This window comes from Natator depressus, chromosome 7 (genome assembly GCF_965152275.1).
Source record: "Natator depressus isolate rNatDep1 chromosome 7, rNatDep2.hap1, whole genome shotgun sequence".
NCBI lineage: Eukaryota > Metazoa > Chordata > Testudines > Cheloniidae > Natator > Natator depressus.
Genome location: NC_134240.1, coordinates 9,779,229 through 9,851,317, shown reverse-complemented (window position 1 = coordinate 9,851,317; position 72,089 = coordinate 9,779,229). Strand labels below are relative to the sequence as shown.

Here is a 72,089-nt window from a genome sequence, read left to right as displayed (position 1 = left end):
AGAAAAGGTTCAGAAAAGGGCAACTAAAAGGATTAGGGGTTGGAATGGGTCCCATATGAGGAGAGATTAAAGAGGCTAGGACTTTTCAGCTTGGAAAAGAGGAGACTAAGGCGGGATATGATAGAGATATCTAATATCATGAGTGGTGTGGAGAAAGTGAATAAGGAAAAGTTATTTACTTGTTCCCATTACATAAGAACTAGGGACCACCAAATGAAATTAATGGGCAGCAGGTTTAAAACAAATAAAAGGAAGTTCTTCTTCACACCGTGCACAGTCAACCTGTGGAACTCCTTGCCTGAGGAGGTTGTGAAGGCTAGGACTATAACAGGGTTTAAAAGAGAACTGGATAAATTTATGGAGGTTAAGTCCATTAATGGCTATTAGCCAAGATCGGTAAGGAATGGTGTCCCTACCCTCTGTTTGTCAGAGGGTGGAGATGGATGGCAGGAGAGAGATCACTTGATCATTACCTGTTAGGTTTACTCCCTCTGGGACACCTGGCATTGGTCAATGTCGGTAGACAGGATACTGGGCTGGATGGACCTTTGGTCTGACCCAGTATGGCCATTCTTATGTTATGTTATGTTTATGTTCTTTCCCGTCTTCCGTGACTTTTCAAAGATATCTAATGGCTCAGCTATCTCCTCAGTCAGGTCCTTGAGTATTCTAGGATATATTTCATCAGCCCCGGTGTTGTGACAGCATCTAACTTGTCTAAGTAATTTTTAACTTGTTCTTTCCCTATTTTAGCCTCGGATACTATCTAATTTTCACTGGTATTCACTATGTGAATGTTAGCTGTTCAATCACTACTCAACTTTTTGGTGAAAACTGAAACAAAAATGTTATTGAGCACTTCTGCCATTTCCACATTTTCTGTTATTGTTCCCCTCCCCCCATTGAGTAACGGGCCTACCTTGTCTTTGGTCTTCCTCTTGCTTCTAATGTATTTGTAGAATGGTTTCTTGTTATCCTTTATCGCTCTAGCTAGTTTGATCTCCTTTTGTGCCTTGGCCTTTCTAATTTTGCCCCTACATACTTGTGTTGTTTGTTTATTTTCATCCTTTGTAATTTGGCCTAGTTTCCACTTTTTGTAGGAATCTTTTTTGAGTTTCAGATCATTGAAGATATCCTGAGTAAGCTAGGGTGGTCTCTTGCCATACAGAGACCTATCTTTCCTATGCAGTGGGATAGTTTGCTCTTGTGGTCTTCATAATGTCTCTTTGAAAAACTGCCAACTCTCTTGAACAGTTTTCCCCCTTAGACTTCGTTTCCATGGGATCTTACCTACCAATTCCCTGAGTTTGGTAAAGTCTGCCTTCTTGAAATCCATTGTCTTTAGTGTGCTGTTTTCCCTCTTACCATTTCTCAGAATCATGAACTCTACAATTTCATGATCACTTTCACCCAAGCTGCCTTCCACTTTCAAATTCTCAAACAGTTCCTCCCTGTTTGTCAAAATCAAATCTAGAACATCCTCTCCCTAGGTAACTTTCTCCACCTTCTGAAATAAAAAATTGTCTCCAATACATTCCAAGAACTTGTTGGATAATCTGTGCCCTGCTGTGTTATTTTCCCAACAGATGTCTGAGTAGTTGAAGTCCCGCATCACCGCCAAGTCCCGTGCTTTGGATGATTTTGTTTGTTGTTTAAAAAAAGCCTCATCCACCTTTTTTCCTGGTTAGGTGGTCTGTAGTAGACCCCTACCACGACATCGCCCTTGTTTTTTACCCGTTTTATCCTTACCCAGAGACTTTTAACAAGTCTGTCTCCTATTTCCATCTAAACCGGGGTACAAGTTATTTAATATTTTAATATTTACATTTTTAATATATAAGGCAACACGTCCTCCCTTTCCCCCACGTCTGTGCTTCCTGAGCATGCTGTACCTTTCTATACCAATATTCCAGTTGTGTGTATTATTCCAAGAAGTCTCTGTGATGCCAACTATGTCATAGTTGTGTGTGTTTACTAGTATTTTGAGTTCTTCCTGCTTATTCCTCAGACTTCTCTCATTAGTATACAGATGTCTAAAATACTGATTTGATTTCCGCCCTATGTTCTCTCTCACCTCTCCCTTATCCCTCCTATGTACTGTTTATTTTTTATCACACTAAGGTTAATTATTTTTTTCGTGGGGCACTAAAAACCAAAAACATGTGACTCCTTTTGCGATCTTCAAGCATGGCAAGTTTTTGAACTTTACAGCTACAACACTGCTTGGTATGTTACTTTACTCTGTCCAGAGAGAGAGCAAACTCACATTATGGCTTTTACGTTAAAACCCTTGTGTATGAAAAGTAACAACCAGTATAATGTAGCTGTTATTGGGACACAATAACATCCGAAGATCCGAGACAAAATGTCCATTGCATTGCAATGATTTGCTGTAATTAAGGGGAACGTTTTCATGGAGGGTGCAGTTTCTGCATATGATTTTCCCCCTTTCTTTGTTTTATGTAGGTGGCGCCAAAGATGCTTTGGCTTCACAAAATGGGAACCAACTGGAGAAAGTGCAAGTCGTCTCTGGAGATTGTCAGGCTGGAGCTTCCTGTTTACCAATAAGGCAGGCCAGTAGCTTTTTCAGGCTGGCTTTGTGCATCCAGGCACAGTCACAATTTCTTGGGACTTTTAGCCCAGCATTGCTGAGTGCATGCTAATTTGGGGAGTTGTGTAGCAGAGGCTAAGCCCTGGTTTCTTCAAAATGCATGGCACTATGCCACAAAGACAATTCAAGCACATCAGCGCTCAGCTATGCCTTGTAGGTCCAACTTTATGATTTGTTGGGGTAGCTTTCAGAGGTAGAGGTATTTCCAGAGGTCAAACAATAGTCTGCTTATACAATATAGTGTATTTATCAGACATGCCACTAGGTTAAAAGGCTGCTGAAACATACAGCTCTTCAGAGCCTTGGGGAGACCTGAAGAAATCTTGATAGGCAGCTTTTAGTGTAATACATTGTTTAAAATTTCCCCTATAAATTCAGATCAGTAAACACATTTTTCTTTGGGTTACACTGCTGCCTGTAATTTTCACAATATGGAAAAACATATTTATTTTAAACAGCACATGCTACTTATCTAGGGAAATTTGTAGTAATTTTTTAAAAATACCCCACATACAAGAAAAGTAGTTCTATATTTTTTAAACAAATGCTTTTAAACAATTTGGCAAAACATAAAAAGTGTACTCTGTTGAAGATAAACTATGTAAAATGTGAACATCCTCTTGAGGTAAATCAAATAATGGACTGTTGGCCTATTTTTCAAACCATTTCTCCTCAGTAACTTGACATTTGATAGGATTATCTATTACCGTTGGATTTTGGTTGACTCTCTGGCATGCCTGAGAAGATTGTCATCTTGTGATTTAAAGAGAATAGAGCCAAGCATGTGAAACTGCACACAAAGAAGAAACCTTTGACTCATAACTGAATATTTTTTTAAAAGAAAGAGGAAGAATTTGTCTTCAGCTTGGTTTGATACACTCACTGTTAATGAAATTATTCAGTGATAACTTTCCATTCTAAATGTAGCCTTATTATTTGTTAGCAAGGCTCTTATGGTATTCCAGAGAAAAGTACACAAACATTGCAAAATATGATAATGGTCGAAAGAGCTGAGGAGGGTGAATTTGATTAAATGCTTGTGACATGTAAGCTTTAATTCAAAAATGTCAAAGCCATTTGTTGTGATCTTAAAAAGAGCTTGGGGATCTGTATGAATCGTAGGAGCTGTAACAATTCCAAGGCAAAACCACTTCTAATAGGAAAGGCAATAGTGTATAAAAGTGAAATAAACCACATACCGTATATAAGCATGTAAATACTGGCAAAAAACGTGACCATTTAGCATTTCCAGAATACCCTATGTCTATTTTTACTAGTAAGCCTTACAGCTGGGTGGGGGGGGGGGGAAGAATGAGTTAGAGTGGGCTTTTTATTATGCATGGTTTTATTTCTCTGGATTTCAAAATTACCTAGCATTCATTTTAAACTTTTTACAATTTACAGGGTATTTTCATTTCTATTTAAAAAAGGCTAAACACTAAGATATGTCTCTGCTTTGCATTCTAATTCCATGTAACTGATTTGCACATCAGAACAGAAACCTAATTTTCAGTTTATGAATCATGCACTAAGAAATAATTATTGTTCCACTAGAAAAAAATGTTTCCACTCTCCCCCCCCCCCCGCTCAATTTATGTGAACAGCTTACAGGTTGCTATCTTTCACAGACCACCATCTATCGCTCTTTAGGGACCAGAATAAGGCAGACATGCAACTGTTTTGACTGCATTCTTTTGCTTGCAACATAACACTTGCCTTTTATTATTTTATCTTTGACAATCAAGGGGTGACTAAATGGTTGCAGGTGGTGATGAAAATAAAAGCCATCCATCATTATTTATTAGGCATGAAAAAGATACACAATAATGTAATTTAATCTCAGAGCAGACAATTATTTCCACATATTGATAATACAATGTGAAAACTGTCATGAATCCTAATATGATGTTCGCCTTTATTGGTGAATCACTAGTAGCAATACAAATAATGAAATTGTATCAGAAAGAAAAAATGAAGGTACTTATTTGCATATACCAGTACTATCAGAGAGAAACATCATTACAAACTTTGGAAAATGTAATCATCACAATTGATTCATTACTTTATTTCTGATGTTTGAAAATGTGAAATCAGAGATTACGTGAACTAAATATTTTAATTGCTGTGTCATTAAAATAATTCCTCAACTTTTGATGAAAGACAACTTCAGAACCATGAACATACTACTATATAAGCACTAAGAGTTTAGAGCCGCTCAGATGGGCTAATCTGTTCACATGTTTATGAGAGACACTTACTCCATTAAAAATAATTAATAAAAACTTTGCTCAACGCGGGCCTGATTCAAAGATGGCTGAAGTCATTAGAAAGTGTTCAGTGGGCTTTGGATAAGGGCTTCTGTGGCTGAGTGCAATACATAAAGTACAGTTGGATCCAATTTGGACAAAAGACTTCACACATGCATATTTTTAAGGGTGACATTTAGCCCTAGGCTGAGTGCCAGCAAAAGGTCTTCGTGCCACTTAAGGCCCACTTAAGCTTTTTCTTTGAGGACTTGAGTGGAATTTAAGTGGTGCATAGGCCTGGTCCTGGAGAGATATATATACAGGGCCTCACTCTATAAATGGGGATTACACATACAGAATATAACCGCAACGGTGTACCTGATTTACATTTGAATTACCAGAGCTGGGCATCCAAATCAGACATTTACTTGCTCACCCAGTTATGCATCTAACTGGCATTTTGCGTGCACATATACCTAATATAGGCCTTCGGACTTGGTAACGTATGTCTGCAGCATTTTTGTGTATCTTATTAGTGACTAGAGTGAGGAAGACTTTTTAAAATGTTCTCTTAGGGATTGGGTACCTGCTAGAAAAATCTCAGTGGATTCGTAATTTTGAAAAGATCTGTAAACTAGCTGTGCACATTTAGTTTTGAAGTCAGTTGTTCAAAGGTGGGAGGAAGTATTGAAAATGAGCTTGGAATGGGTAGGACAGTCTCCTTACTACTCTGTATATAAACACACAATCTTAACCGCTCATCCTGCAAACAGTATGAACATAATGGGACTTGCCCTGAATTTGCGCTGAAATGAAGAATTTAAGTTTTCTTTATTTATAATGAAAGCTGGGCTAATTGTTGGTCATTCAAAGGAATTTAATCTGGTTGAACAATCTTTCCAAGCTCATAAAAAGATAAGAAAGGTCACGGGGATTTTTGGGATGGCATTTTGTAACCTAGCAAAATTGGAAGATTTTAGAAAATGACTCCAAAATATCTGCAGAATTTCACCAAAAGGCCTGGGAAATTTGCCGCTGGCAAATTTGTGAAACTTGCTGAAAACATGCTGACATTTTGGGCTGATCCTTTGTGTCACCACAAATATTTGGAAGTGTGGAAAACCAGAGGTTTTGCTTAGCCCTGGTTGGAATCAGATAGCCAATCAGCCTTGGAGGCTTTTTCTAGAAATTCCTCATATTTTTGGAAAGCAAAAGGTTTTCAGGAGAAGCCCTAGCTTTGTTATGCATTCAATTGCTATGGGAGGAGAAAATGCGAATCAATGGCTATTCAGAAGAAGGGGCAAGGCAGAGCTTTGCTGACATTCAATGGATTGTTTCTGTCCTTAAATTTGTGTTATTTCCCCCCTAGGAACAAGGAGAAAAAAATCTTTATTAATTATAAATTTTTGTTTGTTATTATTTATTACTATGTCCTCATTACATTGCACCATGAGTGATCATTTCACTGTGAAGTGGGTGTAACATGTTATGAAACCAGAAAGGCAAAGGGTCATGTCCAAAGCTCCTCTGCATCGTGGTGATCTCTGGCTGGTGGAATAGCAGTACCAACTGGACAAAGACAGAATAGCCCTGAGATGGCGCCGTTTGGTGCCCTGAGATGGCTCCCACCCCACTCAGTTCCTGTTCCAAGTGGCATTCAACAAGTCTTGAGAATTAGGCACAAACAGTGTCCTGAGTTGTCCTACTGCCTCACAGTTTGCACACCGTGGGTGAAATCCTGGCCCCACTGAAGTAAGGGGAGTTCTGCCACAGACGTTAGTGACACCAGGATTTCACCCAGAATGCCGATCTCTGTCCACCAATGTGGATGGGTGTCAGCAGCCACCATGGCCCCATCTCTCCACATGACCCAGACTCTTTCCACACGTGTGGGGTGGCAGAGCAGAGACTGGGTGAGCCATGAGGAGGAATAGTGGTTAGGTGGGCCCTGGGGTAGGGCTGCTTATTGTCCCTCTCTGGCCTACAGAGATTTCCCAGAAAAGCTAATCCAGCCTGGATTACCTTTATGCAACCTAAACTTCTATGCAAACACATAGACACAAATTATTCCTGGTGAAAGAACTCAGTTCTAAAAGAGCAAAATATCCTGGAAGTGACATGTGAGTAACTCCTCTGGGAGCATGCTCTGTATGCATTGTGTGTACCAATAAATGCTAGAATGGGTAAAGAAAAACTGGCCATTGGAAACTACTGATTTCATGATTGCTCAAGCACTGATCATGTTTGACAGAGGCCGAGTTCTGATAAACCGTACCACAGCCAAGCAAAACCAAGGAGACAACGTGGTATACAGTAAGTTTTGTGGTCTGGACTATGCAAAAAAGACAAATTCCCAGCTCAGAGCCCAGCAATAGAACAATCTCTATTGTATTGTCCAAGCGTGATTCTGTGCAGTGGGACCAAGTTGGGTCTCTAATGAGAACTTTGCTCAAGAGCAAACATCATCATGTTACAAGCTAGAGACAGTGCGGGTGGAGCACACAAACATAAAAATCGCTTTTTCCTATATAGTAACGAATCACTTATTCACAGTTGGATTCTGCGAGTGCATTATTTACCACTATTTACTGTAACTATCCTCCCAGTAATAAAGAAATTTGGCAAAGGAAACATGGGCCTGTGGCTTGGCTAGTTGCATTAGATTTTATTTTATGCTAAATATTTATTATCTGTCTTTCCATGTATCCTTAATGTGTAACAATATGATTCAAATCCAGGCCAGGTCACTAGGGACTGTGACTCCATTGCAGCAAAGCGCTTAAGCACGTGCTTTACTTCAAGCATGTGTTTAAATCAATCCCTGTTCAACAAAGCACTAAAGCGTGTGCTTTGTACCATGCCTAGTAAAATGGGGTCCTGGCTGATGACTGGGCTCCTAGACACAACTACAATACAAATAATAAATAGAAACAATAATAAGGTCCCGATGATGATAATGGGACTCAAAGTATGTGCTTAAGTGCTTTCATGAATTGGGACCGATACGTTCTTACCATCTATTGGTTATTTAGGGATTTCCATAGGAAGTGCTCAGCCCATCTCAAGAGTAGGCCCTTGGTGGCCTATATGAAATGAGTTTAGCAGCCCTGTCTGCAGCAGGAAAGGCTCCACATCTCAGAAATCATCACTGTAGGAGGTGTTGAGTCCCTTTGTTGGCAGTCTCACCAGAGAAAAGATATTGTGACTGAACTAGCTCCTTACGCCAATGTGTGAGGGTAGAACAGGGCTAGGGCAAGCGCTCTTGGAACATTTCTTGGGTAATCATAGAATCGTAGGACTGGAAGGGACCTCGAGAGCCCAGTCCCCTCCACTCATGGCAGGACTAAGTATTATCTAGACCATTTGGGAAGCTTGAATTGCCACTGCCCCATGTCTGAGACTGTTCTTTGGCGAAACAGAGGATCCTGTACTGTGGCTGGGAAGATACAACCCACTGGATGGAAGGGATGCAAATGAAACCTAGAGGCATGCTGGCTGACTTAGCATTGGTCTAACTGTGCTCACAGCCAAGTCAGTGGGTAACTTCATGTACTTCAATGGGAGCAACGTTAGACCAGTGCCAACTACTTTTGAAAATCCTATTCTACATGTGTAAATTAAGTAAGGTTCATATACTTTAGACAGTGATAATTTCAAGAGACCAAATCCCTTGAATTTACACTAGTGTAAATCTGGATTAATTTTACTAAATTCTGTGTAACAGAAGAAAACTTGGCTTCATGCATTTGCACTGAAAAATCTTTCTTGGTTTTCTGTTATAAATGATCATACCAACTGTGCCCTTTGTTTACTAAGAACACTGTAAGTCTAGCAAGAAGTGCTTAGGAGAATACCTACCTTAAATGTTTCACAAATAATAAATGACAATGCATTTAACTTATCGTTTGGTGTTACTTTCTCTGTACTTGGCAAACAATACTGTCGGCTTGCCAGTCCTAATCAAATTCCAGGGTACTAATAAACAAATCCAAATGAATAAAACACATTTCCTTTGTATTAATCCTCTTTAAGTTATCAGGGTGTCACATCCCTAGATAGGACCAGTACTGTCTGACATAAAGTTGGGAGATAAAAGTCGGATAAAAGAACCATTTCTATACAACAGTATTAAGACAAAAATATAATTGCAAGGGCTGAACTTAACTTGATTATTATTTAAAACATGTGTTGGGTGGAGGCACGAGTCTGCAGGAAGCAGCTGATGCTGTTGAACCCACACAACCTTGGCATGAGCAACTTTTCAGCATGAATGTAAGATTATTTATTAATTTTATTTTAAAGCTGTTCTATTTGTTTTGAAAATATTTAAGCCTGCAAAACACATGACTTCTGTCATTGTTTCCATAAAAGATTTGAGGGATAGAACAACATTAGAGGTAGTGGGATATTTTTTTTTCTGGGAAGAATTTCCATTAAAATTAAATCTAGTTTAATTATAGCTCCTCAGCAATGAGTATGTGATTTCTGATTATGTCCCTGGTGGATGCTAAGACTGGTGCTGCTGTGGCTGGATTGAGATCTGCTCCATTTCATTACTTTTTCCTTCAAGAGAAACCTCACTGGTATTTGCAGAAACCATGCATTGGTTTGTGCAGTGTGCATGAAGATATCCTACAGTTTAAAAAACATCATTTTTTTTTCATGGTAGGATTCGCCTTATGTGAAATATATACTACATCATTCTATATGTTTCCATTTCAAAAGCCCAGTCCCCGGTCTGGTTAAACAAGGGGTTAACTGTATATGCATATAAACGAATTTCTTGGTGTACTTCCAAAAAGCACAAATAATTAGTGATGGGTGAAGCTCAGAAGCTTTGGAGGTTTGGTTTGGATAAACACACAAAAGTTTGAATCCTGTGCAAAGCTGCAGAGGAACCTACATAATTAGGGCCACATTCTGATCTCCGTTACACTGGTGAAATGGAGTCAGTGGTGCTGTACCAAGGGAAGCGAAAGTTTAGAAAATGCGCTTTTGGCTGGAAATCTCAGGAGAAGCTTTTTTTGTGAGATTTCTATTACTTCCTGTTTCTGGTCAGGTCCAGGTCAAGAGTAATTTTTCTCACAGTGCTAGAGCAGTTGTGTTTCCATTCTCAACTGGAACCAGGAATGCTGAGGAGCATGGAAATTAAAATGTTTCATAACTCAGAAAAGATTTGCTTTGGGCTAGGTCTAAGAAACAGGCAAAGGGCTGAGTAAGTTCTTACTTTGTCTGAACTGGTTCCCCTGTCTACAGGCATAATAATAATTAATAATATGTAAATAATAGTGTAAGATGAGACTATAGTTATCACAATGTGATATGCTTCACCTAGGTTCACAGATTCCAAGGCCAGAGGGGACCATTATGGTCATCTAGTCTGACCTCCTGTATAACACAGGTCACAGGATTCTCCCCAATATAATTCCTAGAGCAGAGCTTTTAGAAAAACATCCCATCTTGATTTAAAAATTGCCAGTGATGAAGAATCCACCATGACCCTTAGTAAATTGTTCCAATGGCTAATTACTCTCACCATTAAAAATTAATAACTTATTTCCATTCTGAATTTGTCTAGCTACAACTTTCAACCACTGGATTGTGTTAGACCTTTCTTTACTACATTGAAGAACCCATTATGAAAATATCTGTTCCCCATGTAGATACTTACAGACCATGGGCAGCCAGTGACTCGGCCGTTGGGGGGAGGCTAGCCCCCATCCCCTTCCCTTCTGCCCCACCCCCACCATCTGTCCCTCCTCCCCTGCAGGAGCCCAGAGCACCCCCACCATGGTCCCCAGCCCCAGTGCCAGGCAGCCAGATGGCATGGCTGCAGCACCCTCAGCCCCAGTGCGCTGGGTGGCGCGGTCTGAGCTTGGGGTGGGCAGCATGGCCCCAGCACCAGCCGCCCCGAGTCCCTTTGGGAGGCAGGCTGGCCAGCCCCAGCCAGCCTGGGCTAGGACAAAGCACTGGGGGGAACTGCAGGAGGGGGCCTGGCCTGGGGGTGGGGTCACGCTAGGCTGTTTGAGGAGGCACAGCCTCCCCCGCAGCCCCGAGCCTACAATACCTGCCACCCATGTTACAGACTGTAATCAAGTCACCCCTTAACCTTCTCTTTGTTAAGCTCAATAGATAGACTCAAAGAACTCAGGTTTCAGAGTAGCAGCTGTGTTAGTCTGTATCCGCAAAAAAGACCAGGAGAACTTGTGGCACCTTAGAGACTAACAAATTTATTTGAGCATAAGCTTTCGTGGGCTACAGCCCACATCATCGGATGCATAGACTGGAACATCTAGTAAGAAGATATATGTATACATACATACAGAGAACATGAAAAGATGGAGTAAGAGGCTAATTAATTAAGATGAGCTATTATCAGCAGGTGAAAAAAACTTTTGTAGTGATAATCAAGATGGCCCATTTAGACATTTGACAAGAAGATGTGAGGATACTTAATATGGAGAAATAGATTCAATATGTGTAATGACCCAGCCACTCCCAGTCTCTGTTCAAACCCAAGTTAATGGTATCTAGTTTGCATATTAATTCAAGCTCAGCAGTTTCTCGCTGGAGTCTGTTTTTGAAGCTTTTCTGTTGCAAAATTGATTTAAAGGTGGCAATGAGAAACAAGAAGGTAGTTCCTTCTCCTTTTATGTTGCTGGCACAGTGTAAAGTGCCCAAAATGTGGGGCAGAATCTGGCCCCACCATGTCCAATTATGTTCTCAGTTACTCGGCAGTAAATCTGTTCTAAGTTGCACCTGGCTCTCCATGGCTCCAAAAGGCCATTCCAGTCCACAGGGATCATTGCTGGAACTCAGCTGTGTTCTGGCCACACCCTCTTTTCTGAAGACATGTCCCCATCCTGGGGATTGTAAAGCATGTGTGTGGCACAGAGCCATTACACTGGGTCCATGCCACCCATGGATTCCCCTACACAGGGGCAACTTCCCTGATAGATAATCAAGCTAGCTTTACAGCAGTGTTAAGAGGCATAACTGGGATACCTGGACCTTTTCTGAAAGTTTCCAGTCAAAGAAGTTTCTTCTAATTGTTGCCAGTCCCCAACACTTTTCAGAAGCCTTGTCCCTAGTGCAGTGTAAACCGTTAGTATTGAAGCTCAATAGAAAGTGAAATTAGGGCATCCCTATGTGGGCAAATTCTGCTGTTGCAAAGTGAGTCTACAGGTCGACTCTTGCACAAGCAATCAGCTGCACGACTTAGACTCACAGCAGGGCTAACTTGGCCAGAGAAGGATCTCTGATAGGCCTGGCAAGAGAAAGCTTTGAAAAATGCTGCTAAGAAAAAAGCAGATGCTGTCATCTAATGACATTTCCTAACCCACTGATGCTCAGCCTGTATCTCCTCATAACTCTGCATGAATTTCGCTCTCTCTCTCTCCCCCTCTCGAGTGTGAGCAAATCAGAGCATCAGGTCTATTGAAGTAGTTGTTACCCGAAAAGAAAAGAAATGGCAGTTAAAAACAAAGACACCACCAGCCTGAGAGAGACCCACACAAATGAATGGGGACAGCAGTGACATTTTGATTGAGCCAGGCTTCTCTAAACTGGTGGCAGACTTTGAATACCAAATCTCTCACTAAGCCCTAATTGATACTGCTGATCGTGACAAGTTTTATTTAGGTGTTTTGATTAGAGCATTTTCTGTTACTGTACAAAGTTGTTACATGCATTGTTGTACTCAAACATTTTTCCTTCTTTGATGACCCTCCTCAAATTATTTGATGAGGAAATGTCTGATCTAGAGTTGGTTCAAAAAAGGTGAACATTTTTCACGTTTTTTTGGGGCAAAATTTTGAAATTTCAATCAGCTCTGGCCTCTTCTCTGATGAAAGTGGAGTTGTGTTGACTTAAAATGTCCTTGCACAATGGCTGCCCTTTTTCTGTAGTTCTCTGCCTGTTCTATTCATTTAGCTTTCGTTCCCCTGGTACATTGTGTGTGGGCATTCACATGTTATTAGTGGCCCGCTTGGTTTTGCTTTATGCTTTCCCTAGCTCCCCATGTAGGGAAAGAAACAAGAATACCAACATTACTTTGGTTTTCACCATGCATCTTGAAATACACCTGCTAGTGTGTATGTTACCACTGCCCTCTGCTGGCTGGAATATCAGATGTGCTCAGGTGTGTGCCATAAGCCCTAATAGTGCTACAGCTAAAGCTACCTTCTTAGCTTCAGTGGGGATTGGGGGCTGCTTTTAGAGTAGAAGGTCCAGAGTTTTATCACCACTTGTGGTCGGTGCCCACAATATGTGGTACAGTGGCTTCTGAGTGCTTATGGATCTGTTACAAACTGAAACCTCTTTCATTTGGCACTGATCAGACTGTCCCATATACTGCATCGGGGAAGTCATAATGGGCAGAGAGTTGATCATCATAGGACTGTGTGGGTCATATGTCCAATGCTTCAAAGGCGTATACACAGATCTACTTAGTTAATAATGTACTTTCTGAGTGCTTCTTTGAACACACATTTAAATGTATGATTGCTAAGATAGAATATATCCTGACAGCTTTTTTTCTTAATTAAAGTTTTGCGAGTTATGAAATACTGTCCTTTATATTAAGCTCTTATTCCTGTGGAGAAATTTCTATTTGTTTTTATCTCATTTTGAGCTTCAAGGTTAATCTTAGTTTAAGAATCTCGCTTACTATGAGAGCAAACTCATTGTGTTCCACTTTGGGGTGTATGTGTTCATTGCCCCTGAAGCACCTGGCATTGGCCACTGTTGGAAGACAGGATACTGGGCTAGATCAGTGGTTCTCAACCAGGAGTACGTGTACCTTGCGGGTAGGCAGAGGTCTTCCAGGGGTTACACCAACTCATCTAGATATTTGCCTAGTTTTACAACAGGCTACATAACAAGCACTAGCAAAGTCAGTACAAACTAAAATTTCATACAGACAATGACTTGTTTAGACTGCTCTATATACTCTACACTGAAATGTAAACACAATATTTATAGTCTAATTGATTTATTTTATAATTGTATGGTAAAAAGGAAAAATCAAGCCATTTGTCAATAATGGTGTGCTGTGACACTTTTGTACTTTTATGTCTGATTTTGTCAGCAAGTAGTTTTTAAGTGAGGTGAAGCTTGGGGTAACCAAGACAAATCAGACTCCTGAAAGGGGTTCAGTAGTCTGGAAAGGTTGAGAGCCACTGGGCTAGATGCACCGTTGGTATAACCCAGTATGGCCGTTCTTATGCTGAGGCTGAATGCCACTAGCTGGGTACATGGTCTGTACACGACTTTGCTTTCTAGATATTAGAAATAGGTGCCTATGTGAATATGCATAGAAGAGATTTTCAAAGAAGGGCATGAGCACGCCACATAAAGTAAAAAACAAACATTCAGATGTGCAGAATTTATAATATTTTATTTGGAAACGTCAGGAAAAATAAATGTGTGATATTACCCTCTGATCTAGTGCACAGCCTGGCATTTAATTCTGGAAGCCTTGATAACTATGCACTTGTTTTGTTATACAATAACAGCAAGTGATAATTTCTTCTATCATAAAGAAAGGAAGAAGTTATGCAGGGAGGAAGAGAGAATAAAGAGCAAGATGTTTAGATCAAACTAGAACAAATGAAATCATACAAAATGACCCACCTCTCACCCACAAACACTAGCTGCCTTTGCTTTAGAATTTATCACCATTCCCAATAAGTGTGTGTGGGTGTGTGAGAGAGAGACCAGTATAGTAGCATGAGCTTCAGCTACAGCATAGATCCTAAAATGAATCCCAAAGTCAGTCATAATAGACGATGTTGCCTTGGCATGCTCTCGTAGTGCCTAATAAGCACTGAGTCGTATTTCCATACAATGGGTCAGCTGTTATTTCCAATTCATCAGTATTATGTTTTGGTGGTCCCAGCAACCAACAAAAGTTGCCTTCCTTGGTTTCATGATATACAAAGAACATTACTTAGAAAAAAGGCAGGTGGATCCACTTCCACTGACATTCCTAATTTCAGTGCCATTCTTCGTGATGCAACTCTGCAAATGAGGAACTCATAGTGCAGACCCATCTCATGTCTATTGTTATTATTTATTCCAGTAGCATCCAAAGAATGGCAGGTGCTGCACAAACATATTAGACGGTCCAGTTTGTCCAACAAGAACTTATTAAATGAAGATACTTTGTACTCCGTCCTCCTCCATTCCCTTGAATATAAGATAACATCTATCTGATGTAATCTAGTAGGGCATCCAGTGTTCATTTGCATTGAATTGCCCTGATTCCATAGTCCATGAAACTCACATTTGAATATTGCTGTTGACCGAAGTCTCTCTGTCTCTCATTCTCTTTCCCTACTTACACAATTCCAAGTGGTTAGCTGGGCCTCAATGTCATCTTTAATATTGCAGGTACAATTTTTGTGCCCATAATTAAATATGGCCACAAAACTGCAGAGGCAATTAATTGTGCCCATTCGGCTGTCTAGCTACAAGATTGGCAATAGCCATCAGGCTTCTGCATAGGTTCAGTTAGGGGTGTAATTAATGATGCTTGCTTTTAATTTCAAGCTCAAAATTGTGTCTGCAATATTGGAGGCCATTTTTGAAAGTTTAGGCCTATGTGCCTTAAGGGCTTGTCCCCACAGAGACTTAGGGCTAGACTGACAAAGGTGCTTAGGTGTGGTGATGCTCAGTGACTACCTTTCAGGCACCTAGAAAATCAGTGGGATTCACAATGCCTAAGTTGGGAGCCTAGGCTTTTGTGAAGTGGTGGGGTTTGTGAATTGCAGTGGGGCCTTATTCAGGGATGTAGGTGTCTAAAGTGGCTGTTAAGCAACTATTCAATGACTGGGGAAGATACAGGCACCTCAGAATAAGATTCACAAATGCCAACACCCCAGGTGGCTCCCCGGCCTAAACCAGCCAATGGGAAATGCCAAGGTGAGGGGATGTGTCCTAAGCCCCACCCAACTCAGGGAGTTTGATGCCTAAGCCCAGGCTGCTGGGAGATGCCACCCACTGCTTGGGACCCTCAGCAGCAAACCCTCTCTTGGGGTAGGGCATCTACAGTGTTTGGTGGTGATGGAGGATCTCGCTTCTAGCCATGAGATATTCTGAGGTGGGGCTCCTTCAGTCTCAACTGTTGCACCTTGGATAAATAATTTAACAGTCATTTGAGCCTGGGGTGGGGGGTCTGGATCCCACTTGAGTGTTCTAACCAGCCGCATCTAGAGTCATTCGCATGTTTGTGTTCTCTCTCTCTGACCCAATGGCTCTCCTTATTTAACCACAATGGAGCAGCCTGAAGAGGAGAGACTGAGGGAACCCGCATATTAGAACATCCCACTCATTAGGGCACTCAGTGGAGAGGTAGCAGATCCCTGCTCAAACACTGGCGCCCCGTCACAGACAGAGGGGACTTGAACCAGGGCTCTCCCACATCCCAGGGAGATCTCAGTTCCTAACTACTGGGTTACAAATTACGAGGGAGGACTCCCCAGCTGTTGTCTGTGAGTTCTCATGCAGGGCCTGATCCAGTAGGCAAGCTCTGAACATATTTATCCGATCAGGCCCCACAAGCCAGTTTTGTGGAGGAACACCTATCTTTCCCTGAATCATGCATTGCTCTGGGGCTTAAACATCTGGATGTCTGGTGTGGGGCTGCCATGTGCGTGCTCACAGGCAGAAACATAGATGCCCTGTGAACTTTTACTACAAAAGATTAGGAACTGGGCAAGTTTAGACACCTGCAGTATTGGGCAGCAACTGAGCGGGGGTTTGGAGAATTGCAGTGGGGCCTGATTATGGGATTTAGGCACCTAAAGTGGCAGTTAAGCAGCTAACCCCTTTTGTGGATCTAGCCCTTAGTACTCTGCAAGCTGGGGTGCAAATCTGCAGTGCACCAGCCTGCTGCACACTAGCTGGCTGCCTGGCCACTGCTACCATGCACTAAAAGTTCCCTCATGCTCTTTTTGTATGTCAACTTACACACCAGTGTGCTGTGCACTAAATGGCCATGTGGCCAAGCCTCTCGTCTTCTTTTGCCTCAATGCTTGCAGCCACCTCCTCTTTTCTGATCTCCCTGCTTCTTACCTCATGCCCCTAAATGATCTAAAATGGGGCTGTAAATGCCATCTTTGGCTACTGCTACCTGACCATGCGAATCCCTTCAGATTGCCTCCTCTTCCTTCTCCTACCTTTTAGCACTGCGCTCTCATGATCTTGTTTAATCTCTGTTCTCAGTTCTTTCTGCTTTCTTTCTGATCGCTAGGCTTCTCCCGTGCCACTCACCTGGACCTCCTATCAGTATTTACTTCTCCTACTCTCTTCTTTGTACCTTCTTCCACGAGACTTCTTCCTCTATGCTTATTTGCCACATGATCTACTCTCCATTCAAATCACTCTATAAAATACAGGCCTATGAGATCTTTAAATGGTGATCCATAAAGTACTGAAACGTCATACTGTGGCCCTTGTGGATATAGCCTTAAAATATGGCTTGTCTTTACACAATACATAATGGGCCAAATCTTATGCCCATTGAAATCAAATGGCAAAATTCTCCTGGCCTTCCAGGGGAGCAGAAGTGGCTCAAATCTGAAACTTGTCCCATAGCCTTTGAGACTGTATGTATTCATGACATGCAGCTGGATAAAGGAATTTGTGCAAAAAGTTACAGTAGTGGCAGGAGCATGACATTTCAACTACAACCGTGATGGCACTCTTCCTCAGTTCTTTAATCAACACAGCAGCTGGCAGAACAGGGTTGTAGTGGAATAGACTGTGTTCAGAAAAGCAATAATGTATCTTGCATTAGGTATGATCACAAATTTAAAAAAAAACACTTCAACACCAGGCTACCATTGACCTCCAAATTTTAATTGCACTACTTACCTTCCTTGTAACATTATATTTGGGAACAAAACATCCTAAAAAGGTGGTGTTATAATGAGATTTATCCTAGTGGGACACAACATTGTTGGGGCCAAGGTACAAGAGCCTTATATTAGACAGAAAAAGAGTGAGCATTTCTTTTTGCCTTTATAATGAGGGTGAAATTCAATTTATCCATTGTGTAACCTCATTTAACCATAGAAAATGTTGTTGAGAACTAAAAGATAAAATATAGATCTACTGTTCTCCCCCCCACACACTTGATCTTTTGTGTTTGATCATAAATGCACATTGTGAAAAGATGTCTTATACCTCCAAGCTAACACTGTTTGCTACTCATTAGTGATTTATAAATGATATTTTCTCCCTGGTGACATATCTTTTGATATGATTCTCTAATAATAACATCCACCAATATTAAAATAAGAACATCCCCATGTATTGTGATCACCTTCAACCACATTTCCTCACTAAAATTAAATTTTAGCATACCAACTGATATTGTATGCATATATTTGTCTACCATCATTATAAATCTCCTAAGGGTCTCTATAAAATGATAGTTTTGCCTCTTTGCAGTAATTCTACCTAATGCTCCAAAGCAAGAAACTAATTACATGCTGACTTTTCACTAACTTTGATCTTTCAAATACCATACTATGGAGTTTCTATAGGTAATCATATAATTACAATACACTAAGTGGGATGAAATTAGCCATCAACCTTTTTTATTATTATTTAAATTGCATTAACTACTTTTTATAAAAACATTTAATTTAAAAAGTATATTAATCATTTCTTCAGTAGTTTGCTATTTATGATGCCCTACGATATAAGTTTGCTGATATAAGGTTTCAACCTAAAATCTAATTATATGCACTAATGTTTATAACAAATGTCTCATTATAACACAAAGAGCTTTAATGGAAGAGACTATGGTAAGAATTCTTTAAAAATATGCTTAAGGAAGGGCAAGGATAAACGATAGTGGTGTTAGGAAATTACTAAGATTACTCAAGGGAATCTTTGAGTCTGTAGGAAAAAAATTACTTCATTTGTATTTTCCCAATGACTTGGTATGATATTTCCTGTAAGAAAAATGGAAACCAATAGTTGCTTTCAGTTGAACTCTGTTACTGTATAAAAAAATCTTGGATTTCCTCTTTACAAAATATGAGTTTCTTACTTCCCAAATTCACATGTATTGGTAAGAAAGTTGGATTTTAAAGAAAACAAACTACTTTCAGTCTCTTTATGTTGTCTCAGAAATAACAGTGCTATTCCAGCGTCATACCCTTTGCATTTGAGTTGCTGTGTTAGTTCAGTAGTAAAGCCATAAAATCATCACATCGAAAATACTGTGAGCTACCATCCTCCACTCTGACTGTATTTCTTTCACACAAATGCAAATGTGCAATGACAATACAGCTCTCTCGCTCTCGCTCTCTCATTAGGTTCCAGGCCGACATGTCCTGCACACCTAAACATCCCCTTGATTTCAATGAAAAGTCTAGGGGTGAAATCCTGGCCCCACTGCAGTGTCAAAGCTCCCATTGACTTCAGAATTTCATCCTACACATGCAGGGAAGGCAGAGTTAATTGCATTTTATACCATGCCTATATCTATTTTATATCTTCTTGGAGTAAAGTGCTACTCAGCATGAATAAGCGTGGCAGAATCAAGTTCTACATAAAAACAGCTGATTTCATGAGCCAGCATGAAGCATTTACAGTTACAGAAGGAGAAATCCAAAACGGTCTCTGGTATAAGGGATGGGTACATGGTCAGGGCAGAAATAGATACTAGTGAACAGTTAATACATACATTCAGTAAAAAATTGGAACTTTAGGCCCAGCTTTGTATGAGGTGGCCTGTAAGTTGCACCACCCCAGGGATAGCTCTAGCAGACATTGTGCTTGGGTGGTGCAATTCACTCATGACTCCCCCTGCTCTGAAGGAAGGAGGGGTAGTAATTTGTAACTGTACCAGCACGAAATTATAACACCCTCTGCTTTGAATGCAGCTGCACTGACTGGTGTATTGGAATGAGAGTGCCAATGATCTGCCCCTGGGTTGAGTAACCGGGCACCCACTTACTCCTGTGTGCTCAGACCCAAGGTCAAGGTACCCTATGCAGGGCCACAAGGAGGTGTTCTTACTCTCTGGTGTGGGTCACAATCTACCTCTTTGGGAATACTTGATCTTAAACTCCCAAACCAGTGGAATATAATATGCCGTATTCTTGTTGCCATGAAGTTCCTTGCCAATGCCTCAACGGTACGGAAAGGAAACGTTGTTTGGGAAACAGAGCTTTACCTTTCCCACATCCCATATGTGTACCTTGTTTGTCTAATAACATTCAAAACCACAGAAAAATCTGAGTACCACATTCACTTTAAAGCTGAATAAACAAAATTTGTTTTGACTTAGCATCAATCATGTCATGTGATCCCAGGGCATAGCGTGTGCAAACGGCAGTTGTTTTATCTGGAGCTTCCACCTTTAAAAAATTCAAAACAGTAAAGTTGTTTATTTGACCCAGGTCCTGACCCTCAGACTTCGGCACTGTATTCTGACAAAGTGAAAGAAAGAAAACACATTTTGCTTCTTAACTGTTGTGACATAAAGGAAACCTGGTTTCTTGAGAGACTTTTAACAGATTCCTTGCATTTAAAATGTTACAATGGGAACCTTATTTTATTTTTAATTTTTTTACAGCAACTAAAGGAAGAAAAGTGCTTACTTGGTATTACACATGATAGTAACTCTCATTCTGAGGAGTTGCAGACACGGTATGTGCTTTCAACTTTGGGAATTGCATCACTTAAGAGCCCCGTGGTTAAAAAGATGAAGTCAGACAGATAATAAGGAATAACAGTGTGAAAGCGATGTATAAAAGACATTTGCACAGATCCTGTTAACAAATGATGGGCTTACGAATATTCTTTTCATGCACTGACATGAAAATTTATGACAACATGTTTTTTTTTCCACAGAGCACAACTTTTTTTTAAAAAAAAAATTCTTCCAGAGATAAATAGGTGATGTGAACAATGTCCCAAAATAACACCACTTCACTTTGTATTTATACCCGTACAGATGTGGATCTTTGGTGCATTTTTATTTTCAAACATCAGGAATGTGGAAGCACACTCGATTGGGTGCCTAAATAACTTCAAGGATCCGGGCCTGAGAGATTGGGATTATTAAGCATCGTCACGAAAAATTCCTTTTTTAAAGCATGTATGTGTAATGTTCTGGAAAAAATTATTGTTCATCAGGAACTCCACTCTGCATACACATTTTTCTTTCATAAACTTACGGTTGTGATGACTTAACTTCATAATGTTGAGGACAAACTTTCCAAATTCAGCACCTATCCAGGAAGTCATAGGCTGGCTTTATGGCTAAGGTTGAGGCCTGGAAGTCAGGAGATATGGATTTTATTCCTAGCTCTGGCACAGAATTCCTCTTCATTTTGTGCAACTCATTAAATCTCTGTTTCCTCATATATTAAAGGAGATGATAATAATTACCTCATATCTAAAGATGGTGTGAGGCTAACCAACCTAATGTTATTAAAGTGCTTTGCAATCTGCAGGCACACAAACATAAGCACTGCCTTAATGAATCAGAGTTGCACGGTTTATCCAGTCTAGTTCCCTGTTTCTGACAGTGACCGGTTCCAGATGCTTCAGAGGAAGGTGCAAGATTCCATGTCATGGACAATTTTGGAATAATGGGCCAAAAAGACAAAGGTTCTTCCTAACTGCTGTCATTTAGTGGTTGATTTAAGCAGGCTCATTTGAAATCTCTCCTCATAAATGTCAATGGCTCTATTCATTTGCTCTTCAAATTTCCTCTCAGTCTTTCAGTTTATCTTTTTCCTGCCATTGTTTATACTCTCTTCAGTGGGAGTTAGATCTTCATTTTCGGAAAGATGACTGGATAGCTCCAATAGCCTCTATCCATATGGTTTTGTTCTTGTCTTCCTGCTTCCTTGCTTTTATTTAGTAGTATGTGTGCCCTCTGTGATTCTGTTTTCATACCAAGTAGCTGCAACAGAAACAGAGCCTACCTATAATGAGAACACTGATAGGACATCATCAAGAAGTATACAGAAAGGACCCACATGAAAATGGGATGAGTGAAGACCCCCAGAAAAAAAATGGGGTCCATTTTCCTCAAGATCAAAGTGGATCTTAACTTCTTCCTTCCTGGTTTACATAGGGCTGGGAGGCTCATCTCTGCTATAAGTCGGAAGTAACGCCATTCACATTAATGGCGTGTCGTGGGTGCAAATTAGCTCGGGATCAGCCTGACGAAGTCTCTCCACCCCACCGATTGGTGTGCAGTTAATTATATTTGGATGAAGAATTCTAATAAAGCTGTGACCTTTAATGCCAATTGGTGGTTTTAATTTTGATTCAGTCACCTCGCTATGAGCCCTTCTCATGTGTGAGCATCAAGCGAGGCCACTGTGCATATTTACACACAAAAACCAAATATGGGCACAGGGAAGCTTCCCGTGGGGTGAATGCATATATTGTAGATCTTAAAAAGAGATTTGTACATTACTGGATTCTGAAGTGAATAAAAGTGCATAAATTCCTAAGAATCAAAGATATGTCAAAGGGGAAAAAAAAGGCATTCAGAAGTAGAAAGCAACCCCCACAGCTCATGAATAGCCTAATTATGTGAGAGCCCCACAGGCAAATGCAAAGTTACCAACACAATTGCCTTTGGAGCTCACGGAGGGGTCAGATGCTACCCTCTGAATATTATCTTCTGTAGCATAACACCTGGGTCCTGTTCTTAGGGGTGCCATTCAAAACACACAACAAGGGATAGTCCGAGGCAGTGAGAGCGCACAGGAACTCCATGTGGATTTTTTTTAATGTTGGTATGTTTGAGACTCTTCTGTCTTTTCTCATTGTAACACTTCTGTTCTTAGCACAAACACGTTCTCGAAACTGATAGGACCACTTTGCCTTAACTCGCCACTCTCTGCATAGCTGTAAGAACTCCCTGTAGCTCCTGCATTCTTGTAGGATTAGAGACTAAATGTGAGAGGCACGGTACTGAGACAGGAAACATTTATTAAAAATAGAAATAGTTCATGTAACGCGCTGGCCCGATGTGTCTGCGTCTTCTGCTTTGTGGCCCAGCGACAAAAAATAGCTGCCTGCCACTGTGTGCAGCTAACAAATCTAGTCCTCAAAGAGAACAGGAGGACTTGTGGCACCTTAGAGACTAACCCATTTATTTGAGCCTAAGCTTCCGTGGGCTACAGGTGCCACAAGTCCTCCTTTTCTTTTTGCGGATACAGACTAACACGGCTGCTGCTCTGAAACCTAGTCCTTTAACTCAAGTAATAGAGGTCTCTTTTTGGAGCTAGAAGGTCCAGATTCAGTCGACCCAATAGAGGGGTCACTAGCTTTAAGAAGATAGCCATGCTGTCCTGTGCTGCAATACAGTCATATCTCACATGACATTTAGGGATAGCTTAGGAAGGCATCTGGATAGGATTTTTCTATATGCAGCCATCTTTCATCCACTTGTTGTCTGTGTGGTAGGGACCTTGTCTTCTCATGTGTGTGTACAATGCCTAGTGTTTTCTTAGGCGCTATAAATACAGAGCACCACCAGGGCTAGAATCACAAGGGACTCAGCCATTGCAAGGTTCAGTGTTTAGGCACCAGTCCACCCAGTGGTAGCCATAAAGCCTGCGTTAGGCACATAGCTCCCTATACAATGTATGGGAAGAGATAGGCACCTAAGGATGGGAGACACGAAAGCCAGCATGCTGAGTGGGGAGCCAATAGCAGACACCAAGGAGAGTGGGTCCTAAGCCCCACATTTCTCAGAGAGTTTGGTGCCTAGTTTCACTTGGGCTTTACAGCAGGGAAAACTTTCCTGGAGTCAGGGGCCTATGGTGTTTCTTGCAAGAAAGGCAGCAGTGCACGCCTAACTGCATATGAAAGGGCCAGAGGAGGATGTCTCCTTTATAACCTTTAGCCCATTGGTTAGGGCACTCAGCTGGAATGTGGCAGAACCCCCGTTCAATCCTCTGTTGCCTGTTAAAAAGGGATGTGAACATGGGACACCCACTTCTCAGGTGAGTGCCCTAACCACTGGACTATAGAGTTGTTCTCACCTACTTTGGCCTAGTGCATACTTACTGATTTAGGTATTTCACACACAGTGGAACAACTTCAACAGGAGACACTGAAAACCCCACACCAAAATATCATAGACTCATGTAGGGCTAGGAGAGACCTCAAGAGATAATCTAGTGTAGCCCACCGTGTTGAAGCATTACCACGTAAACCTGGACAGGTGATGTCCCAACTGTTCTACAATACCTCCAGTGAGTGGGGTTTCACAACTTCCTTTGGAAGCCTATCCCAGAGCTTAACTATCCTTCTAGTTAGAAAGATTCCTCCTAATAGCTAATCTAAATCTCCCTTGCTGCAGATTACTTCGGGTCCTGTCTTCAGTGGACAAGTGATCACAGTCCTCTTTATAACAGCCTTTGCCATATTTGAAGCCTAGCATTTTCCCCAACACCTCCCATGCTTCTTTTCTCAAGACTAAACATGTCCAGCTTTTTTAACCTTTCCTCATAGGTCAGGTATTTTTAAAGCTTTGATCATTTTTGTTGCACTTCTCTGGACTCTCTCCAATTTATACACATCTTTCCTAAAGTATGGCACCCTGAATTGGACACAATAACCCATCTGAGACCTACCAGTGCCAAGTAAAGCGGGACAATTACCTTCTGTGTGTTACATACAGCACTGCTGTTAATGCTAGTAGCCTTTTTAGCAACTGCATCACATTGTTGACTCATATTCAATTTGTGCTCCACTATAACTACGTTTTAGTCACGTGTATTTTTAGTAAAAGTCATGGACAGGTCATCGGCTGTAAACAGAAATTTACGACCTGTGACCTGTCCATGACTTGTACTATATACCCCTGACTAAATCTTGGGTGCTTGGGGGGAGTGGCCGGAGGGTGCTGGAGGTGCTCTGGGGGCTGCCTGGGGGGGGCCCCACGGGTATCTGGGGGCAGCCCGGGGATGCCATGGGTGCTCTGGGGGGAGGGGGTGGTGCGCGGCCTGGATGTGCCGAGGGTGTGGGGGAGGAGGGTGACGTACGGCCTGGGAGTGCTGTGGGTTCTGGGGTGGGAGGGAGGCCAGGTGGCGCCGTGCTGCCCAGGACACCCACGGGTGCTTGGGGGGGGGCGGGCTCGCGGGTGCTGGGGCGGGGGAGGCCAGGCGGTGGCACGTGGCCCAGGATGCTAGGGTGCTAGGAAAAGGGGAGGGGCAGGGTGGCGGCATGCAGCCAAGGACCCCACACAGGTGCTGGGGGTGGGGAGCGGGCAGTGGCATGCAGCCTGGGACCCACGCAGCTGCTGCTGGGGAGTGGGGGTGTGCGGCAGCCCAAGACTTTTCCACCTGTGGCCCAGAGCCAGCCACACTGGCTGCTGAAGAAGTCAGGGAGGTCCCAGAAAGTCATGGAATCCATGTCCTCTGTGACAGACATGGAGCCTTAACTATAACCCCCAGATCCCTTTCAGTGGTACTACTGCCTAGCCACTTAGTCCCTGTTTTGTTGCTTTGTATTTGATTTTTCCTTCTTAAATCAAGTACTTTGCACTTATCTTTATTGAATTTCGTCATGTTGATTTCACACCAATTCTCTAATTTGTCAAGGTCACTGTCCTCCAAAGTGCTTGCAGCCCCTGACATAGCTTAGTGGTTAGGGCACACACCTGAGGGATAATGGACCCTTGTATAAATCTCTTATCCTCATTAGGGAAATGGGGGCAACTGAAATGGGGTCTCCCACATCCTGGTGAGTGAGTGTCCTAGCCACTAGGCTAAAGGTTATAAGGGAGGCTGGTTTGTGTGGAGCTGGGTAGACTCTGAGAACACCTACTGGATTGAGCCCCAGAAGCACGATAGTCCAGGGAATGCCCTGTCTGAGGATCCAGCTGGGGCTTTGGTGTGAGCCAGGCTGGGTGGGTAGCTATGTGTATGTGTACTCCGTGAAACATAGGCACCTTCAGGCTCAGACAGGTGTTTTGTGAATGCCTGTGCTGGTGCCTAAATTTGGGACTTGGGTGCCTAAAGTGGCTCTGTCCTTTGTTCCCTTCTCTTCATGCTTTCAAGTCTTGCTCTTCCATGTGGCTTCAATTCCCATCTCTACATGGCTGACCTGTCTCGCTCCATCTAAGACTGTATCTCAGCCACTCTCTGTGGGTCTGTGTCTCTTCCTTTCCTTATCTTAACCAAACTGACCACCTTGTGCTGAATCCTCAGGTGGTGTAAATCAGCCTCATTCTCCTGAAGTCAATGGGGCTATCCTGATCTACACCAGCTGAGGATCTGGCTCCATGTCTTCCCACCATGCTCTCCCCATCTCCCTTTTATGTTGATAACACCACCATCTTCCCCATCAATCAAGCCTATAACCTTGGAGGAAACTTGATATCTTCTCACTCTTCACCCACATATCCAAGCTGTAGCTATACTTCCTCCTCCACAACATTTCTAAGTATCCAAAGAGCCAAAATTATTGTTCAGACCCCTATCATCTCCTGTAATAACTACTGCAGCCTTCTCTCTCGCCTCAGACATGCACATTGTGCTATTCCATTCAAATGCTGGGGCTAAGATTATCTTCCTGGACCCTCATTCTGACCATTTCATTCTCCTGCTCTGAATCGTTTCACTGGCTCCCCCTGAACCACTGAATCAAGTTCAAAGCAATTTAACATCCTCACCTTCAAAGCCATCCAGAGCTCTTGACTTACCCACTCTTCTCACTTACCTTATTGGCCTCCATATTATTGCCCACTCTGCTCTGCTAATGAGGCTAATCTTGTCTATCCACTTGGAAGCATCTCCGCCAAGCATATTGTTCCTTCTTCTATACTATCCTCCCTAAGTGTGGAACCATCCTCCCTAGATGCATATGTAAAGCCAAAATACTTCTTGAAAATCACTCTTCAAGACCCATTTCTTGTATGATGCCTACTAGTAATTAACAGCTAATTAAGGGTAGGTTATAAGATAGACAGATATGGCTGATGACCATTTGTTTATATTTTATAAAACAATGTCCAAAATATGTAATGGGTGTATATAATATTTAAGCTCCTTCAGTTTACACCGATTTTTACTGAAAAATGTCCAGATATTACAAAAAGTATTTCAGTTTTTTGTATCATTCAAATAGAAAAAAAATGTTTTATTAGGAAAACACAATACAGTGCATGAGATATATGTATTACGATAATACATTAATACATTAATCTGTGTGTATATGCAAAGCTGCCTGTTGAAATAAGGCGATGATACACACACACAAGATACACACAATAAACAAACAGGCACGCACACAAGCTCTGAAGTGCCTGCACATCTGAAGGTACCGATGAATCTCACACCTACCATGTACACATCTCAAGCTATATGACATATTAAAATGGGAAGAAAACGAAAATCTGTATCATAATACATTTCAGCAAACAAGGAAGTATTGGAAAGTTTAAAAAAAACAAAATCAGGAGAAAAGGAAGAAGTTGAGTGTATACGCTGCAAATAGTGTGGCCCAATTATTAAATGTAAATATTTATAGGTTTATATACAGGGAACTGTTTATTCAAATGCAAAGTTTTATTTGGGGATTAGAGATATATTGTTTTCTTAAACTGAGAAGTGGCATTGTGTTTTGAGTTCTGTTTTAGTTCTTCAGCAAATCACACTGATGAACAGAATTCAAAGCATTAATCTACTGAATACTTTCCCCCAGTCTTTCTGTCCACCAAAATAAGCCCTGGTATTTACCCAGAAAAATTATTAATAGTTGTTTGCACTGATTTTCACCTGTTTTTGTTGTTGTGGCAATAAACACAGATAAATTCCAAGGGAAAAATAAAATAAAAAACTGAAAACAAAGGGCCCTATTAATATTGTGTACATATCCCACTCCATATGGAATCTTCCCCAGTCCTGGTGGTGGTGTTGCTCATTGTCGGAGACTATGAGCGCCTTAGAACAAAGAGCGTCTCTTCTATTTGCTAATTCATGCCCTGAGCTTCATGTCGAAGCAGGAACACAAAGAAGAGCAACAACTCCCCATCCATCCCTCTGTGAGCGAAACTGTTCTGTGTGCCCACTACTCCTGGGCAGGAGTGAACAGGGAATGCGTCTCCTGCTAGCTCCAGACTTCCCGTTCACTGATCAGTGTAGCTCCGCCAACACTAAGGGAGTAGTCATTTGTTGCTGGAGGAGGCCTCTAGAGAGAGAAGGGTGGAAATTGTGGCTCACTGATTGTGATACTCCTGGGGCAGTACAGCAACGTGCTGACCTTACTTTGGGATAGTAAAAGAAATGCACTGGGTAGATCTATATGTTTGTACAGCACCCGGAACAATGCTGATTGTGGTCTGTGGGCACTACCACAACAGAAATAACATGCTGAATAACGTAAGTGCAAAGTTGTCATCTTATTATTACTTAATAAAGAAGAGCCATTTATCCTATTAGACAGTAGCCTGTTTTTGTGTTTGCTGTGCTGGGATCTATGAATATCATATGGTTTTAGAATTTACAGTCTAATTTGATTCAAAATTCATTTCTCTCTGACAGAATCTAAAGTGATTCAGTATATGTGGTTTTAACTAAAATAATATTTTGTTAGACTCTAATATGATGTTAATACCCATATGAGACAGGGTAATACCATTCAGTGTTCATCTTAATTAACTAACATTAACTATCATTAGACTTTTATATGGTACAATGCACATTACTTCATAACTTCAACACAGATCACATGCAGCTAGATTATAATGCATAATATCAATCATGGCTTTCTCCAGGCTTTCCTAGCACCTAGCTTTCATTTTAAAAGTTAAGGTCAATCTTAAGTGTTACACTTCAGCTGAAAAAGTTAAAATCAATGTTAATTAACAATGTTAATTAAATGTTAATCAGTTAAATGAAAGCATTTTTCATCCATTTCCCCAATAAACTATGGCCAGGTAATCTTACATACATTGTGTGAGATGTCATATAAATATGCCATCACCCCTGGGATCCTAATAGGATTGCTTCATATGCAAAATTATCTGTGCAACTGCCAGTCACAGAGTTAATCAGGCCTTATGGTCATTCAGGCCTTGTAACATTTTGGTTGGTTCATGTTAAAGTTTTACACTTCACATTGACTTCTTAGAATACCATATGAATGTATTACCTTCTTTAATACAGAACAAATAGCTTAGATATCTATATCTATCTATTTACACACACACATACACACACACACACACACACATATCTTTGTTAAGATTAGTTGTATATATGTATATCTTAACCTTATGATACTGCATCCAATAGTTCAGGTTGATTTTCTATATCTCTATTACAAATGAATAGATGTACAGCATATAAAATAGAAGAAAAAGGTAAAAGAGGAAGTTACTTCACAACTTAGCAAGTGTTTGTGCTTAAGCTTAGCAAGTTAGCTGTAGTAGTTACTCAGCCTATGTGAAACACAGAAACAGCATCTGCTTTTTCATAGGTTTTTAAGGCTCAAACCTAAATTATGCCAGGAATTCTGGGCTATGTGTGGATGTCTGTGACATTATTGTTGTTAATAAGCTCCATATTTTCTGTATCACCGCTAAATGTGTATAGGCTGGGCATTTCTCCATCCACCCAATGTAGGGATATTCATCTCATTCATAGATTGTCTGGAATATAGCTTTATGTTACACCCTACCCCAGGACCTGTACAATCAGAGTAGCATCAGGCTAAAATGCAAATGTGTACAATCTAAAGAGTATTGCTAAAGCTTATTCTCCCTCAAGTTCAGAAATGTTTTACGAGCTACAGGGTGTGCTGTGCCTGCTTGGCAGGTTGGGAGGTTTTTAAACAAGAGACAATTCTTCTAATTCTTTAAAAGTACTGCTTACAATCAATTTTATCTGTAATCTATGCTCAAGCTGGCATTTGGTCAAAGCCATACTTCCTGGCATGTTACTGAGATGGTTCTTTTGGCTGAATGTTAGACACCTCTCCTGCCATGTAGAACGTCTATTAACAAAAATAAAATATAACAACACAGAGACATAATAGGCCTGGGGGAAGAGCATCCCACATGCTCATCTACTTTGAAAAGCGTCCATGTAAAAATGGCACCCTTCCTAGTCAACAGATCTGCCTGTGCGTGTATTCAGAGCCACAGCTACTTCTTTTATTGACAAAAATAAGTTATTTTCCTACCTTTTACTCTTCTTAGCACTGCAGGGCCAACTCAGCTAGGGGAGAGTGAGCTAGATTCTATACCAGTTTGTGCAGCATCAATAGTCTAATCAGTTACACTTATGCAAACGCATTGAGGGCAATGGTTCTTTATATATCACCAAGCACTTAACGTGACCTGCAGAAATTCTGTTACAGGTGTAAGGCTCAACAAGCAAAGCGCCCACATTGACTCTCAGATCCTAGGTTGAGTTTGCGGGGCTGGCAGCTCGTATAAACATCTTACTTGTAAATGTGAGCATGGGTGATATGGAAATCCATGAGACACACTAAGTGCAGATGTCCACAGTGCCATTTTCACATACTCAGAGAACTGCCGTTCCAGGGCTGAAGAAGCAGCTTCATTATTGAATGGATTTGCAGAGCGCCACAGAATAATCCCAACAGCATCTGAATGGGGTGAGGAGGGGTCGAGCCATAGCTCTGTCCCACCTACGTGCTGGCCAACAGAGCTGGTTGGCCACAGTGGAGGAGAGGAGAACTATTCTGGAGCCATGAAGATATTGCCTCATGCAGTTTGTGTTCTTATGTTAGCAGGTGTCCAGGTTGAGTCTCTTGGGCACCATGCAATGGGAAAGTGGTTCTTCAGCTCTCCCTTCCCATCTGTCTTCTGTCAGAGACTGGCTTCTCCTCTTCAGCTCTCCTCCCTTTTTGGTCTCCCAGACACCAGTCTGTCCAGAGAGGGAGAAGACATCTCTCTATTCCCCGGTCTCCTTCTCTTGCTGAATCCTGCATGGAAAGTGCAGGAAATTGAAAGGGTAGTTCTCCTTTCTCCGGACGTGATTCTCCACTATCTAGTACTTTGTTACATTCGTTTAACCCCGTGGAATGTGAGTGCATATGGTGCATGTCAAATGCTACCAACTCAAAATGGCAGGTGTAAATGGACTACACAAGGTGCAAGCAATGAAAGATCAAGCCTTCTGTCTCCTATTCCTCTTCTAACAAGTGCTGGGAATGACCCCAGAATGGCTTTTCACCTTCCCCTTGCTCAGGATTTGGGGAAGAATGAATCTCAGAGCAGCTCCTACACAACTGATTGGTGAATTTGCTCAGTGTTTCCTGTGTTGAATCAGGGCATTCTGGGAAAAGATCTTTGGACCAGCCTCTGCCTTGCAAAAAAGTACCTCAGAGCCATAGTTTCAGGATTACTACTTTATATAGCAATGCGTTTAAAAGGTTTGAACACCCAGAGTAGTTTTAATAAACCAGCCATTATAAATAATGGGTTGACCAGTATATCATGCAGTCAGAAAATGTGAGAAAGTATTTATAATCTATATAATCATTTCTAAACTGTCTTTAACATTGAATTATGCAGCATATACATGACTAAACATTAGGCAGTACAAAACAAGGTAATGCAATAAAATTATGGGACTTCTAATGCATTATTAGACTAAAAATACACCTTATAAAGTGCCAGCGCACTTTTGCTCATGAGTCTTCATAATAATCAAGACACACTTTTGGCCCAATCCTGCACAGATGCAGATGAGGGGGGGGAAATTCACCTCAGTGCTGAGGGCCAGCACAATGCCTGTGAATCTCTTAAAATCTGCTTAAACCCTCAAAATGAGGAATAAGGCACACCCTAGCACTTGCACTAGCCCCTTTGCACAGGGGTCAACTGCACCCTGTGAGAGAGCAATGCAAGTGCTGCTGGACGTGATTCTTTGCCATTCCCCATTTAATGAGGTGAAGAAAGTTGAGGGTAGCTGGTGCTGCCAGCTGGCGAGCTCCCGAGAGCATGGTGCCTAGCTGATATCATGAGGCACTGAGCAGCTGCCTGCAAGAGGCTCCTTTTGGTTAAAAATCACTGAAAGCATTTTTTGTGACTGTAGCTGGACCTTAATTATTGGGCCAGATTGCAGCTGTGGGATTGGCCCTTAAAAATGGGAGGTCTGTAAGATGAACCAGAGTTGGTTGGAAAAGTTCTAATGAAACTCTGCTCCTTGAAGTCTTTAAACCACAATTTGAGGACTTCAATAGCTCAGACACAGGTGAGCGGTTTTTCGCAGGAGTGGTGGGTGAAATTCTGTGGCCTGCGTTGTGGAGGAGGTCAGACTGGATGATCATAATGGTCCCTTCTGACCTAAATATCTATGAATCTATGAATGGAATTTGCCCATTTGGCAAAATCAGAAACTTTTGCAGAGCGGTTCCAATGTTGTGAATTTCTAACAGAACCCAGGCAGTAAATGGCCAACTCCCATGCCTAGCTCCTTGACAGCCTGAGCTTCCCCGATCTGCAGTCTGCCCTAGAGGGAGGCAGTGGGGATGGGGAGGGAGACCCCAGAGTTTCCCTGGTCCCTGGCTCTGAGTTAGCCAGCTAGGTGGATTGTCCCAGAGCTGGGACTCCATTCCCTTTCACAGAACATTTCGGAATTTTTGGTTTTCACTCCTAATCTCGAAGCCAAATTTCAAAATATTGGAATCCTCTGCAAAATGGAATCACCTTTGTCCACACAGTTCTAAGAGGCAACACCCCAGAAATAACACCAGCAGACACTGTTCCTCAGATGCATCCCTCTGAGGGCATGTCTACACTGCAAAGAAAAACCTGCAGTTCTGAGTCTCAAAGCCCATGTAACCGGACTAGGACTCGGGCTTGAGGGGCTTGGGCTGCGGGGCTAAAAACAGCAGTGTAGACATTCTGGTAGCAAGTATAAGGCTTGCAAATCTGTGTAGCCATTACAGGAGCCATCAAGGCTTCTTATTCCTGCACCTCCACTTCACTGTGCACCTGCCTTTGGACCTCAGTAATTAATAATAATGATGACTGAAAGTGTAACTACTACCAAATAATGAGAGACTTTAAGCTTTAAGACCAGCTTCTGAAAATGCATCCTTGAAAGTCAATCTGATTTAATCTTTGAACACATTTGAGTTTCCTCATTGTTACTCCTAGACCCGTAATGAGCTGTTCACCAGAATCCTGAACTCAACTACGTGAGCCCCTTTAGCGTTCCGGTTCCTCACCACTGGGTGAGGGTGAAGGAATTTGTCGAGGGCTGGAATGAAGGAACAATCATTGAAATAGGGCAGGGGTGCTGGGCGGGGAGCTAGCGTTCTGATTGGTTATATGAGATGCATTCACTGGAGACAGCAGGAATGGGAGCTGTGTATTGCTTCTGGGAGTAGGGAGAAAAAAGGACGAGCAGGATCTGTAGTTTTAAATCATTTTGTTAACTGGGGATCTGAAGCTGTAAGAGGTGGGGAATGGTCAAGTAAAACAGCATTTTGTGTTTAAATTAGTGTATTAATCGGGGATCAGCATGGAATAATGCAGCTGGGACATGGAAGGCCAAAGGGAGAACAAGCTTTTTTTGGATCATCAATTTATAACATGCCTGTTTCAGAGTTCCTTTGGTTGAGACCAGTAAGGAGGGCATTTTTAAGACACAGCAAGTCAAAGCTGCTCTTAGGTTTAAGATGAACTTTTTGGTGCTTTAAGAACTGTTAAAATAAAGTGGACATCTTGCTCCTGGGGGGAAATTTTTTGAGGGAGCTGGGTTTTTTTTTCATTACATCCTCTTCCTCTCAGTACTGATGTACCATTGTATGATCTGTTACATTTGTCTCTTCATTTTGGAAATCTCCATCCTCTTTGATGGCAAAAGCTGTCATGTTCTCACATCCAGAGGGATAGGCATGGCAAATGAACTATCAATCCCCAAACCAGATAAAAATGGGGGTGAGTCAGTAAGAAGAAATTTAGTAGAAATGATAACATTTTGCAAAAATGAAAAAATTACGTTTACTATACATAACAGTAAAACAAAAACAACCCACATCTCTTTTATTGCTCTTGCAATTGAATAAGGAAGAGCTAACATTTTCACAATAGTATACAATATAATTCTTTGGACAGCAGTTTGTTTTCCTTTTAAATTCAATTTGTTTTATATGTCTAAGAAATATATCAATATTTCTGTCAAAGCCTTTGCATGGCCATTAGAACAATACCAATGTTTATTTTTATGTCTTTTCAAAACTGTTATACTCCACCATTCAGAGTTACCTTGTTTCTTTAAGGAAACTCTTAAACTTACTGCCTAACAGTATCTGGCAGATTCTATTTTGCAATAATAAAATAAAATAAACAACAATAATAATAACATAAATAATAATAAAACATGGAAAATATATACAAAGTGTCTCAAACATCTTTTATGGTTGAGAATATACAAGGCAGGATTTTTTTCCATTCAAGAAAACATATCTTAGTAATGTCCCTGTTTAAGACATCAAAGTTCAGTGTGTTAAATATAGGATTTCCCAATCCCAGTCTCAGCAGAACATACAAGGATGATGCATACAGCAAAAAATGCAGTTACCTTCACTTTAGTGTACTTTTTCATCTGTGGATTAAGTTGTCTTCTTGACTGTTTTTGCTATTTGATATGACCGGCATGCTGATGAAACCTATTTTTGGGTTACAGTGCATGAAACTTTTGGCTGCAGACATGGAGCTTTTCTGTCTGATGCCACAATCTCAGCTAAAATAACAAAGAGATTCAGTAATATACTGGGTCAGTAATACCAAGGATCTCAGGGTAAAATTCACCCTTGGTCTGTAGAGGGCCAGCAAGGCCTATGTAACACTTCATAGTTTCAGAGATTGTAAGGCCAGAAGTGACCAGTGTGATCACACAGCCTGACCGCCTGCATAACACAGCCTTTAGAATTTCACCCAGTCGTTCCAGCATCAAGGCCAATACTGTGTGATGGGGCTTACGTGGGGTTTAGGCCTTGTTTTGGCACTCTGCGCAGGTGAGAAACTCCCTCACCCCCCTGAACTCAAACCCAAGGTCTATGGGTAAATCCAGTCATTGAGAAGGCTAAGCTTTCAATTTTTCTTCACTGGCAGGGAAACTCCACGCTTCAGATGTGCTACTTCCACACAAAAAATGTTGTGTTCCTTTTCATCAATGTAAATCACAAATCCAAGATGGCAAAACATTTTGACTAAGGTTATGGAAGAATTTATTTCTGTAAAACAAATTAATCCCGAATCAAGATCAAGCTTTTTTCCTCATTTTTTTCTCCCCTTCCCAACCCCCACATTGGGACTTTCTCGTGCAATTTTTAAGGTCAGTGTCCAAGCTGCAAGCTCACTATTGATGGTGAACTTTACATAAGATTTCCCATACTGAGTCATATCAATGCTCCATCTAGCCCACTATCCTGTCTTCTGACAGTGGCCAGTGTGAGATTCTTCAGAGGGAATGAACAGAACTTTGTGAAATTTATTAAGTGATCCATTCCCTGTCATCCAGTCACAGCTTCTGGCAGTCAGATGTATAAGGACACCCAAAGGTGGGGTTGTCTCCCTGACCATCCTGGGTAATAGCCATTAATAGGCCTATCCTCCATGAGCTTATCTAATTCTTTTTTTTTCCACCCAGTTATACTTTTGGCCTTCACAACATCCCCGGCAATGAGTTCCACACACTGACTGTGTGTTGTGTGAAGAAATAGTTCCTTATATTTGTTTTAAACCAGCTGCCTATTAATTTCATTGAGTGACCCCTGTCTTTTGTGTTATGTGAATGGGCAAATAACTCTTCCCTTATTCTCTTTCTCCACAGCATTTTATAGACCTTTGTCATATTCCTATGTAGTCATCACTTTTCTAAGATGAACAGTCCCAGTCGTTTTAAGCTCTCCTCATACACAAGCTGTCCCATCCCCCTAATAATTTTTGTTGCCCTTCTCTGTACCTTGTCCAATTCTAATATATCTTTTTAAAGATGAGGTGTCCAAAACGGCACAGAGTATTCAAGATGTGGGCATATCATGGATTTGTACAGTGGCATTATGATATTTTTTGTCTTATTATCTATCCCTTTTCCAATGGTTCCTAACATTCTCTCAGCTTTCTTGGCTGCCGCTGCACATTGAACCGATGTTTTCAAAGAACCCTATGCAATGACTCCAAGATCTCTTTTTTGAGTGGCAACAGGTAATTTAGACTCCATGTCTCTTTAGACTCTTCATTTATAGTAAGGCCCTCATGTTAAGGAGTATCCAGGATGAGAGCTGGCCATGCATTAGAATGGCATGTTCTGCTCTGCTGCCATGGAATAATGATGGGATTGTGGAGCAGTAGGGCCTAGCTTGGCAGAAGACCCAGAAGCATGGTGTGCTCAGAGTGATACAACAGATTTTAAATAATGTTGTGTAATCTCCTTTTGCCACATAAAGAGATGATCCTTCAGAAATGGTACCATTAAGAAAGGGGGAACATCTGGAATGGCGAGATTCCTTTCTGAGTAAACACAATCCTTAGGACAATGGCCCATTGACCAAGTCTCGTCTTATAGAAAATGTTTACAGTGGTATTGCATGACTCCCAGAAAGAAAGGAAACTACGAAGGGCAGAGAGTGATGATTTAAGGGACTAGTTAATCAAGCAAAAATATATGTCTAGGCTTTTCATTCTACCATTTGTTTTTCCTTTGCAGTGTTTTAATGGCATTTATTTCCCATAAATGAGTTCTGCAGAAGTTTAATTTTCAAATGGCAGAAACTGAACACACAAGTCAGAATTACTGCAAATAAGGGCCAGCTCCAGTGTGCAAGATACATTATAACATGTGAAAAGGGAGTGTTTGTTTTTAAAAGGTTTAAAATATTGTTTCTTTATTTTCCCCTCTAACTCTTGAGAACTTTGGCATTTGACTAATTTACCGTGCACTTAAGGCTGGTAGCAATATTGGAAAAGAAATATGATAATCACATGCTGCCACAAAGCATTCTATACCTCTCTCTGTTTTCCAGCTCTAGTTTCACATGTGTTGGTTCAATGGAATATTCAATAGACATTTATAGGAAATAAATTGAGAGATGAATGTAAACCATATGGCATCTGGAGGTTTATTTGTAAAGCCCCTGCATCAAAGCTCTCTCCAGATCACACCATATTAGCTATGTTTTTCCAGTCCAGCAGAATCAGGAAGGTAACCACAGACTTCCTTGATGGAAAACACATGAAAAACAGAGCAAATCTTAATATGTAGCTAGAGCAACTGTTCAAGTAGCATCATTTAAAAAAAATTTATTACTAATATGTAAGGAGTATTGTTTGGCAATGGATTCTAAACCAAAACCAAAAGTAAGTTAATTTGCTCAGCTTCCCCACCCCCTCAGTTTGTACAACACATAGACTATTAAGATGTACCAAACAATTTATACTGGGGTAATTAGTGTTTGTATTTTTAAGGTATTTTGGGCAATTAGAACCTTTCTTGAAGCCGAAATGCTGCATTGGATTTATATAGAGAAACTTTTTCCACAGAAAACATTTTATAGGCACTCACATTTGTATAAGTAATAAAAGCTATTGATTCAACAGAATGAAAAATTTATTCTCAACCTTATTTATTTTTGAAGAAAAAAATTTCAACCTCGAATGCTCTCTGTTTTCTCAAGTTTGACACCAGCCAGCATTACATTTGAAATTAAATTAAATTGTATTCTCATACAATATGTTATATAAATCATTATGAAGTGCCAAGAGCATGCACATATATTTTTTAAAAGTTTTCACTTACTTTCCAAAATAGTTTTCATTTTTCAATGTCAACCTTTTTCAGCCAGTCAGTTCAGCTGTAATGATTTTTGTGTTAAACTTCCTTGTCATTTGACTTTTTTTAAAAAAAATCACTCGTTTAATATTAAACCTTACACCTACTGGGCAGGTAAAGTACATGTAAGGTGCAATGCAAAGTACGCTTTAGCGCCCCCACTCCTGCTAACATCTATGCAAATGCTGACCTTGCTGCACTTCTCACAGTTCATGAAGCTTAGCACATGCCTAAGTCTCTGCAGCATGGTGGCCTTACATCAGTGATGGGCAACGTGCGGCCCGTGGCCCGCAGGTTGCCCACCACTGCCTTACATTGTTCAATGCAAGGTCCAGTTCAGGAAAACAACCCTGTTCAGGACAGCACTTAAGCTTAAACTTACCTTTGAAGTCAAAGGGACTTTAAGAACATGCTAAAAGTTAAACACTGAATTGAGGCCTCAGGGCCTGATTCAAAATGCACTGGTGTCAACATAAGTCTTTCCATTGACTTCAGTTGGCTTTGGATTACACTAACACCCAAGCTCAGGACAGCCTATTATTAGAATAATACATTACTTATAAAACCATTCCAGTCTTTTAAATCTCCTCCTTTGAATACACACATTTACACAATGACTACTTTAAAAATATGACGTTACAAAAGCACACCTTTGAGATAGTTCTTATCTTTATTCATAGCATTTAGTGAGAGATTTTCAGCCAGATATCTCAAAATCGCTATACAAATGTGGTTAAAAATTATTATCCACATTTTACAGCTGCGATAAATGAGGTATAGAGAGGCAATGGGCCTACTCCAATGCCCAGTTAGTCAGACTTTGATGGGCATTGGATCAGATGCTAAGAAACTTGCCCAATGTTACATAGTGTGTAACATGAACTAGAACTGACATCTCCAATGCCATTTCAATAGGGTCATTCTTCCTCTTTGTCCATTTAGTTATCTTGGTATGGAGAAGTGATTATATTCTAACATCTTAGTTCATGCTAGAAATGAGGTCAAGCACCCAGATTTAGAGCCACATCCAAATTTCAAATGCACCAAAGTTTTGGGAAGAAGACTGTAGCGTTTTTGTTTGATCCATTCCAAAGACAGATTTTAGGGAGTTGGGGGTTAATAGGCAGAGGGATTGGAGACTGATGGATGACTTAAATAGGGCCTTATGATATAATGTGGTTAGGCAGAGTCTACTCACTTCTTTGATGGAAGCCTATTAACTGGAGAATTTGTAACTCGAAAATTGACGATCAAAACTGTTGTACTAATTGGGTGTTTTAAATTTGGTACTAAGCTCAGAATTCCAGATAGGCACCAGTGAAATCAGAAATAAAAAAATAATTTGTAAAATCCAAATTTAGAGGTTTGAATGTCAAATACCATAACAGACCAGGAGTGCTTAGATCTCAGGTTTTAGTCTGAGCACTTTTCTATTTAAAACTTTCTTCTTCTCATCAATTTCTTTCATTCATCAATATACAGGTTAGCCTTTAAAGATATGGAAGTCAATGAATGCCACTCACAAACCTTAGAAAATAAGTATGCAAGCAACATCAGTTTAAAAATATGCAGCTAACTGCTGGAAGCTATTAAAAACCAAATAAACAAAAGAGATTATACTTCAAAGAAATGTCAACAGTTTTTCCTCTCTTAGAACAGAGCAGTTTTCTTTACTTCTATCCATAGCCACATCTGGAAAGTGCTTACTGCTTTACACATATCTAACAGTAAAATGCATTTATTGATTTTTTAAAAAAAATTCCTGACAGATTTAAGCAATTTCCAAAACAAAGGTAAACTCCTGTCCCAGCTAAAAAAATATTCTGGTAATAACAATAGAGAATTCATGAAATCATAAGATCATGATACTTATTTAGGCAAGCAAAAGCAGTCACTTGCCAAATAACATATCACCTTTGAGAGTCTTTTTAGGTAGCAAGAAATTGCCATTTAAATTACATCCTTCTAAGGAAATGAAAATAGATGTTGATTTCTTATGCCCTATTTCAAACAAGAACAGCCAATTCTCAGTAAAAAAAAAAAAAAAAAAGGTGTGTAAGGCTGACATGAAGCTTGGATATTTTCTCCAAATGATCAGCAACAGACTTCAAAAGAAAACCAGCAGATTTCTATATAAAGATTTCACAATAATTAAACACACATAGAGTATGTCTACAGCTTTTAGAGATTCCATACAAAATATTTAAATTATAGAGGTAGCTGGAGCTTCTATTGCTTTGAAATACTACCTGATTTTCATTATAGCTAAAGGGAGTCAGCTTAGGTGGTCCAAATACTGAATTTATAATTTGTTTAAGATTCCACATTTGTAGCAGCCAAAGCCTGCAAAGGCTGTTAATTTGATTTTGGTTTACAATTAACTAGGCAGTAGCAACTTGGCCCGTGCAGAAGACTGCCAAGAAAAATGCTATCTTTGGTAAATTCCCAAGTATCAAAATGTGGACAACAGATTTTTTCCCCCTGTTACAAACTATTTTTAACTAACAACAATGGTTTTGATATAGCAGCAGCATTTAATAGAAAATATAACAACAAGGTGCAAAATTTGAAAACCAGTCTATGATGATATAAAGAGCAGAATATGTTTAATATTAGACAAAAATACAATTTAAGCATTAAGCCTACAGTAAGCGCTCTGTAGTCAAATGAAAAGAAAATAAACTAACGGGACTGCTGCAGAATGGGAAAGCAGGTCCAGTTTGTTTATTTATAAATGGGTAACAAGCAGATTCTTTCACACTAACTAAACCAGACAGTAATTATAAACACAGATTGGTTAAATTCCCTGCACCCTATCAAAGGAAATGAGTTCCTCTCTTTTCCAAACATTGTCATTTGTTTATTGAGCCTCTTTTGGGCTTGATTTCATTAAAAATGATGTAAAAATCCACATCTGCAGCCCCCCCCCCTCAAAAAAAAAAACAATGTCAAGCTTGTTAAGCCAATCCAGAGTCCTCATTACACAAAAATTTGCAAGCAACATAACCAAAAGTAGCCACTGGAATACAGAGCAAAGAATTTGGATTATTTTTGTTCCATTACTTATATTACTGTGCAATAGAACAGGAAGCAAACAGTAACCGCCTCAGTAGTTCTGGATAATTAGTTACCTAAATTCTCTGAGGTGAACACAATGTACTTAGATGGGGGAACATTACTGCTTGTATTCTGAAATAACGGAATAATCTTAGTTAAAATGAAAATTATAAATATAGGCATAAAAAGTCACGTTTAAAATCATTAGACTTTATCAGCAGAGTACAACTGAGTTCCTCATTAAAGTAACAGTTTTATTAAAAAAGGGGATGATACTGCTTATATTAGCTAGTGTCAGATATCAGATTTCAACAAACTTTAACACAGTCAACGCTATTAAAATATAATTATTAGAGTTGTTATGCTTGGATGGTTTGAACTAAAGTGAATTTCATGTATTTGTTGGAAGACAGCAATAATAAATCCTGGAGCTTGTAAGAACTGACTTAGAGTTTGCAGAGCTAAAGTTAAAGGAGTTTTGCCACCAACTTCAGCAGAAACTAGATTAGTGAAATTCAGCCCTGTGCAGAGGGCCCAGGCAAGGCCTAAGCAGCACTGAAACCCTGTTTTAAGGGATTAAATAAGATTTCGGTGGTGTGGGCGTGCTGCACAGGGGTAAATAAGCCATTAACACGACTTATGGTCTTCAGGTGAGAGTGGATTGGTGCAAAAGAGATATTGGGGGTATAACCTATTATAACAGAGTATAACATAATAGGATCCTTTCTAAGTGTGAGAAGTACTCACTGAGATCAGTTGGGGATACAGTCCAGGCATATATCAATTTGTGAATAAGCTAATGAGAAAGGAAAGAAGATCCAAAAGGGAAGAGGAACCAAAAGACAAGGGTGAATCAGCTAAAATGTTGCAGGGAAAGCAGAAGAATGTGAAAGTCCACAAAGGCTCTTCTGTGAAAAGATCAAGAGGCAATGGGAGGTATGTCAGGAGCAGCAGGAACAAGAGCATTTCTATCTCTCTAGCATTTATAGCTATATACCCCTATTTCATCCTGCTTTAATACCTTTTGGGTGTGTATAATAGCCCATGTGCACAGCAGGGCAAAAAAGGCAAGCAGTGGGCCTGAAGGAACCAGGAAGAGTGGGACTGCACATGGTAAACTTGCAAGTTTACTTCAATTTTCCAGAAAGCCTTTGACAAGGTCTCTCACCAAAGGCTCTTAAGCAAAGTAAGCTATCATGGGATAAGAGGGAAGGTTCTCCTATGGATCAGTAACTGGTTAAAAGATAGGAAATAAAGGGTAGGAATAAATGGTCAGTTTTCAGAATGGAGAGAGAGGTAAAAAGTGGTGTCCCGCATGGGTCTGTACTGGGACCCAGTACTATTCCACATATTCATAAATCATCTGGAAAAAGGGGTAAACAGTGAGGTGGCAAAATTTGCAGATGATACAAAGCTACTCAAGATAGTTAAGTCCAAAGACTGTGAAGAGTTACAAAGGGATCTCACAAAACTGGGTGACTGGGCAACAAAATGACAGATGAAATTCAGTGTTGATAAATGCAAAGTAATGCACATTGGAAAACATAATTCCAACTATACATATAAAATGATGGGGTCCTAATTAGCTGTTACCACTCAAGAAAGAGATCTTGGACTCATTGTGGTGGATAGTTCTCTGAAAACATCCACTCAATGTGCAGCAGCAGTCAAAATAAGCTAACAGTATGTTGGGAATCATTAAGAAAGAGAGAGATAATAAGACAGAAAATATCATATTGCCTCTGTTTAAATCCATGGTACGCCTACATCTTCAATATTGTGTACAGATGTGGTCGCCCCATCTCAAAAAAGATATATTGGAATTGGAAAAGGTTCAGAAAAGAGCAACAAAAATGATTAGGAGCATGGAATGGCTTCCGTATGAGGAGAGATTAATAAAATTGGGACTTTTCGGCTTGGAAAACAAACAACAAAGGGGGGATATGATAGAGGCCTATAAAATCATGACTGGTGTAGAGTAAGTAAATAAGGAAGTGTTATTTACTCCTTCTCATACCATAAGAACTAGGAGTCACCAACTGAAATTAATAGGCAGCAGGTTTAAAACAAAAAAAAGGAAGTATTTTTTCACACAATGCACAGTCAACCTGTGGAACTCTTTGCCAGAGGAGGTTGTGAAGGCCAAGACTATAACAGGGTTCAAAAAAGAACTAGATAAGTTCATGGAGGATAGGTCCATCAATGGCTACTAGCCAGGATGGGCAGGGATGGTGTTCCTAGCCTCTGTTTGTCAGAAGCTAGGAACGGGTGACAGGAGATGGATCACTTGATGATTACCTGGTCTGTTCACTCCTTTTGGAGCACCTAGCATTGGCTGCTGTTGGAAGACAGGATACTGGGCTGTCTCAGTATGGTCGTGCTTATGTTCTTAAGTTACACCACTGCAGGGAGGAAGCATTGCCTAGTGATCACACCATGATCTGCATATCAAGAATTCTGAGGTCTCTTCCTCATCCTCCCACATGCACTTTGGAGTAACTGGAATAAAGGGGCCATAGATGTCAAAGTATTAATATTATTATACACTTCTTTATGGAAAATAAATGGAGCCAGATCATGCCGTCCTGCAACAAAACCCCATTGCTGAACCTGGAAGAGCCCTGGAGAACCACTGATATACTCCTGCTATGTGTCCTCCACTGGGCCTCTTCCTCTTGGCTCCAGTGGAAATACACTATCAAGAATGACCCAGGCTGAAGCTGCCCCAGGCATGCCTTTTAAAGGAGTATATCCACTTGCAGGGGGCTTTGTGGGACCAGGTAATAGAGCGGTATTATCTTTTCTGGGTAGGCTCAATGGGGCTGATGAGGGGACAATGCACATCCCTACAGCAGTGTTCCAACCCTGACTAATATGATAAACTCATATGTTACCACAGTACATTGTGGTGTTTATTCACTGACCCATGGCATGAATGAATAATTTGCACCACCCTCTTGTCTGTAAACACTAGGTGGGAGATATCTCTCTATCAATGGTGATGGCTAATTCCAAAAGGACCAGCCATCTGGATACAGGAACAACACGTTCAACCCCCTTCCCTCCAACCCCCACCCCCCTCCAAAAAAACAACTTGGCCCCAGAAATGCTAATCCTCCCTGTGTGTCTTTGTCCCATGACTAGAACTGCCTCTCTCTTCCTGTAAAGCAGGTAACTTCCTTCTCCTAAAAGTCTTTCCTGAAAATCACATTTCTACTGGTTTGCTTTCAATCCAATCCAGGCTTTTATATGGCTCCATCAACCTAGTATCCGAACACCTTCCACCACTTACCAATTGCCACTCCTGCCCTCTGCCATCACTTTATGAAATTAAACAAAACACCTTTAATTTCTCAATATTATTTCAAATTTAAAACAATCAAGCAAGAATCATTGGAACCATCATGAAGCAGAACAAACCTAAACAGCTCAAATTGCGTTCTTTTGTGTCACATCCCTCCTTCCCACCCCATATTTATGATTATCTTGGAGTCTGATCCTGGACAAAACTTTCCCACTGAAGTTGTCATTGCAAATTGAAGGGTACTCAACATCTCACAGGATTGGGCCATGGATACTTGTGGCTTTGTAGAAATACCAAGTCATAGTAGATCCTCAGCTGGTGCAAAATCAGCCTTGCTCCATTAATTTCAAAGGAGGTATGCTGATTTACACCAGATGAGGGAAGACCTGGCCCACAGTGTCCAGATTGATGTAAATCCTACATGCAAAGAAATAACTCAGTACATCCAGCTCTGCATTGAGGGTGAACATAAAAGGGATGGGTAGAAGAAAATCCATCCCTTTTTATTTTTAAACGCTCAAATGTTTACCAGCTGACCTTCCTCTTTACTGCAGATCTGGGAATCAAGGTGCATACAATAAAGTTCAAACCAATCAACTGCTTTCAGCTGTTCTTGTGCAATGAATTTTTGAGCATTTGGTCATTAAGACCAATCTATATGCAGGTCAGTTTTTTGAACAGGATGGGAACAGTTTGGGAGCAGATGCCAGGGCACTGACTCATGAAAAGGGGCTAGTTAAGAAACTGAGAGTACATTTATATTGGCCCACCTATCAGGTGCATGCTACTCGGCCTACCCCCCTCCTTAGACTGCTGTAATGATCAAGAACAGTTATTAATTTCTGCTACAGTTTCTTCATTAATTGAACAGTGGTGTAAAGCCATTGGAAAGTAATAACCAGAAGCATTAATAGAATTTGTCAAACCAGTTGAAATAATTTATTCAGCAATTTTAGCCTTTTCCCCCTCCTATTTGCAGCTTGTCTGGAAACAGAGCACAATTTTTAGGAATGTATTTGTTCTGCAAAACCGTTTGCCAAATTGTTGGTGTGAACATACTTCAGCCGGTCTGTTCTCGAATTGTTCTCTGCAAACACCCAATATTCTGAATATGCATATAATATGTGACCGGTCACTTACATCACATGGTACTGCTTTTGCTCTCTTATTGGTTGAGCACACTTTTATCAGCGACTCAGTGCCAGTATTCTACAGTCTGAATTTGCTCCCAGAACCATGCAGTTGGGCACTTAAGTCACACGGCATTATTTCTGTTTCATGATCGGTTTCCCCTCACGTGTATGAACAGAAAAGGTGCCTGTGGTTTTGATTCTCTCAGGGAGATGTGGGAGAACTTTAGGGACAGAGATGTAACAAAAGATGATCAGGTCTAAGAAGGAAAACACACACACACACACACACACGTTTGAACAGATCCTCCTTTAACCAGGGAAAGGTGAAGAGCAAAAGACACACACACACACACACACACCCGTTTGAACAGATCCTCCTTTAACCAGGGAAAGGTGAAGAGCAAAAGACACACACCCCCGTTTGAACAGATCCTCCTTTAACCAGGGAAAGGTGAAGAGCAGAAGACTCGGTGAAGTTCATTAGAGATTCTCAATGCATAACTAACTTACCTGTGAAGTGCTTAACTGCTATGTGATGAATGCTATTGAAAACCTTAAAATCAGCAGAACGTTATAAACTTTTTCTTTTCCTTCTTTCCACAATATGGAGTGTGATACTCTGGTAGCATAAAAATATCCAGCGACTTCCTAGTTTTTGAGAGAGAAAGTAAGACATAACTCCTTGAAATTTGGTTTTATTGATTGTTTTCATTTGATACTATAGTCCATATTCTCTTGTCACAGTAAGTTAAAGGTGTTTCTGATTTGTGAAGGAGACAATCACAGAACCTTGTCATCTTGTTTGATCAATTGTCTCAGTAGCAGGCCTCTGATTGAGGAACTGCTGTGTTAGGTGTCCATCCCACATATGATAACATTTCATAATTTGCCAAGTATATTGGTTGAATGTACAGGTCTCCATTTTCTTCCAGCACGCCTACTTGGGATTGCACACAAAGATGCTTAGCTGTGTGTGAGCACACCTGTGTGCATGAATCTGAGCCCTGTTAAACATTCATATGAATAAAAGTTGCTGGCATCAGTGTCTACCGAAATGCGAATATAGATTGTAGCAGAGTAAAGGGATTGACATATCTGAAATGAAATGCAATTTAGAATTCACAAAAGCTTCACAAATAATTCCCATCATTTGCCCAGTTTTAAGCATAAGCATATTCGTCATGCAAGGTTTATGGTTGACTAATCATGCAAATAGATCTCTGAAGAAACTTTGCATTGTGTTCTGTTTGTAGGTAATGCATTACTTTGTTAGTGTTCAGGCTATCCCTTCAGGATCTCCTGGATTGGAGTCTCCTATCCTTGAACTTCAGTGAGAAAATTAGCAAGACTTTTAAGTCATTTCCCTTTGCTGAATTCTGCCTATGTAGATGTAGGTATTTATATAGTACCTAGTCACCATGATATTCTGTCAACCATGCCTATGAGCGCTCATTGCACAGTGTTAGCCTTTAGTTCAAAACAGAGTTTAGATGGTATTATGTGGGATCATGAATTGACTGAAAAATGGATTTAAAACAGTGGGAGGCAACAACAGAGAATGGAAATCAGGAAGCCTGTGTTCTAGTCCTAATTCTGTCTCTGACTCAGCATGTGCCCTTCAGAAATCAACCTCTCTGTGCCACAGTTTCTCCATCTGTAAAGCTGGGATAATAATAATGCATATTCACCTTTGTAAAGAGGTCAGAGAGTGTCAGCTGAAAGCTGCTGCAAGTGTAAAGTATGTATTATTATATTGAACAGATGGCCCAAAGCAGAGACCTACTTAAAATAATTGTGCAGTGTTATAAGGAACATCTTGCTGTGGTGTATGCACCTTGTGATGTGCATCCCCTCAGACAATGCGCGATGACTTGGCTGAAACAGTTTATGTTTTCGATTAGAACACACACATAAATAAATCTACATTTATGTGATTCCAACAAACAGGAGGCATGGACAGGAATGTCTAGCTGATGGAAAAATGAAACACCACAAACAAACCACAGCTTGACGATAAAAAAGCCTGAGATTTATATGGCACAGCTGGTTATGTGTAGAGCTTTTGTAAGCCTACAGCATCTGGTCACTTGTTTTAAATATCTGGATAGGTAGAATCCTGAACCTTGCACAATACATGTTCCAAAATACCCTTGCACTTATACGAAAGAAGTGGAATCCCTCCTTGCTCCCAGGAACAGATGCACAGGTGAGAAGTGCCAACAGATCTAATCCCCACACCAGGCATAGTTGTGTCAAGCGCAGGGTATAAGGGACATCTATCATATAGCCCATAAGCTAGGGTAGACTCTCCCCTGCCTGCCTCAAGGATTCAGCTTGCTCTGCTGAAGCCGCTCACCCTCCCCACTGCAAAGGGGACAGAAGGTACCAAAGAGGGACTCCAGTTTGCAAGGGCTTCAGGTCTCCCTTATGCCCATGGATCTGGAGTCCACCAGCAAAATCCCAAGTCTCTTTATTTTCTGTTTGTTGGACCTTTTATTCCCACTGGCCACTGGAAGCACCAGCTAATAGCTTGGTTGCAACCCACCCACCTGCACTGCCTGGTATCTCATACCTACTTAATCTAAAACCTACCCAGTCCAGTCCCTTATGTTCTGATGACAGCTTGTGGATCCAACCAAGTTTCCCACCTGTTAAATTAGTGGGTAGCATTATTGTGCTGCTAAAACTGGCTTTGGGTATCTAATCTGATCTCCTGCATAACACAAGACATAAAATTTCACCCAATGATTCCTGCATCTAATATGTGTGATGGAGAATTTACCACATCGTTTCCAGAGCTTCAGTGAGTTCAGTGGAGCTATACTGACTTACCCCAGCTCAGCACCTGATCCATTGTCTTTTAGGGAAACTAAGAAGCCAGCTTAAAACTGCACAGAAATCATTTTTAGAACCAAAATGAAGGGTACTTCATCTACAAAGGGACCTAAATTGCAAAGCCTGTTAAAAAGAAAGGAGAAACTAAACTACCTTCATGCATTACTTGTACGGTAATTTAGAATAGCAGCCGTGTTAGTCTGTATCCTCAAAAAGAAAAGGAGGACTTGTGGCACCTTAGAGACTAACAAATTTATTTGATCATAAGCTTTCGAAAGCTTATGCTCAAATAAATTTGTTAGTCTCTAAGGTGCCACAAGTCCTCCTTTTCTTTTTGTAGGGTAATTGACTCTCCTGTTTCCAGCAGATGACTTTTTTATCCAAATGCTCAAAAGATACAGCATTTCACAATGAGTTCTGGGAAGTGCAGATTCAAAGTCTGAGTCACAGACAGGAATGTGAGTGTAGAATTTTATTGAACCTAAGAACAGCGCAGTGGAGGTTAGTGGAGATGGTAGGAGCAAGAGGATAAGAAAATAGCTAAAGTAAATGCTAGTATTGTATTTGAAGGGAGTCTACAAAAAGTCAAGAGGATAAGTGACAAAAAGAATAAATGATGTAATACACTAAGCATCCAGGTTGCTCCAAAATAAGGAACAATCACTTCCAATAGAAGGCATGTAACTTTTTAAAAACAAATGTGTCCTAGCTGTTATTATCTGATTGGGAAAGTCTTTCAGAACCTAAACATCTAGATTGTTTTAAAATCTGTCACGCCATCACTGAGAAAATACAAAAATAAGATATTGTGTTTCCTTTAAGTCTCACAAAAAACCCCTAAAGGTTTGTGCTCCCTCTGTTGGCTTCTGAACAGAGTTAATTCACAAGGATTGTATCTAATTTTGTGTTGCCATCAGTGGAAGAACAAAAATGTCTGCATAACAGGATGCAATTTACACTGAAGTTTCTGTTGTTCAAACAAGAAAATGGACGTGTTAATTTCAGCTCCATCCCAATTGCAATGAAAATGAATAAAAGTTAATAAACTATCTGACAAACTGGAGAAAAAGAAATGTATTTCCACACTTCCGAAGGGAATATTCCAAGCAATGGAGAATAAAAAAATAACAAACACTATACAAAATTACCTTACAGTAAATAGTGCTATTGTTCTCAAGTGCACTGAAATCCATATCCCAAAATGTCTTCATTGCTCATCTTTTTTTGCAGTTGCATCATCAGGCTTCACATTCAAGCTGAAGGGAAAATTAAGATGATGTGAGAAGAGCCAATGGCAAAAAAAAGTTATCTGTAATGTTATTGAAGCTGTGTTTGTCCCAGGATATTAAGAAGACAAGGTGGGTGAGATAATATCTTTTACTGGACCAATTTCTGTTGGTGAAAGACAAGTTTTTGAGCTATACAGACCTGAGCTCTGTGTAAGTTCAAAAGCTTGTCTCTTTCATCAAGAGATGCTGGTCCAATAAAAGATATTACCTTACCCACATTGCCTCAAGAATAAGATAGGTGGTCTTGAGTCTGGTCTTCACTACGGGGAGATCAACGCTGCCCAGCAGGGATTGATTTAGCGGGTCTAGTGAAGACCTGTTAAATCGATGGCAGAGTGCTCTCCGGTTGACCCCGATACTCCACCTCTCCGAGAAGAGTAAGGGAAGTCGACCAGAGACCGTCTCCTGTCGATGCAGCTCAGTGAAGACACTGGAGTAAGTCGACCTAAGCTACGTTGACTCCAGCTACGTGAATAACGTAGCATAACTTAGGTTGACTTAACCTGGTAATGAAGACAAGCCCTGAGACAGTGTAAAACCTGAGTAGCCAGAAAAAGCATGCTGAAAGGATGGTCTTGTGATTAAGGCATTGCACTGGAACTCAGGTGCACCTGGTTCAGTTCCTGACTCTACTACATACTGTGTGATTTTGGGCATGTCAATTAACCTCTGAGTACCTCATTCCCTGCTTTTAAAACAGGTATAATAATTCTGCCTTGACTATTTATACTGAAATCTGTTTGAGACATGGACTGCCTTGTACTCAGTCTTTGTTTAGCACTCAGCACAATGGGATCCTGATCTTGATTGGATCCTCTAGATTCTACTGTAATAAGAATAAATAAATATGAATATGCCATTGCATGTATTGGTCTGGTTGGGTCAGCTTAGGGACAGAGATCGAGGCCTTACTTACAAGAACAGTCCCTTTGGCTTCAGTGGGACTATTGTTTCAGTAAGTGCAGAACAGACTGAGCAATGGCTCCACACTCTGGCCCGTAGTGGTAGGAGACAGTATTGATTATATTTAATCACATCTCCAAGTGCCCCACAAATTTTGCAGAGACCTTAAGGCCTGCTGGGAAATACTGATTTCCCTGTCTATCTAGGTAGCTATATGAGTGCTCAAAGTACCTCTGTTTATATCCTCACAATGCCCCTATGAGATAGGGAAGCGCTATCTTCATTTTATACATGAAGAACAGAGGACCAGAGTAGATTAAGTGACTTATCCAAGGTCATACAAGAAGTCCGTGGCAGAACATCCTCCCTATCATTGCAGACACTGGAATTTGAGGGCATTCAACACATCCCAAGAGGTGCTCAGCACCACACAGGATCAGGTCCTAAGAGTATTCCACAACATGGTAATTGTGGGCAAAGAATCTCAAATGCAAAATTAAAGTTCCTGCATTTGCATTGTTTTCAGAGGTTTGCAAACCATTGCTGTCTCAATGGTTGATCATACATTTGCATCAGTGAAAATGGTGGTTTTGCAGCTTACTTCTGCCACACCACCATCCAAAATACAAACTATTTGAATAAACTTTTGAGGAAGACCAGACTGCATTTATTATAGAATGCAACTGCAGAAGCATTAGCTTGGTAGATGACTTACCTGCAGACCTAATGTATCTGACAATAGTGCCAGTATGGCATATTTTCTAAATACTGGCAACACACAATTCTAGTTAAATCTTGTTAACCTTGCTTGTCACTGGCTTCCAGCCTGATAGCTGTGACATTTCAATTATACTGGGGTGGCATGTAGAATCTGTGGATACTTTAGCCACTTTGTCAAAGCTAGAAAAATCCCGAGTAAACTGGAGAGGAAAACAATCTGCTGAAGCATCACCTGAAGCAGGAAGTTATTAGATGCTTGAGTGACTTCTAGAACTGCAAACGGTGTATGAATATGTACACAAGGCAAAACAGATGTTGTCCTGACCTCTGCATACCGGAATCTTAAAGCTGCTTTGTTTACTTTCTTCTGTCCATAATGCATCTTTAAGCCAGGTGCTGCCACTTATCAGGTATCTACATCTCTTGTTTAAACAAACGCTAACTGAACTTGACAGCAAAGGGGACCCCTGCAGCAAAAATGGCAGAAGACAGCTTTAAAGCTACCTTCAGTTCTTACTCCTGAAATAACTGAAGTGTTGTGTGAATATGTAAGGGAGCAAGGGTAGTGAGTTGAACTCTTGACCCCATCTCAGTGGAATTTTATACACATTCTGCTTAGCTCTCTGCCTGTATATAAAGTTCAATTGCACAGGCAGGGATGACGACTAATCTTCAGGACATGTCGGGGTGCTGCTATGTACTCTGTAGCCTTTTTTATATTGTCCTCCTGGGACCTCTTGAAACTGTGGATTTCCTCTATCCACTTTCTCCCGCCTGCAAGGACCTGCTGTCATCACAACCACAATCTCTCTGGCAGTGAGGCGGGTACCTCCAAAGCCAGTCCATCCCTTGTATCCATCAGAGGGAGTTGCCAGAGAGTGACATCTGGTAAGCTGTGACTTTGGCAACATGTCCCTCTTCAAATGAGAATCTGAAGAAAAATGCCAGTGCAGACAAGGCCATAATGGTGTAATGCATGGTGGTCTATGGTGAAGTCGCTCTATAGCTTTATACTGTGCCTACCACCATAAAAATCTCAGCATCTTCACCATGGGATCTTTGTTTCTCCATTCTGAGATCTACTGGGAAATCATTCAGTGTCTTGTGATATGTGAAATTAAACTGTGTCACCTTTTTGTTGAGGGCAGAACTGTAACTGTTCCTCCAGGAGGTGAAGACAACAGATGCTGAAAGGATGATCTGTAGAAAGCTTTTGAGCCTGATCCTTCTTCTCTTTCTCCTCCCATGTCTTGACACACACATCTGAGATAAAGGGTCTTCAGATCTGTGCAAGTTCCTGAAAAAGATCAAGTTGCAAGAGAAGCCTAGGAAACAACACCGACACTAGCAAGAAAGTTAATGAAAAACACTGATCGTGTGAAAGTTTTGTTATCAGCAGAGAGTAGGACAACACTATCAAAACAGAACTAATCTATAGTTATCATAACAGTGAATACACCTACATGATGAAAAATGCCTTGGCTCCAGTGCTATTTTGTAGCCTTTTGGTAGGCCCCAGTGAGGATCACTTAAGAGACCTCAGTACAGCTGTTTCATTCTTCACACATTTCTCAGGAAATCAACAACTTTCTTATCAAAGTGTAGTTTGAACTGGAATTTATTTTCTGATTGATTAATTAGTCTCAGTGTTCCTTGGGTGGTGGTATACATTAACTGCTCAAGACTGTAACTCCAGCTAGTCAGGACCCAAAATTCCTGTTCTGTGGAAAATTTTGAAATTTCAATTTTTTCCCTTCCAAATCAGAACAAAGTTCTGAAATTTTATTTTGGGAAAACATTTAACTTCAACTTCATTTAAACATTTTGCTTCAATAAAGTTGAAATGTTTAATTTTGATAATGTCAAAACATTTTGATTTTTGTATTATGGATAATAAAGTTAGTTTTGAGTAGAGCTGATCAAAAAAAATTTCTCACAAAAACTAATTTTGGGATGAAATTTCCCATGCTTGGTCTTAGTCCAATAGTGCACCACATTTGAAGTTGCCGCTACAGATCTGTTTTGCACATTCAGTGAATTGGGCCCGTAGCTGACTGTAGATGGAAAATTCAAAATAATTCTTTTAAAATTTGCCCATATCCAAGTTATAAGAGGAGAACCCCGGTTCTGGTTGCTGAAAGAAAAATGTAGAACACAACAGTGATGTTCTACAGATATTTTACCCCAAGGGGGCTCAAGTAAATCCTAAAACGATCATCTGAAGAAAAAGGCTACCAATTAACTTTAGTTTTCTTCCTCAACAGCATTCCCCAGCCACAACGTCAGCACCTCTGCACCCCATGTCTCTCCTTCACCTTGTGGAAGGGGAAGGAAATCTGGTCAAAAATATTACATATCACATTGCACTTTTTTTCCTAAGGTCTCTCCTGTCATTCCTTCATATCATGACGAAAGAAGTTCTAGCACCACCAGCCTTTGCTGCTTTTTTTTCAAGTATGGAATTTTTTTTAAAAGATTTGAAGTATATCACTTGATCTCAAATATTATTTGTGAACAAAGTCATTTTCCTAAAAATTAACTGACTTCTAGAGTTGGTCAAATTTTTCTCAATTTCAATTTTTCAAGAAACATTTTCATCAAAAATTGAGAATTACCCACCTTTTACAACAAGCAGTTCCCTACCTAGTAATGCCTCTGATTCTGCAAACACTGACACACCTAAGTAGTGCCATTGAACTTAATGAATAGTTAATTTGTTTGCTTGCAAATTAGGCAGTAATGCTTGTAGCTCATCACCAACTGAGAAAAATGAAATGCGAGATGGGTTATACTAAGGCATGAGTGAAATCTGCATGAGTGAAACTACATCCATGTAGTCACATGAGGACAAAACCCTAATGTAGATGTGCTGTGCTAGTACAAAACTGCACTATACTGGTGCAGACCCCTAATGCCACTAGATTAAGTTGCACTGGAATAAACCCCGGTTCGTGTTGGTGCAGGGCACCTACATTAGGGGTCTGCAATGAGGTGTAGCTTCACGGACGTAGCTAGACACTGGTGCAAATTTTCTGAACGTAGACTGGGCCTAAAAGTGAGACTGAGACATGAAGGATCTGGGAAAATACTGTATATTAACTCTAGTGGGAGAACCGGTACTTTTATAAAATGCCAGTTTAACTATTTCTCCTGATAAGTATGGAAGTATACAAGACAATAATAGGAAACTGGTGTGCATACCAGTGCTCTCAGCTAATACTGAGCTACGAAACTATACACTTTGAGCAAAATACCTTTGAAAAAAGGTTATGTTGACCATCTCAAAAAATCTTCATTCTGCACAGAACCAGGAAATATGCATTTAATGACCATAACATATACGCTAGCTAGTCACTGCTTTGAACCTCACAATGCCAGGCAGACGGAGGATGGAGATGTATGCCAAGGTAGGGATGCCTGTTCAGTTGAAACCTGCAGCTGAGTATTATAGGGAGAACAGGAATGTGTTATGGGGAATTTATTAAACTATTTGAACATCACAGGTTTGAAATTTCCAGATGAAATTGAGCCTCATGTGGTTCCATTTGCCGTACTTTCCATTCATGACTGGTTGAGAAGGAAGAGAGTTTCAGAGACAGTTTTCTCACCACAACCCGCAGGCCACCTGACCAAATTATGGGAGATGGTCTGAGTGGCACGTAAGAAGAAGATGAGAATAAGCAGGTAAGCAGCAGGGGCATATGGAGTGAGTGATCTAGTTGCAGTGGAATCAAGAACATAGTGTAGTTGACAAAGCGGGGACAAGAGGATACAGAGAAGGGACTGAAGGAAAATGTTTATATGGAGAAGAGGAAAGGGCATGCACCAGACAGAAAGGACCTTGATCAGAGAGAAGCACCTCAAAAGAGAGGTAGATGTAGAGCAGGCAGAGTAAATGTCTGGTGGGAGGTAGGGGGGGCTAGGGAGGTATAGATTTCAAGCACAGCAGTCTGACTCTCACATGCAGAAAGATTAGTAGTCAGCAGAAGAGCTGCACTAGCTAGAGAAACAGAGAGTGTGTGCCTACCATTTATTCCACAGGCAGGAGAGCTCTTGTTCCAGTTCCAAGATGTGGGAACTCTAAGTGGTCTGAATAATTTCAGATTCTCTGAACGTATGGTTACCTGCCCAGCAGCAGACAGCACAGTTATCTTCTTGCCTGTGCACCACCTCCTTCCTTAGGAGATTGCGGTGTTTGGAATAACAACATGCTTGATCAAACATCAAGAGGGAAAAAAACCCCAAACCAACAAACCCTCACTGAAATGAATGTAACCACATATTTCAATGAAAGCAGGGCAGTGTTACTAGCTTCTATGAAGGTTCTAGCCGAGTTACACAGCACCTAAAATCATCACTGTTTCACTGCCAGTGTATGGCTCACCACCATTAAAGCCTCTTGTTAACATGGATTTTTTAACTCTAGCTGATTAGCTAATTAAAGTCTCTGGTCTGGCTTTTCCAGTCACAGTTGTGTTGGTGGTTGTGCATGTATGAGTGCGTACGTGCATCCCAGGAGCCATGACAAGGAGAATGCCACCAGGGGCTCTGAGGGCAGCACATTCAGAAATGGCTTTATGCTCTGGCAAAACCTTCACAGCCCATTTGCATGTGGTATACATCTGGGTACGCTACCCAGCTTCTGTCACCCTATGGATACAAACTGCACGTGCAGCTTCCAAATTGTGTATCCTGCAAATAATCTGTTGCACAAGATGATGGAGGTGATAGCTGCTGGAGACCTCATTCATCTATCTCCACTGTGGTTTCCTGACCTTAGACAATGGGGCCAGTGGGGTAGATCTGCCCAAATGTCACATTACGATATTTTAAGCAATAGTGTAAAGACTACCAAAACGTTGCAGAAAAGTGACACTTTCTGTGGGTACAATTCCCCAGGCAAAATTGTTTATGAAATAATTTCCACCAGTTTCAAAAGTCAAATACAAATTTAATTTTGGATCAGACTGAAAATGTAAAAAGAAAAAGTTTGGTGAATCACAAAGTTGAAAACTATTAACTTTGGGTAGAAAAAATGTTTTATTTTGACAAAATCAAATGTTTCTTTTCAATTTCAACAGTTTCTACAAGTTTTTTCATTAAAAAAAAATTAAACGAAACGTTGAAACAAAAAGTAATTTCAAACCAAAAAAATAAAAATGTTTAATTTAAAAAATGTCAAAATGAAATTGTTTTTTTTACTGAAATGAACAATTCAGTGAAACAAACACGAATTTGTGAAACTTAGCTGAACCTGCATTGGTCTCCAAAAAAGTTTTGTCCAAAATAGTTTTACACAGCTCTAAGGCCTGTCTGTCTTTGGAAGAGGACAACAATGACTTCGAGTACAGAGTTTCTTGGAGCAGCAAGTTTCTTTCAAATGCAGCTAGGCTTCTGTTGAATATGGGGGCATGTGCACACAGAACTTTGCCAGATCTACAAGGATCCAGTACCTCACTAGTCTGTGAATCTTAAACAACATCTATTACTTCACAGCTGTTCAGCGTGTCTCTGAATGAACCCAAGAGAAAGTACGATTTCACTGTTAGCAGGAAACAGCAAACAAAGAACTGGCTTGTCATCCCACACAGAATATAATCAACTGATTAGAAAACCTTGGCCATATTATTTCATATTGTGGCTAACTAACTGTCCTTTGGAATACATATTGGAAGGAATAAAATTGGACATTCTTTGGGACCTAGTTTGCTAAGCCAGCACTTACTTTGGCTTGCTACCAAGCAAATAAAATCAGTGCTTATAAAGTAAGAGATGAGGCAATTTTCTGATCTATAAGGTTATTCTAAGATACTCTGACAGCCTCTAATTTAGCTTTGGGTATAAATGGAAAATTTGTGCTTGAAATCCCTGTCTCAATTAGGAATTTTAGTTTTCAATTCTAAAATATCTTTATAGCTAAGAGAAATAATAGCACCCCTGAGAAAAGTTTTGATTGTCTCCCAGAACAATATAGGGTTATGGTACATGACAGGGTTAGGTGAGGTAAAAGTTTCCCACTGCTCTTCCAAAAATAGAGAAAATTGTTGTTCTTTAAATAGAAATGGGCTAATTTACCAATTAAAAGAGCTTGGAACAAAGAAGATGAAGTGGTATGAAATGAAGATATTTCCAAATCTAGCAAAGGAGACCATTCTGCAGAAGGTTGGGGAGATAATTAAGAAAGCAATCTAAGTGGGAGTAAGATTTATGGATTTGAGGATAAAATATGAGTTGCTTTGCACTAGGATGTGGAACCTGTCAACTATCTAAGAGTGATCATTCTAGACCATAAATGTATATTGGACTTTATTCTCTTGCAAACAGAGTTTCCTTCTGCTTCACGGCTGGCAAACCCACTGGAATCTCACCAAGGACAATGAAAGTTTTAAAATTGGGTTACTGAAATAAAGACTGTGTATTGTGGATAAATAAAGAATACATTTTGGGGGTATTTATAGCTAGTCCTGGCAGTTCACAAGTTACTCAACCATGAAAACATGACATACTAGAAGACCTAGTTTAACAATTTTTCTACAATTTTTAATCAAGAGTTTTAAAAATGTATTGGAACTGATATTGATCTCACCGAGGGGAGCCTATGAAGTTAGTATGCCTACAGAGAGAAGGATCGAAAAATAAAATATCATCCCAATTTTTAAAACACTCTAAATATTTTTCTAAAATATGTGTCATAGCAAAACATATTTAGGTAGATATTTTATGAGTAAGCAACAAAGTTATACCAAAGAAAGGTCAGTAAAAACTTAATACCACAACACACCTTCATGTGTGACATATGTAACATGATTGTTCATAAGAACAAAAGATTAATGTATAGGGAACAACAAATGTTTTATGAGCATAGGTTTAAATTTCTGCATTACTCACAAATGGCAAAGCCTTAAGTAAATTATGTGGCTTATGCCAATTAAACCGTCATATGACCACACCAACATGTAGCCTCTCTCTCTTGCATGCTCTCATTTATGAACACATACTCACCCTTTAATTCAACGTATTATTAGTTCAGTGTATGCTTCTGCTATTCAAACAAGACAGAAAACATCTGCACAGACACATCCCTTCGTGGGTCTTTTGTCTGGTTTGACTACATGATTCAATCTAGAAAGCAACATGCAGTTCTTAGACTAAAGAAAGACCAGGGACTGCAGGTTCAAGCCCATAGGGATAAATTCTACTCCAACACCCATCCTGAGTAGCTGAGTTGGGTCTGGGGCACATGCATGTGTGAGGTGTCCAATGGCTAAAGTAGCCTCTGAGAAACATTACAGAGTCCTCTTCATGGTAGGAGAAAGACTGGAGGAGGATCTGAACAGTAGCATATACTCTGCCCCCTTCCCTCCTCCTGGCCCCGTCAGCCTGTCTATGCCCCACTCCCACGTGTAACTGCCTTGTAGGGACTTTCCATAGAGAAGGGCTCTGCACCATACAAGACATATGAAGATCCAAATTTCTGCCCTGTCCATGCATCTACACCATTTCAGCTGTCAGGGGACTTTTTGTGGCTGCAGAGCTGCCTTTCATTAAAATCACATGAGAAATAACACCTAGATGCAAGAACTGTGGCAGGAGAATTATGCGGTCCCATGAGAGATTGCAAGAGGAAAAATGCACAAGGTGATGCTGGAATTTTCAGTAAGGAGAATGGTTGGGACTAGTGGGAAACATAAATGAGGGCATTTATGAGCTCTCAAGATTTACAAATAGCCTTCTAGTAGAAGAACTAGGAAATGGCAACTCATATTGAATGTTTTGGAATTCGGAAAATTCTAGCCATGGGAAAGATATGTACATACATAAATAGGAAATAGATTATTAGCATATTATTAGTGGCCTTTTATTAAATATCCTGAAAAGATAAACTTTGTAGCTGCCAGACGCAGTAATATGATCTCATTCATTCCATCAGTATATCAAAGTGAGAGAATCAGGTGGGAAGGAGAAGAAAGGCCAACTAAGCTACAGTGCACCAAAGGAGGAAAGGCTCAAAGTATATGGGCCAAATCCTCCCTAGGTGTAAAGGGGCACAGTCTTATGGATTTCATTGGAAAGTACTCCTTTATACTAGTTAAGAATCGGACCTAGTGAATAGTGGTCTATAATTATAATATCATTTTTATTACTATTTGTCAAGAGATTTTGCATGTGAAATTAATATTTTTGTTCTAAGAATACTGGGCTCAATTCTGATCTCACTTATCCTAGTATAGCACAGGGATTCTGAGGGATAACACCACTGACATCAACAGTTACCCCCAATTTACACTATGTTAACTGAGATCTGATCAGATCCATAATATGTAACCTCAGTAATTAGGAAGAATGGTTTCTGCAATGTTCTTTTTAATTTTTAAGGAAAAACGGAGTAGTCAAAAAGAAAAACCGATATAACTGATTTTTATTACCATTATTATTAAATATTTATTGTAATAGTACTTAGAGTTCAACCCACTGTGCTAGGCATAGGACACATGTATAGAAAATGGCAGTTCCTGTCCCAAAAAGTCAACTTACCGTGTGTTGTGGTGGATTCTCCATCACTGGAAATTTTCACATGAAGGCCATGTCTTTTAGATTCTAGGCTCTTTGGGGTGGATAAGAGAAACATGCAGAGTATAGGGTGGGGGGCTGTGGCAGATGGGGTAGTAGAAAGTAATAGAATTTTTAACAGTCAAGAGCAATAATCATGACTTGTGATCTGTCTAGCCACATATGAGGGAATGGGCATCTCTCGTGCACTGAAACCTAATACTATACAGAGTGTCGCTGAGTGGGGATACACACTTGGAGTTCAGAGGTGTGGAGGTCCAGCAGGAATTCTCCCAAACCTTTATCAATTTAAGCTAGTGCAGTTCTTGAGTAGCCTGAAGCTTGATGGATGGCCAGGACCCTACAATATGTTGGGAGAGTTGCCAGCAATATGTTAGAACTGCTGATAAATATTTTCCTATCACTAGTCTAAATACAGCAAACATTTTTATTTCACTGGGAGGCAGTATGCCTTAGGGATAGTGCACTGGACTAGGACTCAGGAGATCCAGATTCCATTTCAAGTTCTGCTACTTAGCTACTGGGCAACCTTGGACAAGTCACTTCACCTCTTTCTGCCTCAGTTTACTCCTCTGAGTGGTGATAATGGCTGGAAGTTGAAGCTAGACAAACTTAGACTAGAAATAAGGTGCAAATTTGTAACTGTGGGGGTAATTAACCATTTGCTGTAACTTGAAGTCTTTAAATCATGATTTGAGGACTTCAGTAACCCAGTCAGAGTTTCGGGGTCTATTACAGGAGTGGGTGGGGGAGGTTCTGTAGCCTGCAATGTGCAGGAGGTCGGACTAGCATGATCATGTTTGGCCCTTAAAGTCTACATCAAGATAAGGGCAATGAAAATGATGAGGGGTATGGAACAGCTTCAATTTGTGAGAGATTAAACAGACTGGGACTGTTCAGCTTAGAAAAGTGATGACTAATGGGGGATATGATAGAGCTTTATAATATCATTAACGATATGGTGAAAGTGAACAGGGAAGTGTTATTTATCCCTTCATATAACACAAGAACTAGGGGGTCACCCGATGAAATTAATAGGCAGCAGGTTTAAAACAAACAAAAGGTTCTTCACACAACGTAGAATCAACTTGTGGAACTCATTGCTAGGGGATGCTGTTAAGGGCAAAAGTATAACTGGTTTAAAAAAGAATTAGATAAGTTCATGGAGGATAGGTACATCAATGGCTATTAGCCAAGATGGTCAGGGATGAATCCCATGGTCCGGTTGTCCCTAAACCTCCAATTGCCAGGCTGGGACTGGATGACAGGAGATGGATCACTCAGAATTGTTCTGTTTCGTACATTCCCTCTGAAGCATCTGGCATGGACCACTGTTGGAAACACGATACTGGGCTAGATGGACCATAGGTCTGACCCAGTATGGCTGTTCCTATATTCTTATGTTTTAAAGAGCAAGCTTTGGTCCACTGTCAGGGTTAGCCAGTTTTATCAAAAAGAAAAATATTAATTTGTGGCTTTAGAAAGCTGCAATCATTTTGTCATGAGAAAGTGGGAGTTAATATAAAATGTTGCCTTTTTCTAAAATCTTGTTATAACTTTATGAATGAGTCCTGCACATTCTTTTGGAAACAGAACAGTACAGACATAGTAATCCCTAAAGAAAAAATATTGAAAAGTCTAAGCACAGAAATTTCTCCCACCCGAGGAAATTTATCACTGCATGCTGTAAAGCACCTACAATATACACAATCAGTGAGAGCCACCTTTCTTGTTTTCTTTTTCTGCCTTTGACTAAGTAATTCTTTACATGTAAAAATCAAATATAAACAGAGCTAAGACTAAAATAATACTTTCTTGGAACTTCACTTAAATTAGAGCTGTAAGAACTTGGGAATGTTTACATTTCATTCCTGAAGTCCTCATCTGTTTATATCTAAACTGCAATCTGAATTTAGACATAACTACACATCTCAGTAAAATAACAGAGTGTTCCCTAAAGCCAGAGTCCTGGAAATCCAGCATTTTTTCTTCATTAATATCTAATCCCTGTTAAATAAGCATTTAGCTACTTTTATCCTGATATGAAACTTAGAGGTTGCCTCTTTCACTCCACTGCCTGCTGCTTCTAAATAAAGCAGTGCTGGTGGTGGAGGTGGTGTTTGTGAGTCATAAACACTCTGTCATTGTAACATGTCAGCTTTCTCCAAAAGAAACATTTGTATACATGAGATTATTTTATTATTAGTTTAAGAAGGTTCGTTTAGATCCCAGCAAAGCCATGAGGAAGAATTATGCACTTAAGCATTTCTATCTCTGATGTGGAATGCCTTGCAGACATTTAACATGCTGAGACAAACAAGAGAATCCCCAAAGTCCTCATCTACTACGGGACTTATTTCATACTGCATCAATAATGTAAATTGAGATGTGAAGATAGCTCCCTGTTTTTGTAAGGTATGATTACGCTAGTGCAGACAACATCCACTCAGCTTTGCTGGAAATACTGAAGTCAGCTCCCTGGTAAAACACTAGGTAATTCTTTATTTTAATGTCAAAAATGTTTTTATAACGATGGCACTAGTGTGATCACGCTCCTTTAGTATGATAAAATATTGACCTCTACATTTTCCAAGCATCATGTGGGGGTTTAGTCAAGTAACTCACTGATGTTAAAGAAAAGGAAAATGTAAAGGTTAATATCTTTTTACAATCCTGACTAACTAAAATAACCCCTGGTGCTAGTTATTTCTGTTATTATTGGGCTAAATTGTACAATCCTTAATCACTCTGATGAGCACTTATTCACATAAGTAATCTTCATACAAGTGACTTCAATAGGACTTCTTCTGTGAGTAACAAAAGGATTGCACAATCTAGCCCAATGTACTTTAGGGAGTAAGAAAACCACCAGAGAAATCACAGTTTCTGAGTCTGACCCTTTCCCTGCTCCAGTAAGATGTCAAGTTAGCTCTCCAGTGCCTGTATTTACTATAATGTACAGTACATGAGATAAATATAAAAGACATCTATCCAAAACCTCCAAATACCTTTTCCTGCCAAGATGCATAAACGTTTCCTTTCACCCATCAAATTACTTTAATTACAGCTGCTGAGCTTCATAATTATTTTTAGCTGGGCTGCCTCTTCTGCTGTTACTGAATGTATGATATGTACTGTATTGCATTTACTCATATTCCATTTACACATATTATCCTGTGTTTTATTATACAAGGCAAGTCCTTTAGCTACGATTGTGAAGTGTTTTTCCATTATATACTACCCTCATATCCTTATGAAACATTCACATTTTGGGCAGTCATTTTCTATGTTTAGTCTTTGAGTAAAGGAAAAATTTTGTTTTGGGAAGAGGAGGGATTTTTGAGTTATTTTTGAGTTTTAGGAGAGAAAAAAGCAAATAGTTTTTTTTACAGTGCAAAATCTAACAACTGGGGGTGGAGGTGGGGGAGGCTACAGTAAAACCAGCTGAAATCTGAAAATTGAAACTTGGCATGAACACTGTCCTCACTGAGAACCAGGAGCCTTATTCTTCAACCCAAATCCCATTGGTTTCATAACTACATATAATGCAGGGCAACAGAGAATTGGGATCCTAATCTTTTCATGTCCTGACTTCTTGTGATTTTTAACAATGCAACCTTAATTTTGCAATAATGCAGCAGTCTGCAGTTAATAAAGCATAAGGTAATTATCCAAAATGAAAAGCTGGCTGTAGATGACTAAAAACAATTGGAACTCAAATATACACCATTGAGAGGCACCTGTGTGTTTTTGAGTGCTTCTGAAACACATGCCATTTATAACACTACAATAGCGAGACTCTTCTGAAAGACACTGCTAAATGTGCAAGTCACTTACCCAGGAAGAATTTGTATTGCATTTGTGAAAGCAAAATTACAATAGCTGACAAAACATGAAAGTTTCATCATGGTGGATTAGAATGCTCACAAGGAATTCAAAGGAATTTATCATTATTCAACATTTCAGCTAGTGTTCTCTTAACATGTCTTCAGGGAGTAGATTTGTCTTTGCTCTCTGTAGGAAACCCATACTCATAAAAAGGTTAGATTGGAGGAACTTAGTAAATAATATAACAAACAGCTTCTATCTTGTTAGAATATAGAGCAAGAGAAGCAAATATGTGCTACTCTGAATCCTATACTATTGTGTCACCAAGAAAATATGCATGCTGCCTGATGTCTGATATAATTGTTTCCTTGCTAAAGAATCTTCATTGAGTGGGGGGAATGACAACTGACTTTAAGATGCCTTGCCCCCTCCCTCCCTTGCTAACCTGAACAGTGTTTGCAAAGTTCTCTTTCCCTTTTCATCTGCCATGATTTTGTGTTCTATTTCAGGTCATTGATAAAAATGCTAAATAGCTTAGGGCCAAGAACCCAAAGCGATTTAGATGGTCTAAAACTCAGCGTCCCCTCTCCTTCTCCCTGAGTTTCAGGTAGAGGAAGCTCTCCCTGTGACTTCCTTAATCAGGGCCTCCAAAGATCTTTTCAAGGATGCTAAGCAAAATGCGCGAAATTAAGAGGTGATATTTCTTATGAGTAAAAAAGATGTTTGACTGTATGGAAGAAAGATCACCAATTGTTTTGGAGCAAGGGCAAGAACAAAGTGCAGCCTAGCATCCTTAGACATGTTTAGGGGAAAGAGGATCTACAGGTACCAAATAAGGAATCTTGGTTGCAGTGGATCAGTGTGAAAAATCCTAGTGGTGGCTATGGATTCTCTCTGTCCCAAATATACAGGAGTTGATTAATAAAGAATTAAAGAAGGATACAATAATCAATGCCAATCAACATGGATTTATGGAAAAGAGAACTTTTCAAACTAATTTGATTTTTTTTATGAGATTACACATTTGGTTGATAAAGATAACAGTGCTGATGTAATATACTTAGGCTTTGTACCGCACATTTTGATTAAGAAACTGGAACCATACAAAAGCAATATGGGGCACAGTAAAGATTAAAAAGTAACTGTAAATGGGGAGTCATCATCAAATGGGTGTGTTTTTAGTGGGGTTCTGCAGGGATTGGTTCTTGGCCCTAAGCTATTTAGCATTTTTATCAATGATCTGAAATAGAACACAAAATCATTACTAATAAAGTATGTAGCTCACACAAAATTGAGGGAGTGGTCAAGAATGAAGAGTAGAGGTCAGTGACACAAAACAATCTGGATCACTTGGTAAACTGGGTGAAAGCAAGCAATATGCATTTCAGTATGCTTAATGTAAAGTCATACAGCTAGGAACAAAGAATGCAAGCCATTCTTACAGGATGGGGGATTGTATCTTGGGAAGCAGTGACTCTGAAAAACATGTGATGGGTCATGGTGGATAATCAGCTGAACATGAGCTCCCAGTGCAATGGTGTGGCCAAAAGAACTAATATGATCCTTGGATATACAAGCAGGAGAATACAGAGTAGGGGTGAAAAGGTTTTATTACCTCTGTTTTTGGCACCGGTGCAACCACTACTGGAATGCTGTGTCCAGTTCTGATGCCCACACTTCAAGAAGAATGTTGAAAAACTAGAGAGACAGGCATCAGAGGAGGGCCACAAGAATGACTGAAGGATTGGAAAACGTGTTATAGTGAAATACTCAAAAGCTCAATTTATTTAACTTACCAAAGAGAAGGGTAAGGGATGACTTGATCACAGTCTTTAAGTACCTACATAGGGAACAGAAATGTGATAGTAGAGGGCTCCACAGTCTAACAGACAAAAGTATAACAGGTTCCAATGGTTGGAAGTTGAAACTAGACAAATTTAGACTAGAAATAAGGTGGACATTTTTAAGTGAGAACAATTAACCATTGGAACAACTTACCAAGGGCTGTGAAGGAATCTCCAATGTTAAACATTTCTAAATCAAGACAATGTATTTTTTTCTAAAAGATATGCTCTAGTTCAAACAGGAATCAATTCAGGCAAGTTCTCTGGCCTGTGTTATGCAGGAGGTCAGATTAGATGTTCACAATGGTCCCTTCTCGCTTTATAATCTATGAAGGGTCTTACCGACAGTGGTGAGAAGTTGCTCACTTGAGTAGTCCCATTAAAGACAATGGACTGCTCTGGTGAGCAGTTACTCACACATGTAGACCCATAATGAGAGTACTCACGTCACTATTCACCAATGTCAGCAAGGAGTTCACAACCCAGCTCCAAGTTTCAGAACATAAGCATTACTCAAAAACATACATACATAAAACATACATACAACATACATTCATACAACTCTGATTGGCTTGAAATAGCGCCAATGCTGAGCCAATTCAATATTTTATTAAACAAACAAAAGCCAAAGAAACTCTCTAATGGTACTTCCATGACGTCAGAAGTATTCTTTGTTCTTACAGTAAAATTCATTCTGGATAATTCCAAACTAAGGACCATAGTTCCTATTATATAATGTTTTGTCTTATGTAAGCTCAGTTTTCTTGCAACATGTCCACTGATTATTACTTTTATAAGGGAAGGTTCAGCAATATAGTTAGGCTTCTCCTAGAAAAGTGGAGACAGATGCACTATGGAAATGATATATTTAGCCTCCAGGAGCTACACCCTATCCCCTTATAAAAGCCATTGGCAAGCAACTCTACAGAATAGGTTTTGATTTAACTCTAAGGGATGAAAAAGAACTACTTGCCTGCTTCCAAAGTTTAAGCAAAGATGCTCACATTGCAGCTGCCGAGATGGGAGGCGGAAGAAAATGGGGGAATTGAACCAAGGGGGGAATAAGTAAAAAAAATATTTATACATTCTGTTGTTCAGCTCTAATTGCTTCAAAGATTATTTATTTTTCTTTTCTTTTTTTTAAAATAGCTTGCAGCTTCTTAACATATTTTTCAAAGAAGGTGCTGCAAGGCATAATAAAAAGCAAGTAGGGATATGCTTTTTTGAATAGACTGAAATAATTAATGTGAGAATGCTTCCGCTTGAGCACTGTTATTTATTTATTTTTTATGAACTAAAATACATTTTTGCTTTTAAAATTGAGCTAATGTGTCACACAGAAGTCATGGTTTCTTTAATCTTGAAGGAATGCTAATTTAGAATTGTATTTGGGCATCTGAATTTTAGAAAATCCATTCCATTGTTTGTAGCTGGCATCACAAGGCTGCCTACACACTTCACAACACCACCCCAGCTCACTGTTCTGTTGTCCAACCTAGGCTTCAGACCTCATAACTTTCTAGGTTTGATCATGTATGGTTTTCCTCTACTTTAGTTTATAGTCATTGCATCAGTATTATGCCATCTCTGACCAATGAGTAATCTTCACAAACACCACTCCTTCTTGGATAGCACTGTTTGCTGTAATAGCAAACCCTGAAAAACCAGGACCATCTTTCCACACAACACATCAGAAAGGCATATTTTCAGTAAGAGGTGTGAAGAATTAGCCAGGTAATATTAATGGGAATTTTATCACTACATCCTTATCTATTCAAATGAAATTTAGCCCATTTTTTACTCCTTGGTATTGCAACAGTGCTTAGCTGCCCCAGTCATAGGTCCCTAATATGCTAGCTGCTGTACAAACACAGAACAAAAGGACAGTCTCTGCCCCAAAGAGTTTACTATGGAAGTAAGGCCCTGGTCAGGCACATGGATTCATTTGGGCAGACCCTGGCATCTATGTGGTATCATACTGAAGTCAATTTGACTTACCAAAGGACATGGGTCTGCCTGTGTAGATGTGATTGCAGGCTCCTGGTTTTATCTTGGACATTCGCCTTCTGATACCCCACAACATAGCTGTCTTCCTGAAAGATGGTTTTCATGGTCCAGGGAAGCTCTGAGAGATTCCATTAAGTTTAGGCGTGTTCTAAAGAGCAGTTTCTCTTGGCAGAGGCACCAGTGCTCATCCACTAGGCAAGCCTGACATTCCCTCGGCTCTACTCAGGGTTGTGTACACAAACAGAAACAATCCACTGCAACTACATGCTCACTCTTAATGTTCCTTTCTTCAGGCATCTTTCATTATTCAGCATATTTTCACTGCTGAACAACAAGCGATTATTAGTGTAACAAGACAGGTACACTTGTTTGTAAATGACACTCCGCATGCAGACCCGAAAGCTGCTCTAACATGCCATGGGAGTGGAATTTCAGAATGACTTATTTTGCGAAGGTAGACCATCCTATGGATGTAGCACAGACATCAGTGCAAAAGTGGCTGGTTCTCACTGGCCTCTGACATTATTAAATGAATATGAAAGAACTCATAGGATGTAGGTTTTTACCTGTGTATAAAGGGCTACATCTTGTGATTTGATTTTGAAATTTCTTCATCTTTGGAGAAAATTACAGATAACTATTCATCTAAATGAATTCACTCTCCTATGGGTGTTCAACTAGGGATGACTGGGAAATGGTCTTCCCATCCCACAAATATTTTTGACGGTTTGAATTATTTCCCGTCTCGAATCGGGACAAAAAAATTGCAATCTAGAAAATATTTGGGAACAATAAATAATATTTTTTTGTTTGGGTCAATCAAAATATTTAATTTTGATAATTTTGTGAAGTTTTCCTTTTAGGCCTTTTTCAGCTTAAATTCTGAAACAAAAATGTCATTTTGAACCAGAAAACCAGAATTTTTAGTTTGGAAAATGTCAAAACAAAACGTTTAGACAATTTTGAAAAAAATTCTCACAATTTTTTTGAATTGAGAAATCTGTAATACCCTACCCTGTATTGCAAATAGTTTCAGTTTCACTAAATCAGCATTTTTCAATGAAATAATGATTTGTTGAAAGATTCCTGATCAGCTCTAACTTGAGCTTCTATGGCATCTGAGGGTCAAAAAGAACTTTATGTTTTCTGTTATTAACAGCCTCTTTTGCTGTGTGAAATGTTCATAATGAAATTTCTCAATGATATTTACAAAGAAATATTGAAAACATCCAGTTTGAAATTTGAAGTGTGACTGCTAACTAAAAAGAATGGTCCAATTAACGTTTTTTTAAATCAAAAAGCAACCCAGTCTTTCAAAATTTCAGTGTTTTGGACAAAGATTAATTTTCATGAGAAAACATGAATTTTCAGTATAACACTATCTATTTCACAAAACATCCATATAAAAAACTAAGTTTCTGAGTTGTGAAATGCCCCAGAATATTTTTTTTGTATTTTTCACACACCACTTCTCCCACCAGATATTCAGATCAGCAACTCATTCTACTTGAGCAGAAGAGCCAACATTTTAGACTTCTTTATTCCTAACTCTTATCTACAGAAGTCTACTTCAATTGGCAACTCTTACTACTATGTAGTAATTTCCCCAGCTAGCACTGTCCCACCATGCCTTGTATTGTAGAACAGTGCAATCATTAGCTTCTACTCAAAAGTGGCAGGATATGACAGGGATTCTACGATCAAGGATGATATTGGTGTCAATGAACTGTGACACTCCATCAAATCCTGCATCTTTAATGTCATGGAGAGTTACATCCCTTCATGGGTGATAAAGCATGGGCATTCTGACAAGCCCTAGTTTAACTGTCCTCATTGGCCTCGCTAGGCTCATGTCACTTATTGTTTTATAGCTTAAATTGTCCTCACATTGAAAATAAGGATTCAATTGAAGATTTTATTGTTAACCTCTAAGGGCTTTGGAGCGCTAAGTCTACTCTATCTGCAAGAGTTAAGTGAAGTTTATGCTCCATTTCTTAATCTACCTTCAGTTACAGATTTCTGTATGCATACCATATGGTTTCCTGATAGCCATTCTAAACTTTGTTCAGTGGGAGGAAAAATGTGGGTGCAGATATTTAGCTCCTCAAGTGATGTTTTTAAGGGTAGGCTCATTTTTCTGTTTTTTGTTTGCAAATTGGTATCTATGGGCCAGATTGTTAAAGGTCTATAGGAGTCTAGTGGGATTTTCAAAACCATCTAGGTGCTTCACACACATTGATTGAAATCAGTGGCTGATAGGTGCCCAGGTGATTTTGAAAATCCTTCTAGGAGCCTAAATACCTTTAAAAAAATCTAACCCTATGTTTCATTTTAATACTTTTAGAGCCAGATTTTCAAAAGGGATCAGCACTAGACCAGGTATGAAAATGAAGTTTTTCTTTGGAAAATGTTGACAAAAACATTTAAAAAAATGAAATTTTCACTGGAAAAAGTTATCAAAAAATCCCATTTTAAATTTTAGTTTTAAGGCAAAAATTTGCATTTTTGGGTGGTTGGTTTTCCTACAAAAAACTGAAACATTTCCAGGAAAGCAAATATTTCCTGTGAAAAATTTATTGTAGTCAACCCCCCAATTTTCTGTTAAGAAAGAGTATCAATGTGAAATTTTTGACCACTGCTACTCAACACCCAATGGCTCCCATTTAGGCAACTAAATAAATGGCCAGATTTTCAGAATAACTCGTCTCCCATTTAGGCACCTAAATGAAGTGTCTGAATGCTAAGCACTTTTAAAAAATCAGGCCACTTATTTAGGTGCTGAAATGGGAGCTGAGCTTTTTTCAAGATCTGGCCACAATTGTGGGTGACGAGAACTTTTGAAAATCTGGCCCTGAAATTTTAGATTTTTAAATCCGTCTATATGACATGTATTTATATTGTTACAGCTTACTATATCATTGTCTGCAGGTTGCCAGTGTAAGTACTTCAAATATGGACCAAAGTGCTGTGTACGTGAATATATTATTAAGTGATAATCATAATAGTGTGGAATTATTGCTGTTAAGAACATTTCTATGTGTGCACCTAGTTTCTATGTGTGCAGCTGAGATTTCTTGAGGCCATTGTGCTCTGCACTTAAAGAGTAATAAGAAAAGGAGTACTTGTGGTACCTTAGAGACTAACAAATTTATTTGAGCATAAGCTTTCGTGAGCTACAGCTCACTTCATCGGATGCATTCAGTGCATGCAAAAATCACTCCTTTTCTGTAGCCATTGTCAAGTGGAGATCAGCAAGAGATAGCCATTTCTGTACTAAATGCACATGTAAAGCCAGACTGGTAGGCTCAAGGACACTATGAAAGACATACCAGTCTTCCCCTGTCTCCATCCTCCCCATAGATCATATTATAAATTATACGTTAAAAAATTCCTGTCAATACAGATCAACTGGTGTAAACTGATTTACACCTGGTAAGGATTGGATCCACAATGCCAACAAAAACAGAAGGGATCAGCAGATTATCATGCTACACCTCTGCTTTTAATGATTATGCAGCCGCAAACCCCTCCAGATCATCACCACTGGAGTGACAATATCTTCAAACTGAAATGGAAAAACACACATATGAAATTTGGAAAGATCTCTATACGTTCCATTCTAAAGGCAAATAAGCTACTTCTAATTGCACTGATGGTCTGATGAGACACTTTGCTGAAAGCCTTTTGGAAATCTCAGTCCACTCTCCTTCATCTTACTCTAGCAACAATATCTTTTAAAATGAAAGACTTCTAACAAGATAGAAAAGCATGACTTTCTTAACCTTAAACCATTTTTGCTATGATTAATGAATCTGTGATTTCCAGATTTCAGAGTTCCCCATATGTATATAATTTTGTTTTCAGATAGTTTGGAGTATTTTATCTACTACTGATCACCTGACCATGTTATAATTTCCACAGTGTTCTTAGGTGCCTTATTTAACAATGGCACTATGTTGGTCACTTTCCCAATTTTATAGCTCTTCCCTGAACTAATAACTCGCTCTATGTGGAAAAGATGAATCTGGAGATGAAAAGGACTGGCATGTCCTTTTTGATTATGGGTAGTGTTCAGTTCTGATGGAATTAAGCTGACTCATTTGGATCATGCTGTAAGGGTGAAGGTACTTCCAGTGCAAACTAAGAAACATATAAATTTCTCTTCCTTCATATGGCTTGGAGAACAGCAACGAACCCATTGTGGATTGACTCATTCTGAGAGAAGGTATTCCTATTGTTGGCAGCTAAACTGTTGGTACACCTTAATACCATGCTATCAGGAGTTTTAAATGCTCAAAGCCAGGCAGACGTATAAACTAAGAGTTCACAACACTTTTGACAGCCAAGAAATCTTAAAAAAACCAGACCTGCAATATGCTACTGAATCTCTGCTCAAGAATGGAAATAATATAGATGCAGACAGATGGTTCAGATCCTCAGTTGGAGTAAAGAAGTCATTGGAGGATCACTGATTTACACCAGCTGAGGATCTGATCTCGAACATTAAACCTTCTTAGTACTCTTTGCAGATAATTTCACTATCATCACCTCAATACAAAGAAAGTTTTGCTGATTGCATTTATCTACAGTCCTTGGAAAATGAGGTCTCACACTTACCTGGTCTATTATTCTTAAAAATAAAAAATGGGGTTCAGAAGTTTTAGCCCAGGGTCCTTCTGAGCCAGAGATCCTTCCCTGGGACGTTCCTGAGGTGTTCCAGCAAGGTGATTAGGGGGACACATCCTTGTGGCAAATCTAGGTTTTGGAAAGTAAATAGTTTCCTATTTGGATTATTTTTCAACTGAGATAATCACTCTCTTGTATTGCCTCTTTGTTAGTTTACTTTCACTTCAAATCAATATCTGTGTCTCATTTTAACTGTTAAAAGATAAGTGTACCATTTAAAAAACCATATCTGATTTACTTAT

At 39.9% G+C, this 72,089-nt stretch overlaps 1 long non-coding RNA gene across 1 annotated transcript; it reads right to left on the bottom strand.

Annotated features, from left to right (window-relative positions):
* Positions 1-30,688: 30,688 nt before the first annotated feature.
* On the bottom strand, positions 30,689-52,191 carry LOC141991381 (uncharacterized). The gene is made up of 4 exons (XR_012640358.1): positions 52,043-52,191; positions 49,148-49,255; positions 45,675-45,812; positions 30,689-30,807 (listed from the first exon to the last, which is right to left on the bottom strand). It is a non-coding gene; the product is annotated as an uncharacterized LOC141991381 (long non-coding RNA).
* Positions 52,192-72,089: the final 19,898 nt, after the last annotated feature.